The 72089-nt window shown below is 37.6% G+C and overlaps 1 protein-coding gene across 3 annotated transcripts; it reads left to right on the top strand.

Moving 5' to 3' along the window:
* The first annotated feature begins 20886 nt into the window (after window positions 1-20886).
* On the top strand, window positions 20887-63351 carry LOC132294569 (uncharacterized). Of its 3 annotated transcripts, none has more exons than XR_009478113.1 (3): window positions 20887-21248; window positions 50118-50188; window positions 62377-63351. XR_009478113.1 is itself a non-coding variant. In XM_059792475.1 (3 exons), exon 3 carries the CDS (start codon window positions 56619-56621, stop codon window positions 57471-57473), a length of 855 nt encoding a protein of 284 aa, XP_059648458.1. In that variant the 5' UTR covers window positions 20887-21248; window positions 50118-50188; window positions 54613-56618; the 3' UTR covers window positions 57474-59107. The 3 variants fall into 3 exon arrangements, 1 of the variants encoding a protein (XP_059648458.1); XR_009478112.1 differs by lacking the exon at window positions 62377-63351 and adding an exon at window positions 59114-61511; XM_059792475.1 differs by lacking the exon at window positions 62377-63351 and adding an exon at window positions 54613-59107.
* The last annotated feature ends 8738 nt before the right edge of the window (window positions 63352-72089 follow it).

The raw sequence follows: 72089 nt of genomic DNA, 5'->3' as shown, positions 1-72089 counted from the left end.
AATGAGGCAAGAATCCCGGCTACTCAATGAAAAGGGGTTGTTATCCACCTTTATCAAGAATGAAAGCTTTCAATGCACTACTAGCCCAATTGGGATATAACCAATTCAATAAGCAACAAAGCATGTACCCCACAAATGAATGCTAGTGTGCACCGGTGCTAGTGTAGAATCCTAGAATGAATCTCAAAACAATCACAAATTCAGGATGATGTGGACCACAAATGCAAGCAAGATATCAATCTTTTGAAAAATTTACTCCTAAATGGCATCCTCAAGGCATACAAGGAGTATTGGACTCTCAAGTCAAGCAATTTTTAAATTTTAAGCAATATAGTCCTCAAAAGATCAAAATTATAGCTAGAAATGGACCAAGTATAGAAATATCCCTCAAATACACAAGACATGCTCAAAATTTGAATTTTAAAGTAACACTGAAACATATACCAATACCCCCAAACTTAAACTGCACATTGTCCTCAATATGTGAAGAGAACAAAGGAAAGAGTATACCAGTGCTTTAGACATGAATGATCGGGATAGAAGTATCCAAAGTGGGTGGCATGGCCCCCCCAAACTTGGGATAAACTGTGGTCTTGAAAAGTTTGCACTCGGATAAACTCATTAGATAACAAGATAGGATAATCAGTGCACAGTGGACATGCAAGTGTAAAATGGGATAAATAGATAATAGAGAGAGAAGTGTAAGAGTGGTCCTGAAAAATTGGGCAGCACTCTCTCACTGAAGTCACTGTGGTGTACCTGATGGAGTCAAATATACAAATATGAGATACTAAGAGACATCCATAATCAAAAAGTAATATATAGAGAATATAAAGTGCAGGTACATCAATAAAATAATAAAGCCGACAGACTGGCCGCAAAGTATAATACAGTAACAGTGACAGTATAATACAGATCCCGAATAAAAGAAATGAAAGCATAGAACAACTGGAAGTGGAGTTTCAGGAGGCCTGATCGTGAAGATCTGCAGTGGCTGGAGGTGCAGGTGCGGGTGCAGGGAGTCGGCTGGAGAGATCGGCAAAGCAAGCCATGACATCCGCCCTGAAAGAGGTGAACTCAGCTCGGTGGGCAGTAATGTCGGCTCGCATGGCTGCTACGTCCTCCTCCAGTGTCTGCAAGCGTGCTCCGAATCCGGGAGTGGGAACTGGAGACTCAGGCAGAGATGCCTCTGAAGAAGACTCCCGAACTCGCTCCTGAGCAGCGGCTCGATCACTGGTATCATCGACATCAGCATCATCTACAGCATCGGCATACTCCTCCGCAGGTCGCTCCAGGTCAATGTCCATGCGATCGGTAGTCGGACCGACTGGTGCGTCGTCCGCTGCAATATCTGCTGCTACTGGAGGTGCCGGCTGTGCCTGGGCTGCCTCCTCCTCTAGTTTAGCTGCTGCCTCTACAGCTGGCTCCTGAAGACTCCGAATAAGAGCATTGTAGCTCTTATTCCAGTTGCTCCTCCTATAGAAGCTGGACCGTGCAAGGGGCTCCTCATCTGGGGGCACTCTGTAGCGCTGGTAAAGAAGGATTTGCGTGATGAGGTGTCCGAAGGGCAGGACCTTGGACCGCTTAGGGTCCTTCCTGGAAATGAAAGAATCATACAGCAACCTCGTCACACTCCAGATGAGGATTGGGATAAATACCCAGCAACCCGTGTAAAAAGCGTAAAGAGCTGTCAAGTAGTCATGACGCCTCTGGATCTTGTGGCCCGCCATGTAAATGTTCTGGAAGAGAACTGTGTCGATGAACCAGAGGTCGTCAGGCAAGAAGGTCCTGGTGGCGAATGTCTGACCACCGGCATGATGGCGTGTCAAGGAGACAGCCATGTCAGAAAATGAAGGCCTATGCAGCCTCGGGTATGTCTCTGTAAGCTCAGGTGGACACCGGTGTGGGCACCGGTAAGCACGGGCCAGAGTGTCAACTGTGATGACAATCTCGTGGCCATCCAGTGTAGTGATCATCTCCGCGGTAGATCGTGGCGAGGGCCGGAGATGCTGAAAGAATAGCCGCACCAGTCGCGGGTATACTAGGCCGGTGACTGGGGCAAGGATGGCTGAGAGGCCCCGCTGCATGATATCCTGATAGCCAGACCGGGCTAGGATAGACTCGGAGAAGTACTCAGTATCGAAGTACGACTCCTGAGCCACGGTCATGGCTGCATATCTTGGCAGCAACTGGTCACGGCGCTGAGCCGGTAGAGGTGGCTGCGATGATGGCATGGCGGCTGCATCTGCCTGATGGCGCACAGGAGAAGGTGATGGTGTGAAGGCTGGAGGAGCCTGGGATATAGATGGCACGTGGTCAGCTCCCTCCTCAGCCTCGTGGGATGGGGACTGAGGGGGAGTAGCAGGCTCCTTCTGAGCATGAGATGGCTCTGCAACCATCTCTATCCTGGGCCGTATATGTCTGCGGGGTCGCTGTGGTCACGAAGATCGCTTGGCTTCTGTCTTTAACCGCGGAGGCATGATCTGTAAAAAGACCAGAATATTTCAATATATAAGTCAGTGCCAGATATATAAGAATTTAAAAGCATAATAGAAACATGTATGTTAAATAAGATAGATAAAATATGGATGACATGAATCTATGATAATGATGAAATGTGAGTCATGCTAAGCAATGTTGGTATAAAATGCATCCAATGTGGAATATCACAGGCATTGTGCATATAAAGATAGCATAAAGACGACACAAGATGAATGGAGTGTGTATGTGTGATCTTTAAAAGTTCGATCGATCGATCGATCGATCACAGAAATTTTCGATCGGTCGAAGTGAAAAATGTTCAAAAGTTGGATCGATCGAAGTGAATTGGATCAATCCAACACTTGGATCGATCGACGCATGAAAGTGCACAAGATTGGATCGATTAAAGGTAGTGAAATGAAGTTCACTACTTCGATCGATCGAAGCACAAGTTCGATCGATTGAACTGTGCGAATGCCGAATCTGAAAAGTCGCAGATCTGTGAGATCTAGAGCACGAGGCCTACACAAACGTGTTTGTGGGCCCATCTACACACCAAACATCCAATCCTTAACACCCAAACACTCCCCAAATGCCAAATCAAATCAAAAATCCCCAATTTTGGTTCGGCCGAATGCATGTGTGAATATGTATATCATAATCATGAAATTGATGCTTCAAAATGAATGATTAATACACATACAACATAAATTAATATAGAAAATCATGAATCATGCATCGATTAAACTTTTAAATCAAGAAATGGCTCGCGGTTTACCTTAAAACCGAGAGGGATGAGATGAGAGAGAGGGGGCGAAGCCGCGGTGAAAATAAGGCTTGAGTTGGCAGGAATTTGCTCGCCGGAGATGGGGAAGATGATTGGGAATTGGGTTTTTTGCCGGATTAGGATGAGATTGAGAGAAGAGGGAGACTAGGGTTCGGTTTCCTTTTGAAGTTAGATCGATCTAAAGTGATCGATCCAACTCGATTATATTTTAAAAACACGATATGCAGAGTTCGATCGATCGAAGATGGAGTTCGATCGATCGAACTTAGGTCTCTACTCTTAATGGCATTTTTTTGAAATTTTGGATTTTTTTTTTTTTTTTGACCATGAAATTTGAAAAATCAAAGGAAATTAAATTAATGAGATGCAAATTTCGATCGATCGAAGAAAGATTTCGATCGATTAAAGAGGATAAAGAATGTACAAGTTTAAGGGTTCAAGAGTTGACACGTGTTGGAACCTTGGATCGATCGAACTTGGAATTCGATCGATCGAACATGAAAAATTTTGAAAAGTCCCGAGAGCATGCATTTTGGAATTTGGATGCAGGTCCAAAATTTTTCTAAGTGTTGGGACTCATGATCGATCAAACCACATGTTGGATCGATCGAAAGGTAGTTCGATCGATCGAAATGGTTTACGATCGATCGAACTTTTGAAAATTTGGAGACCCCGAGAGCATGCATTTTGGAATTTGGATGCAGGTCCAAAAATTTTCTAAGTGTTGGGTGCAAAATGAGAGCTGGATCGATCGAGTCCATAGTTGGATCGATCGAACCAAAACTTGGATCGATCGAAATTATGCCTAAATGCTCAAAATGACTTGAATGCTCATGCAATCCCTTACTCAGTTCCTTCCAATGTATATGAACCACAAAACAGTATCTAGACTTCGCAAGAATCAAAATGCAAGATAGAAATGAGGGAGGAATAGGGTTTTGACATCCTATGAATTTCGGTGCTAGTCTTTAACGTCTCTAGCAAGACGTAGGGTTCTTTTAATCCGGATCAAAGATCTTACAATGCATCCCCTCCTTTTTGGGATGAGAGATGTTTCGAGTCACTCCCAACAAATGGTTTTTAGAAGAACTTGTTGGGGTAAACTCAAAAGACGTCTTGAGTTCCTTGTCAAAACTTTCCTTGGGCTTCCACGCCCTTTCACAACAAGAGTTCGAAATCACTTTTCTTGCATGCAATGCTGAAGATGAAGATAAAGGCTTTGATACATTGTTCATGCACAAAAGCTCATTCCTTTCACAAGCAAGATCATGATATTCCTCTACCACATTAACCTCTTCCTCATATTTGTCAAATGGATTGGGTGTGGGGTTAAAGATGTTCAACTTCACTCTCATGTGCCCAAAAGAAATCTTCATTATCCTCGTCCTACAATTTATGTTGGCATTTGAGGTTGCCAAGAAAGGACGGCCAAGGATAACCGGAATTTGGTTATTTGGATTGGGCACCGGTCCGTGTCAATGACGACAAAGTCAACCGGGAAGAAGAACTTATCAATCTTAATTAACACATCCTCAATTATCCCCCTAGGCTTCTTAATGGATCTGTCGGCAAGTTGTAAAACCACCGACGTCGGTTTCAATTCACTTAGGCCCAATTTGACATAAAATCGAATAGGGAAGAAGGTTAACACTAGCCCCTAAGTCAAGAAGTGCCTGATTGATGACATGTTCACCAATGACACAAGATGTTGTAGGTGCACCGGGGTCCTTAAACTTTGGCAAAGTGTTGTGTTGTAGAATGGAACTCACTTGTTCGGTTAAGACCATTTTTTTTTATGTTTGGCTCTTGTTCTTCCGCTTTTGGGTGCATAAGTCCTTCAAGAATTTGGCATAAGCCGGAATTTGCTTAATTGCATCCAAAAGTGGAAGATTGACTGTGACTTGCCTAAACATATCCATTATCTCATTGTTCTTGGTCTTTTGCCTTTCTTTTGAAATGGACCCTTTCAAGGCGTCCGGAAATGGAGCTTTTTCAAAAACTCTTTCAGCATTTTCTTTCAAAGAATTTTCAGCATTGGACCTGTTCGATTCATTGGATTTCAAATCACTTTTCAAAGAAGAATCATGAATAACATTTTTCAAAGAACTTTTCTCAAACACATTTTTCAACACTGTTTTCAATGAATCTCTTTGGAAATCATCTTTCAACTCACAATTTGAGGGCTTCTCATTCTCAAGATCATGCACATGCATTCTAACTTGATTGTTTACTACCCTACCACTTCTCAAGGTTGTTACTGCATTGACATGCTCAACATTATGCCCTTCCAATGAGGATTTGGTTTCTACAGCACATTGTTGTTTGATTGGGGCATTCATGTGCATCTTTCCCTTCTCTCTAGCATTAAGTGTTTCAGCTATTTGCCCTACTTGGGTTTCTAGCTTGGCAATTGATTGAGAATGAGAATGCAACAATTGAGTATTTGCTTCTAGAGTGCCCAAAGCATTTAAAACATTTTCCTCAAAAGCGGAACCCCTAGAATTTCCTTGAGAATATGATTGGTTAGGGAAAGGAGAACTAGCAAATTGATTTCCTTGTGAGTTATATGGTCTTGAACCTTGGGATCCTTGGTTTTGAAGTGGAGGTGGAATGTATTTCCCTTGAAAACCGCCTTGGGAAGAGTTCGAGCCCTTCCCTTGGTTTTTCCAAGAAAAATTAGGATGATTTCTCCAACCGGGATTGTAATGGTTACCATAAAGATTGTTCCCTTGGTTCACAAATGTTGCATTAACTTGCTCAATGGGTTCATTTTGAATTTGTCCATGAGGACAATTAGAAGTAGAATGAAGAACACTAGAACAAGTCATACATGATTCATTCTGAGCTCTAGGAGAATGGTTAGGAAAGGAAGACACTTGATTCGCTAAGTTTGATTGATCAATTGATCAAACTTTTGAGATAAAGACTTCATCTCGGCGGTTATATCATTTGAGTGGTCAACTTGATGCAAGCCAACACTCTTCCTACCTTGAGAATTTCTACCATTCCTAGATGACAATGTTCTATGCAAAGAGTTTTCACTCATGCTCTCATAAAGACGCCACACGTCTTCCTCTTGCCGGTCTATATAAGAACCTCCCATTGAAGCATCAACCATGCATTATAATTGTCCGATAAGCTTTCAAAGAAGAATTGGGCCAATTGCCATTTAGGCATGTCATGGTGAGGACACTTCCTAAGCAATTCATTGAAGCGTTCCCATGCCTCGTGGAAAGTTTCTCCCTCCCCATGTGTGAATTCCCTAATGGCGGTTTTCATAGCATTGGTCTTCGAAACCGGATAGTACTTTTTCAAAATTTCTTGTTGCATTTCTGCCCAAGAAGTTATAGAAAAAGGCCTAAGGTTGTTAAACCAATACTTCGCCTTATCTTTAAAGGTGAATGGAAAAAGTTTCAGCCTTAAAACTTCTTCCGGCATGTCCATGTATCGAACGGAAAAACAAACTTCAAGAAACTCATCCAAATGCTTGTAAGGTTCTTCACTGGGAAGTCCATGAAAGTTAGGTAGCATTTGGATAGTTTGTGCTTTAATCTCATAATGGTGTGCTCTAAATGGTGGCAATTGAATGCATGTGGGTACATTATACTCATTAGGTACATAGTGATCTCTCAATGCGAGTGGTGGATTAACAACTTGAGGTGCAACATGGACACCTTGGTTATATTGAGCTTGATTAATGATGGGGGGTTGTGGTGCATACATTGGCCTTGGAATTCCCATTGGAATTTGGCCTTATTGTTGAGGAGGTTGATGAATGTATGGCCTAGGCATGCCTAATGGAACTTGCATATTATCATTTTGCACATTAGGGTGAAGGATGCCTTATTGGTCTATGTGACCAAGGTCTTCAACATGATCATCATTGAGAACGTCCATTGGTAGATTGGTTCTATGTGAACTTCCTCTTCCCCTTGGATTCCTAATAGTGGATTCTAAATGCAAATCAAGAGGGACAAGAGTAGGTCTCAATGAACGACGACCATGCATGCACAATGCAACACGAATAAGCAACTTTTTCAACAATGCAATTAGACTTCACAACCACAATTTTCAAATGCAATGTATGTCAAATAAATGCCTCCACGTGGGCCACCGATTTAACTAAGGAGATTGAGTAAGAAGGTCTCACAATAGTCCTTTAGCACTTCAACTCCAAATTTAAAAGCTTAGCTTAGCAAAAACTCTTCATTTTTATCATTTTTTTCTTTTTTTCTTTTTGCTTGCTTTGCTCCTTAGCTTTGAAGTTCTTTGCTAGCTCCTTGCTCAATGCACCTTGTTAATGAAGAATAAACTTAATAAGTAATCAAAAACAGAAAATAAAAAGAAAGTAAAGACACGATCAAAAGAGTACTAATCTTAATTAAATTTCACAATTCGACGTTGCCAATTTAAAATCTCCGGCAACGGCGCCAAAAACTTGTTGTTGGTTTCCTTGATGGAGTCGCCACAACCAACAAAGCTTGAAAGTTGTGTGTGAATTTAGGAGGTGGCCAAGTTTTACATTTATAGAAAGTCACTACTACCTTTCTCTATATAAAATATAGATAGGGCGAGTAGGGACCGTCCCAAGGGATTTGATGGTGTATCGAATTGTAAAACTATGGTAATTAGGGTTAGTAGGTCGAGTGATCACACAATTGGTTGGTTGGTTGATTAAGCTAAATTAAATTCAACTAAATAAAATAATATGAGGTAAACAAGAGAGAGAGAGGTCTTGGGGTGTAGAGATCACCACCAAGCAATACTTTTCTATACTACTAACAAGTGATCAATTGAGGGTAATGGATGTGTTGCAATATGATAAGGGTGTGTGTGCATTAGGTTGATTCAATTGGCAAGGATGACAAATCAAGCAACTATTGTCTAAACATCATGTGAAGAGCACAATATATCTAAACAATAGAGCATATATTGTCTAGACAACATGGGGATAGCACAATAGATCAAAACAAGTCATTAATCCTTCATTAAGCTCACAATCCACATGCAACACAATGTTAGAGGAATATGCCATTTGGACTCACAAGCATGGAACATCAAACATCAAGAGTAGATTGTCCTCCCATCTAACATTACACTACCACTACACTAAATCTACACTGCTAGCATGAAAATAAAGCTATCTAGACTAGGGGAGAGGCACAAACCATCAAGAATAGGCATAAACCATCAAATGAACCAAAATAGCATTCATTAAGCATATCATCTTGATAATCTCTAGATCTATAGCATCAATACACATAGACATGCATCAAAAACACTAAAGCTAGAGATAAGCACATGAATATCCTACTCTAGCATACATAGACATATGGATAGAATAGAATAGTCAATTGGAAGCATTAAACCATACAAACCATGAAATAATCAAGATTTATATATACATGAATATCAAGATGTATCATACAACACTAATCCCTCAATAATACACAAGATTAGAGTATAGAAAGCATGCTTGGGGCTAACTCTAGCCCCAAGAAGATGTCTAGCCACTCATGGTAGTGATGATCCAACCCTCAAGGGCTAACTCCATGGCTGCTCCTTGTTGGTGAAGATCTCCTCCAATAGTTGCTCTAGCTTCCTCCCTTCTTCCTCTCCAAGAATAGCCTCCAAGATGATTTTCAATGTGTGACAAGAGACTCTAGAGCCCTCTCCAAAAAGTGTATCATATTCCTTATATAGGTAGGTCAAATACACCCTATGATGAGTTGTGGTCGTGCAAGGCATATTCTCCAATGATTGGGTGAAGGACGGAATAAATGAGCTGGACTTTAACTTTTTCTCGCTGGAGGAAGTTCAATCGATCGAACCTTAACTTGGATCGATCGAAGATGGGTTCGATCGATCGAACTGCATCTTGGATCGATCGAAGTGGTCTGACTCCTCCGGATACGGACAAGGCTGAGATATTTCGAAGATATTTATGGGGAAAAGGACAAAAGTGGTTGGTAGGCGTACAGCTGTGGATAAGATCAATCATTTGAATAGGACAAAATAGGGTTCGATCGATCAAAGGTGATGTTCGATCGATCGAACTTGGAATTTCAGCAAAGGCTAAGGTTGGATTTATCGAGAAGTACTGTGATCGATCATAGATGTTCGATCGATCGAACTCTAAGTTGGATCGATCGAACTTTTCAGCTGCACAACTTAATTCCTTTTTGCGCCTTTCTTTCTCCACTTTACTCCCTCCTTTGGTTTATCTCAGGATTGCTTCAATTAAGCTCTTATTTGGCTGAGTTAGCTCAATTTTGGGATTAGTGCCTGAAAATATAAATAACACGTAATAAGTCTAAAACGGCAAAGTAAGATAGATAAAGGTACTAGAATGCTTAAGCTTAACGGGTTTAAATGCGCACTTTTCGGTGCTCATCATATTTTATACAAGAATTCTCTAACTGCAATTTTATGTTTTTTATTCACAAAATATAAAACTAAAGACAATAAGGCATAAAATTATCATCAACTAGACATGTTTCGCCATCGTTTACTAATTAACACACAATCACATGCTTGCACAACACATAAGGAACATTGCATGAAAAATTTCACAATTTAAGCATGTAAAATCATAAATTTGAGGAAATTAACTCACAAAGACCAAAGAGATTTGTGGATTAAAAACCCCAACCTCAAAAGGAAGCAAAACCCCAATTTTTACCAAATCCAAATGGAGATTGGCTCCGATCAAATTGTAGATCTTATCGAGCTCTTCAATTTGTCGCAAATGGCATCAAAAAATCTCTTAACGATTTGAAAGAAATCAAGATTTGAAATTTTGTTGTAAAAAAAAAATAAAAAAAAAGGAAAAAAAGAAGAGAATGAGGGAGAGGAAGAGAGAGACTTGCGTAGAGAGAGAGAGAGAGAAGTGGGAAATGTGAGGCCAAAATGGCCTCTTGGCCATTTTTTTTTTTTTTTTAAATGTGGGTCGCACCTTTTAAAATAAAAATCTTCTCCCTTTTTAATTCCAACCATAATTTTACATATATACACATCACAACTACATAAAACACATTAAATAAAAATGAATGTGATGCTAATGGACCCAACCATAATCCTGTACACGACAATTCAGGTAGCGGGTCCCACCCAGGAATTTTCGGTCCGAAAAACTAAAAAATGATGAAACAACAACCCTTACATTTCTAAAAGTCCTGAACTCAATGGAATGCCCCAACAAACTCTCTGACACACCCGGCACACCCCACAGTGTTCGGCACGAAAACGAGAAAAAACGAAAATGTCTTTGCAAAAATAAAAAATTCCAGAAAAATGAAAAATGGTGAAAAACGGAAACATCACACACACACACACAGAGATATATATATATCTCTGTGTGTGTGTGTGTGTGTATATATTTCAAAAAATGTGGAGGGTTGTGCGTCCAAGAATTTTCAGAGGAAGCATCGTCGAGAAAAAATAATTGCAGAAACGTGTTTCTTTTAGTCTTTGCCGAAGTTCTCACTGAAACATTCTTAGTTGATGGTTTGACCGGACCTCATCGGTTTTTGAGATTGAGCTCTGTTATTGCAATCTGGAACACACTAGAATTTGGTCTGAGATTTGCCAGAATCAATGGAGTAATTTGCTAGGAGTTTTTCCCCATCTTCAATGCAACTCCGGTCAAAATGGGTCTTTGTTAGGTCAGTTTGAAGCTCTGAACTCTCACCCCTTGTAGGAAACTGAAGCTTTGTACCTTTGTCGGTGGTGTATAGGCGAGTTACTTTGATTTGGTTGCTATAATTTTCTAGGTCTCACCTGTTTTTCAAGCATGAAAATTCTCCAGCTGTTTGGGTAGCTGAATCACAGTGCTTTTCCAATCGGTTTGTCACTAACTAAGGGTTAGTTTGGTGCAATGGAAAAGGGAGGAAAGGAGAGGGAAGGTGATGGTGGGTGATTGAAAAAGTGTGTTTGGCAAAAATGGTGAGAAGAAAAGGGAAAGGAATGGATGGTTTTGGAGGGTTATCAATAGGTTTGAACAATAATTTTCTTATCCTCCCAAAAATGGGAGGAAATGGAGGGAAAAGGAAGGGAAGGCCCGATGATGCCAAATTTACCCTTATACAAAATCAAGATTACACTAGATTGAAAAGATCTAGTTTGCAAAACAATAATTACATAACTGGATTGGTTGGCAATTGTAGATAGAGAACGAGAGAAGCGAAGAGACATGGCCTTAACTAAGGTTTTCGCGAAGGGTTACAGAGCTCTTATGGCAGTCGCCAAAAGTTTCAAACTGGAGCTTGCGAATAGCGGCTGAAGGTTAGGAACGGCGAATCGAACTAGAACAGCGGGCGATGGAAACTGAAAGATATGGGTTTTGATTTTTTAAACAATCTGAAATGATATGCGGATATGGGTTATGATTTTTTGAACAATTTGAAATGTAGATTTTGTAATTTGTTATTACAGAGAGAGAGAGAGATGGTAAGTGCAGAGTTAAGCACGAGAGTAGAGATGGAGGTGATTGGGGAGGCCGAAATGAGTTGGCCTAAAAATATATATTTTTTTATAAATTTATCTTTTAAAATATAAAAAAGGTATAATTGTAAATTTATATAAATAGTTTCATTTCCTTTCTTTTCCTTCTTTTCCCAAACATGATTATTATCCTTCCCTTTTTTTTTTCCTTCATTAATCAACCAAACACGATTGTAGGTTAAAATTATCATTCCCTTCCCTTTCCCTCATAACTAATGTTATCATTTCTCCTTTTTCCCACCGTACCAAACATACCCTAAAGTTTTCCAATTTGACCGTTGTAGCTGTCGATGGATTTCCTTTTTCTATATATAAATCCATGAAGCTCCACACCTTAATTGAATTTTCAAGGCTCACAAAATATTCATCTATTCATTGAGATCAACTACTTCAGATGGAGGACCATTTTTTGCATTTGTTGCATCTGGTTGCTGATTTGGTTTTTGTTGCGTCTGGTTGTTGCCAAATCCATCGAAGTACAAGTAAATGGACAATTGGTATCTTCCTCACACACACACAACAGAGTTATTCTATGTTTCTTGATTTCATATTCTAATTTCTCAGAGACTTTGATTAAATTATGGCTCCAAATTTCGCGAGACTAATTTCAGAAGAGACCCATGAAATTGTGACTTTGATTTTAAACGGATTAGTGAGGGCATTTTTTGCTGGTTCAAACGGATAAAAGAGATCAACCATGGATCAATACAAATAGAGTGTAGTATGTACGATGCATATACATTTACATATATGCATACACAATGGATTTTGTTGTTGAGAAAGAAGAAACAATGGTGGTGGTTTGGTTAAGAGATTAGCTAATGGGTCAGTGGTAAGTTGCATAGGTGTCCACCTTTTAGTGGCTCTTCTTATTACATTGGTCCCACATCAATATTTACACATCAATGTTAAACCACACACTTTTTATTTATGGGGTAAAAATGTCTTTACTAATTTCTGGTGATGAAAAGAGCCGGCATAATTTTCTTTGTTCTAAAACTAAGCCAAATTCACAGTTGGAGGGGGTTATTTGTAATTGAGGGGGGCTTGTTGCATTTGGGGTATAGTTGAAGGGGTTTAATGCACTTTACCATATATATATATATATATATATATATATATATTTATACATTTACACACACACACATCACATTGCATCTTTGTAAGAACTATTGAGATAAAACATTGTGTCTTTGATTATTGATATACATCAATTACTTTTTGATATGCATTTGTTAATTGGTATAATAATCAAAACGGATGATCTGTCTTACTCCTCCCAGGGAAAAAAAATTTAAGGAGAGGAATTTAAAAAAAAAATTTGAAGTATTGAAAAATTGTAAAAAAACATTGTAATTTTTGTTGTAAATTTTGTACGAATCAAATTCTTATATTTGATTATCATGAAACTTGATGTGAAAACACAAAAAAAAAAAGAAGAAGATATACGACTAGGGGTGGCAATTCGTGTTCATGGGTCGTGGTCGTGTCGTGTCGAGACATGGGTATTATAACAAATAGGTCGACACGAACACAACTCATTTAATTTTCATGTTGAGTAGGATAAATACGAACACGACCCAATTATTAAACGGGTAACACGACACGACCCATGTAACCCATTTAATAATTGGGTCATGTTATGTTGGGTTCAACACGACACGACCCATGTAATTATTGGGTTGTGTCATGTTGGGTTCAACACGACATGACCCATTTAACCCATTTATCAAATAGATCAGGTTGAGTTTTTTTTATTTTTTATTTTTTATTTTTAGCATTTCAAGTTTTCAACCCATTTATGTTTATCTAAGACATCAAAATAAATAAAAACAATATAATATCTGTTACATATCTTTTTTATCCAAATTGTTTCAACAAATTATCCAACATATATAACTAAAAGTCTAAAATCCACAAAGTCCCATTCATTCAAGAAAAAAAGAAAAGTGGTCCTGTTCTGGAAGCTTGTCACCGGCTATTTCATTCTCCAAGCCTGTCACCAAACAAAGATCATGACATTCCATCTCCAAGCTAGTCAAAAGTTTTCACTCTCACTGTAGTATGTAAAACATAAAACTAATAAAACTTCAAGTAAAAAAAAAACAAAACATATGAGCACATGAGCAAAGTATTAAACATACCATTCACTGGCTTCAATGAAGAAGGCATGATCAAAAGAAAACTTCCAAAATAGTAACACCAAAAATAGTTTCACTGAACAAAGAGCTGAAAAAGGCAAAAGTCACATTAGATTTATAATTTATTTGCAAGGATATTAACAATAAATTGAGTTAAAACATCATTAATACCTTATTGTGCTAAAATAATCCTTTGCTAGTTCATTTCGGAAGCATTCTAAGAAGAAACAATGATCTACTACCTTGTCCTCAAAAGTTGGTGAAATGAACCTTTGAGTTCATAGAAGATTCAAATCAACAAACAGAATACACCGAATAGCCTCTAGAATTGTATAAGAACGCATTATATCCACCAAGTCAACTAAACTCTTCAAAACATAAACTCTAAAATAAAAATTTCAAAAATTATAAGGAATTACTCTTGAATATTTTCAGAATCATATATGACTGGGAAACTGAAGTCTTAATGTCTGTTAGCAGCACAGTTATGAGGCCACACTTAACAAATTCATCATTCATCTACCACAACAAGCATGAATACTCAGGCTCAATAATGGAGTAAAATATGCAAATGGTTTTATTGCTTTCAGATTCATTAAACAAAATTAAAGTGAGAAAATTACCCGCCAACCAGCTTTAATGTTGTTAAAATGTTCGCAAAAAAAAACCTAAAGCTGAGATAAGTTGAACTCATTGGGCTCCATAAAACTTATATCATTCCACGTAAGCTATTGCATGCTAATGTCTCCCAAAATTAACCCCAAAAAGACTTATCAAAAAAATTAACCCCAAAAAGAAAAAAATTACAATTAGTACAAACAAATAAGTGCCAAATCAACAAAAATTGTATTTTGAACATCTAAATGATCAAGTAACAGGGAAAAAAAATAGTTGTACTTAGGTTTTATGCAGATTTGTCAGAGTAACAACAACAAAGAAGTGTTATAGGGCTTTTAGTGTTTTACTTTTCATAGTAGCAGCAGCATTAAAATATAGTCATGTCAACTTTCAAAAACATAAAATAGTTCAGTACAGTCATATTGCTCTGTCACATGCAGATTGCTAATAAAAGAGTCACCTCCAAGCATATGCTCTTTGTTAATCAAAACCCACCAAAAAGGAAATTCACTGGCTTCAATGAAGAATGCATGATCAAAAGAAAATTTCCAAAATAGTAGTAACACCAAAAAAAGTTTCACCAAATAGAGAGCTGGAAAAAAAAAAAAAAAGTTATATCAGTATTACAATTTACTTGCTAAAATATTAATAATAAATTGAGTTATAACATCATTAATACCTTATTGAACCATATCAGCACAAGTGTTTAAACATTGTGCTGAAGGAACACCCTCTTTGCTACTTATGGTCAAATCATCAAACTCCACAATAAGGTCATCCAATTGAAGTTGCATGCTCTTTTCATTTAAAAACACCAAAAGAAAAATTAATATAAATACTAATGAAAGTAAATTTAATTTAGTTAATAGAAATTTGAATTGATTACCTTTTATATTAAATAACCAATCTCTTGTGCAAACCAAAGCTTCCACATTCTCGGGTTTAAGACAACTATGGAATTGATCAAGAATTCGACCACCAACACTAAAAGCAACCTCAGAAGCAACCGTAGACACTAGAATGCTTAGTGCATCTCGAGTCATACGAGAAAGTACTGGATACTTGAACTGGTTAGCCTTCCAATATACAAGCACATCAAGGTCTACTTTCCTGTCAACCTTTGGCTCATCCAAATACAATTCTAATTCTGATTTTTAAGCACTAGCAAATTCATCACTTTCAAAACTATCAAATTCCTATATAAAAAATAAATAAGTAAAAGCAAGTACTCAAATAAATGTTTTACAAGAATAAAGTATAACTAGTTAAAATACGTAAATGAAAAAATAAAATATCAAATTAGCTGCATGATATCTCTACTCTCTTTTGTCCAAAGTGCTTCTTCTCTTTCATAAGAACAACTTCCAACTGTTTGTGAAGTAGCTTTTGTGCTCATAGGAGAAGGAGAATTACGCAAATACTAATTAAAAAGACTAAACAAGTTATCACGGACCCTTTTGATCTCTCTAAAATCATAACCATAAATCTTGGTATAACTAAAAGCCACAAAATAAAGCTTGAAACGAAGGTCTAAAATCACAGCAATAGCAAGGATCGTGCTAAATTCTGACCAATATTTAGAGAATTTTGAATACATTTTAGTGGCCATGCTAGACAAGAACTCATCCAAACTCTCATTTTCAGTTAGCAGTTTTAGTTGAACTAAAAATACAGTAGGAAAGTACAAATTTGCTGTAGCATATTTTGTTCTAGAAAAGACTTTGGTAACATTATAAAATTCTCCTAAGAAATTGCAAATCTTCTCCACTTTGCTCCACTCATCTTTAGATGGACAATGTTTATAATTTGAGTCACTTAATGCCATGTGACAAAATGCACGACAGTAATAAATGGCACACTCAAGCATAATAAACGTTAAGTTTCATCTTGTAGAAATATCTTGCCTCAAACCTTTCTTATAATCCAAAGACACATGAGAAATGCATTCCAAAAATTTTTGTTGTCTGCCCGGAGAACCTTTAACAAACTTAACACCTTCAAGAATCTTAATGACAGATTCATCAATTTCTTTTAAACCATCTTGCACAATCAAATTCAAAATATGAGCACAATACCGAATGTGAAAATAATTACCATCACTCAACTGTTAGGATTTATATGCCCTCTCATAGCAAATTCCTATCTGGATTATAGTGACATGTTCCTGACATATCTGAAATATTTATGATTTATATAATTGGTGAATTCAATGTATTATGTTTTGATTCACTATGGAATTGATAGTGTCCATTTGATTACAATAAATATTTATATATATGTATGTGATGGCAATCAATGCATAATATATAAATAGTAATCATAAATGGTTCATAGTCGGTAATTATGGATGGACTCATAATTAATTAAGACTTAAACTGGATCTGTGTTAGGTTGAGATATATTGCGAAAGCCGTCGTATGCAATTGCTCCCTATCACTGTCATGGCATTTGACTCTAAAGCATGAGAAAAGTATAGACGCTTTTATTAATTAATAATTACTTTGATTTGTTCGGCGAATGCTTCGGGATCCTTAGACTGACACTTTGGGTAGTTATGTAATTAATAGTTAGAGGGTTATATTTTCAATATTTGCATCATTACTACTTGTATTGATTTTGTATTGATTATGGTTGATCACAAAGTAAATTCGAAGGCCTTCGTGTATTTTTAGACAAAATGATTTATTATATATTTATTTATCTAAATTATTATTTTTGTCAAACAAATATTTTATTGTGATCGAGACAAAAATAATCAAAGGTACAAAAATAATTATATTAATTAAGTAGTCGGATTGATGGCTTTATTTATCCGATAACTAATTGTGCATAGAGGGGTCAAAGTGCAACATTGACTTAGAGGTTATTTATTATTTAATTGGAGTTCAATTAATTTCTTTTAGTGGAGTAGAAATTAATTTATGAATTAATTGAATTGGGTTCATGGACCGGGCCAATTATTAATTCATTGTAGCCAATAAAATAATAGGCCCAAAGGATTCTCACTCATAACTCAACTTGATATTGGAATCCCATTAGATTTGAGACATGTGAATTAGAGATTGAGAAGGATTTATTATTTCATTTTCTTTATCTTTTTGTTGCCTATATATATATATATGGTCTATGTATATTTTAGGGGGTGATTTTTTAGAAGAAGGAAAAGAAATATATTTTCTCTCTCTAGAAAATTAGGATTAGTGTTCTCATCTAATGGAGGTTCCCACAAGCCTATTTTTCCAAGGTCGTATATGCAGGCTTATGAGTGATTTCTAAAGGCAAAACAATTACCAAGAAGATGGAGATTCAAGGAGAAGGCATCTTGCTAAGGGATCTACAATAAGTGAGAACATTCACTTTAGAGGAAAGATTTAAAGATTTACTTAGATCTTTGATGTAAGTATTCAATCTGTTAATTGAATGATACATCATATTTTATTTTTGCATAAAACTTGTCTCTATATGATGAATCAAGATCTATGAATCAAAATCCCTCAAAAAGTTTTTAAAACTAGCACGTTTCCCAACATCAACAATGCATCATTTAAATTTAATTGACACTTCAACATGTCAATAAATGAAGTATTTGAAGAACCATTGTCCAAAGTGATTGAAAACAGTTTTTTCTCAATCCCCCATTCGGTTAACAATGTGTAAATTTTTTCATTTATGGTAACCCCATTATTTGGTGATGGCATGTAGCAAAAGTTCAAAATTCTTTTCTGTAATTGCCAGTCATCATCAATAAAATGTGTAGTGAGGCACAAGTACCCATCAGTAGTTAAAGAAGTCCATAAATCAGATGTCAAACAAATTCTACCCTGCACTGATCCTAATAAGTGTCGAAGCCTACCCTTTTCAGTTTTATACATTTTCAAGATATCAGCCTTGGCAGTATTCTTACAAATAGGTTGAAAATCCTCACATGAATATCAACATACTGCTCTAATGCCCTCATACTCAACAAATTAAAAAGGTAGCTCATGCATTATAATAGCAGAAGTCAATAATTCATGAAACTTTTCAGGATCAATTTTTGATTAATGCACTTGAGATAAAAAAAGCTGACCTACATCACGCGTGTCCTTTTTGATACAATTATCAATATGCCGCTTCATATTCCCAGTTCCTTACTTGGAACTACACAAATAAACAGTCTCGCATTTGTTGCACTTGCATCTTGGCTTCTTGTCTTTAGCAAGAGGAAGCATCTTAAAATATTTCCAAACAGCAGAGGTGAATTTCCTTTTTCGTTTTACAGCTTTTTTTTGGTTTGAAAGCTTCCTCGTCTCATTGTAGCTCTTCAACTTTATCGCCACTTTCTTCAACATCTTCAAGGTTTATTTGAATATCAGTAACAACATCCATCTACAAGTTTGTACCGAAATAAAAGAAAAGTAAAAAGATAATATAATAGAATACAAAAATAAAATACAAAGTTAATTTAATATATATTTCTTATTTTAAGAAAAGATTAGTTATGTTCTAATTTCTAATACACCCAAATTTTTTTTTTTTTTTGTAATAATCTCTAGACTTTAATACAAAATAATTATAACATAGAAATTTTATTTTGTTTTAACAAAAAGTATTTCTGAAAAAAATTTCGCAGAAAATAAAATATAAGTGTGTGTAGATGTCTAAGAAATTATTTAACTCAAAAATGTTTGTGGAATGAAGAAACTTTATACTTCAGTAAAGAATATACAATATTTCTAAACGATTTAATCCAAGCATAAAAGAAATTTAGAAAGAACAATAAATACACTGACATACATAAATGTGTGTGCTTACATAGAAAATTAGAAATACACACAAACATATATATGTGACTTATAGATGGTGTGGTCCAACTTCGTCTTTCTAGGACGAAAGCTAAAGATGATCAAAGAAATTTAGAGATCAGATGTACAAATTGCTTCAACATCATATAAGAGACAAGAAATGAAATAGGAACTGAAATCAAATGATCTGTACCTTTGTTAGTTGTGACTTTGTGTTAGAACTCGACAGAAGGAATAAATCACATGAGGAATCGAAGACGATCAAAGCTAGGGTTCGTAATCGCCTTTTGCTCTCTGTCAGCAGAAATAAGAAAATGGAGAATAGTGAATATAAGAGATAAGAAATGAAATAGGAACTGAAATCGAATGATCTGTACCTTTGTTAGTTGTGACTTTGTGTTAGAACTCGATAGAAGGAAGAAATTACATGAGGAATCGAAGACGATCAAAGGCTCAAAGCTAGGGTTCGTAATCGCCTTTTGCTCTCTGTCGGCAAAAACAAGAAAATAGAAATAGTGAATATGCCGTATGCGATAGGGTTAGTGGTTTTATTCTTATATTTTTAATTTTACACTTATATGGACAAATTACTAATTTAGCCTCTCTTATTTCACAATTTACTATTTTATATTTTAAATGGGTTGTAAATGGGTTGGGTTGTAATCATGTTAACACGACCCGTTTAACCCGTTTAATTAAACGGGTTACACGGGTTGAACCCGAACCAACCTAACTTTTTTGTGTTCTAATCGCATCGATAATTATCCGACCCGAACCCATTTATATTAAACCCAAACCCGCCTAAACTGTGTCGTGTTTATATCATGTTATCGTGTCGTGTCTAATTTTGCCAATCCTCCATAAATGAAAAACTAAAAAGATGAAAAACATTATGAAAAATTGAAAAATAAGGAACGGAAAAGATATGTATTTTATGGAAACAAATAAGAGTACTAATGATACTTATTTAAGTTGAATTTTTAGAATAATCACGTCATATTTTATTTTTGTCGGTTTTAAATCGGGGTATTAAAGTCGTCAATAATATTATTTTTTATTATAAAAATACATTTTAATTTTCTTCTTCATCCTCTCTCTAAAACTATCACCTTAAGTCACATAAAGCGGGGGCACGAAAGTGGCAAAATTAAATCACAAATAGTGAGAATGGGAGCGAGAGCGCGCAGAGCGTAAGAACGAGAATGCGCTCAGAGCGTAAGAACGAGAATGTGCTCAGAGTATGAGAGCGACACCAGATAAAAAGGATTATATGACGTAGCTCTCACTCATATCTAAAACATAATTCTTGTAATTTTAAAAGGTATTTTAGTAATTTTTTAAAATAATAATAATAATCATATTTGAAGTAAGAAATAAAAAAAATTATTTAAATAAATTTACTATCATACTATTTTTTATAAATTTTATAAAGATGAGGATAAATTTGATATTAATATTCTTATTTGAAAAAAAAAAAAAAAAAAAAAAAATGTAATAACCAACTCACTATTCTATCATTTTATATTTATATTAGCAACCCATTAAATTACTACCATTCTAAGAAGTTAACCAGAGGAATGAGAATCAATTCCCACTTGTCTATGAGATTGGGATTTAATAAGGATTGAAATTTTATCGACTTGGAATGAATATCCTTCATTATCCTAAATTCCAGTCCATTCAATACATGCCGGCGAAGAACGGGAGAAGGGCGAGTGGCGAATTTTGTGGAATAAAAATAAAATTCCAAGAATGAGATCGGTTTTCTTGATGCCTCTATTGGTAGCCCTAGGAGTAGTAGTTGTTGCAGAGATCGGTTTTCTGGGTCGGCTAAGAACGTCGCTTTCTTTGTTCAACTCCTGGGCCGAGTCGTTCTATCACTCTATTCCAGAGATTTTCAGAAAGGAAACTATCTCAGTTAAGGGTTTTGAGGAGGTAAGTTCCGGTTTTGGTAATGATTCGAACTGTTTCTTTAAAATGTACCTATGCATAATATGCCCTAATAAATACACACATAACGAAATTTACTAATTTTAACCAAAACACCTAATTGTTGCATCTAATCGGGCTATACCAAGAATTCTTCTTCTTTAATCCTTTTCTTTTGTAAGGGTTATTTGTAATTATTTTTATTTTTATTATTATTATTTTTTCTGGCCAAAGTAGAAATTATTATAGTTATGAACAATAATGTACATGGCTATAATAAGCAAAGGTATACCTTTGGATTGCTACTTTAAAACAAAAGAACTAAAGAAAGGTCAAAACCTCCAATAAAAAGAGAGAGACAAACAGAGTAACAACTTAACCACCAAACAGATCAAGTGCATCTTGAACGCTCAAAGAGGACAAATCCAGCACCTCCCACCAAATAAGCTGAATAATCGGTGAAAAAGACATTGTAACTCTTTAAATTAGGGTATATCTCTCAATACTGTAGAAAATATTCTTCTAGCAACTCTATCTTTCAAACCATTATGGTGAAAAGTAGTACTAAACCATTGAGATAACTGCACTAAGCAAACACAATTAGGTAGCTGCAAATCCAGGAGACATGAGAACAGTTCCAGTAATTTGCATGTCTTGTATACTTTCTTTTAAACAATGCAATCCAGAGGCAGTCTTTTGATTGCAGAAAGTACCAAACCAATCTACATAAAGAGGCATTATTGATATCAGATAACTTTCTCACCCCCATACCACCTTCAACCTTAGGTGAACAAACTGTCTTCTAGTTAAGGGCATGCATTTTCTCATTAGAATCACTTGAACCCCAAAGGAAATCCCTCATCTTCTTCTCCAAAACCTTGATGACAGAAGTTGGCCACTTAGAAACAGAATTGTTTACCCAGTCCTGCATGCAATTTCTCATGTGAGGTGAGAGTGCGAATTGAAAGTTCTAATTGTGGCGACAACAAAAAATCATGTATCCATCTATTGTAGCAAAAAGAATGAAAAGAACACCTACGATCCTCAAAACACATCTTCTGTAGACATGGAAATGATGGGCCCTGGGAGGCTTGCATGCAAAACATTTGTCACATTGCCTCGGACGAAAACATGCATCCGGAATAGAAATTTATGTTATAATGCTAATGCTACTATTTGATAGATATGTAGCTCTATTTAAGAATTATCTACTCCACAAACTGCTATTCTTCAATATGTATTATCAGCAATCCAGTAAAAAATATGGTGCAGGTGGGTTGAAACAGAGAGAGGGAAAACGGAATTGTTACTTTTACACATGAAGTATGGAGGGGAGGGTCGGTCCATACATGTAGGCTGGTATGATTCATAATTGAATACTATCATAAAATCTAGGATTAATTGGTTGGATATATATGTGGGTGCTTACCATTTAACTTGTGGTTGTTTAAGAGCTTAAATGTTCAGTGTAGGATATGAAATAACTTGATTTGGACTCTCTCTCTGCACCTTCAATTATTGACCATTTGGGGATGTTTGGACGTGTGGTCTGTCCTCCATTTTATAATCATCTCTAAGAAGTAACAAAAAGAAGATGTTGAAGTTACCTGACATTGTATGACCAATAACCATGTACCCACTGCATAGCAGAATTTTCTCTTCTTTTAAGAATTATTCTGTAACTATAACTGCTTAAACAGAGAACATTCTCATGTCTTTACTAGTTTTCTCTCTCTAATAAATATGATTTATGCACACAAATATATATAGACTCAGACGATCTATAAACAATTGTTTTTTTTCTTTTTTATAACTGAGGATGTCCCAACTCCCTTCGGATGCAAGACTAATCCCTTCCGATACTTAATACCCTCTTTAACTGTTTCTGACACTCCTATAAATTGAACTCAAACCTTTGGAGGTTCATGTCCTATTTGTCAATTGTGGTTAATTAACTAATTTTGAAAGTATCCATGAAGTAGCCTTCTTACCTTGTCAGAATTTATATAGGTAACAGTCGGGTGTGGTGGTTCAATTGAGTTAATTTATCTAAATGTCTTCATAAAATCACCAATTGAAATTACATTACTTTTAAATTTGGCTGCATATTACATCAACTTGATATGCCGCATATTTGCAGTGCTTTTACTGGCCTCTATACCAAGGATATGTGCTTTATTACCCTACTTTGTGGCTTATTTTGTTATAATTTTCACTTCTTTTAATGTAATCACCAATGAAAATCACATTACTTTTTTATTTGGCTGTATATTACATTAGCTTAAAATGCTGCACATTTTCAGTGCTTTTGCTGGTCTGTATACCAAGGATCTGTGCTTTATTACCCTACTTTGTGGCTTATTTTGTTGTACTTTCACTTCTTTTAATGTAATCTTTGCATGATATGAAATATATTGAATTTTGCTCATTAGTTGTATTGGTAATGTATTTATTTGACTCTTTGAATTGTGTATTCTATATTGTTACACTGCCATATAAACTTTTTTTTTTTTTTTTTTTTCTGCGATGATTTCCATGCTTTATGTGAATTTATTTCGGCACTCTCAGTTTTGGTCATCTGTTTATGACCGTTGGGTTGTATATAGCTTTTTTCAAATTCTAGCCGTTTATGACAGTTGGAGTATGCAAGGGGCTGTTTGGAAATTCATTTCGGTACTCTCAGTTTTGGTCAGCCTGCATGTTTAGACCAATTTGGAAAGGGCATAACTCGTTTTAAATTCAAATGAGGCCAAATTTATGTCCAAATTGAAGATCTTGAAGTCTACTTTCCAATGGATTGGTGTCACTGGTCTCACATAAAAATTCAACCACACTGAAAGTTATGGCTGTTAAAGTGTGCCCAAGTCCTGAACATTTATGGTCTGTTTTAGGCTTTTAGCACATTTGTGAGATAGCCATCGGACCTTGTAGTATGGTTTAATCAAGTCTAAGGCCTTTTGTTAAAAGTCTAGGGACCATTAAAAGGATATGCATGAGGTGCATTGGGTCCTAGAATCAACTAAGAAAAGGGTTGAGCATTCAAATGAAGTTACTTAAAAAATAACTTTACATGAAATGCTAATCACTCACCCAATACTATCCTGCCCAGTTCTTGATCTTCAATCTTGAGCATTTGGGTTGATCATCTTAGGCTTGGATCCACTTCAACTTTGCCATTGATCTTTTGATGTTTGAGCTTTGAGTTCCATGGTGATGTGGCTTATTGAATTTAAATCTTCATGTAAGTCCTTGAAGTCCAAGGCCTTTGCTCTTGCACAGAAGCATTCACCGCGAAGCAATTGACCGATGCTTTTCCGGTGTTTTCCGCTCATTCTATTTGACTTGGGAGCAGAAGGGAACCGAACTTGATTCAACTAATGGACACGAAAATGATCTTTTAACTTAAAGTTCCTTGAGCTTGACCCATGTTTGATCTTGAACATTTAATTCCACGGATCTACTTTGTCCTTGAGTTTCATAGAATATTATGAAATTCACCACACTCAAGTAGACTATTAAATTCCCACATTAATAGGTTATTATCATCAAAATCATCAAGTTTCACTTGGCTTGAAACTTTAGGGCCAACAATCTCCCCCTTTTTCATGATGACAATTTATTGATGTGTTTCACAACATAAGGGATAAAGATATTGCATAAGCAAAGCTCCCTTTTCAATATGCATATATCAATCACATAAGTTAGAGAATTCTCGCCTTGTTAAGTTTAGAATATGAAATTGCTCAAATCAAAATCTAAAATGTTTGACTTGTCTCTTAACTTTTCTTTTCTTTTCTTTTTTGACGCCGGAGTCTTCTACTCCGGCTTCTATCGTTCTCTTTTTTCTTTTCTGGTGTTGGATCTTTGGTTTCGACAGATCATGCTACGTTCGTATCTCAAAGTAGTGACCCTACCATGTCTCAATCTCCACGGGAAGATCAAAAGCTATTCAATTGATAGAGATGTGGTCCTTAGGGTTGATCATCTGAGCATTGCAGAACGTGAATCTGTCTTGCTCGTGATGTGGGGTGCACTAAAAGGATCGAGGAGTTGGTGACGAAATCTTGGCAGATCTCGTGTGGAGTAAAAGTTTCAACCCTACCTGACGGCCTTTTCCTGTTCTGTCTACTATCGGAGGCCGAAGCTTGCAGGGTTATGAATTTGGGGAGGAAGAGATGGGCTGAAGCTTCCTTATACATCGACAAGTGGGATTTTGCAGTGGGTTGCTCAGCCGTGGTTGATCATGATAGGTTACGAAGGGTGGTGTTGTTCGGTTTGCCCCTCCATCTCTGGTGCCACAAACTGTTGGAAGCCATTGGAGACCTCTGTGGTGGGTTTAGAGGTGTGGAAGCAGATGATCAAGCGAGAGGCGAACGAGTTCTCCTTCTTGTTTCCGCCGGAGCTTTGGTGCCGAAGTTTGTTTTTGTTGAAGACCAACGAGTAGCCTTCAAGATCAGTTTGATTGAGGAAACCTCACCTTGCATCCTTCTAAAATCCTATTATGGGTTTGGTGAGGCTTCTCCCCTTCCATCTGATGGAGAATTCAACGGTGGGCGTCATCAGCATTTGCAGACTCAATTGAGTTCTCAAGGAAAAAGAAGAGTGTTCGCCAACGCACTGGCAGCGAGTGGGGAAGACAAATATCTGAGGCGTACGCATAACGCCCGTCATCAACGCTTTTCAAATCCTCGTTTTGATCGCCTTGATGGTAATTAACCACGTGGCTTCACGAGGGCCTTTCATGCAGCGGACTCAGATGGGCATAACGCGTAAGTATGGGCCTCTTTTTTCTGGGCTGAACGATGGGCCGTTAGGTTCTCATGGACCACAAGCTACACTTAAAAGGAATATTATGTGGAAGCCCAACAATAAGCTATCCATTTCTTTCCTCAATGATAAGCCCAGCCCACAGTTGCCCAAGTCCAACCGAAACAATGCTAAGTTACGCATTGGGCCATTTGAAGACTTAAAAAGAATGGTTCATTGGGGGCCCAAAAATCAGAAGTCAGTTTCTTTTCTTAATACAAAACCCAGTCCAGCCACCGAACCAATTATTGATCATATACTGGGTCGTCTTCCTCATGCTCCCTCTATGAATTTCTGGAACTCACCGGAGAAAAGGAGATGGATGAAATTTAGTGACGATGAGGCTGGTGTGGGAACAGACAAGAAGGGCTTCATCATCTACAGTGTTGCGCTGATTCTTTACTCAAGCCCCCTCCAAGTACAACTCGGATAATGGGAAGTAGCTTTAGACTTTCATCTCGGGATTCTCACAGAAACAACCATGTTTATAGATGGTCGAGGAAAGATGAACAGAAATGGACCTCCACTGACCAGGTATGTCCTCTGTGTCTCATTCTCAGAGCTCCCTTAAAACACCTTCTTCTTCTTCCTCCCTTTCTGGAGAGGTGAGGGGCGATGTTGAGATGTCAATGGAGAAGAATTGTGTTATGTCTGTTGTGCCCTTGGCACCTGCAGAAGAGTCTGGGCTGGTTACAGAGAAGATTGCCAGCGGAATTGTCACTTCAGGCCAAGCTGATTCACTCAATTGTGAAGTTCAGGACTCATCAGAGGGGTTTTGGTCTGAGTTGGGAGAGACCTTCACTTTCAGCTGTCTAATGAGCCAACCATGGCTTTACTCAAAGAACTTCGCCTTTATGTTGCTTTGAAAGGTTTTAATTGCATGTCGTCTGAAGGGGAAGAAGAGAATAAATTGGTTAGTTTCTTGGGCAGTGGACTGGGAGACTACAATATAGATTCTAAGTCGTTTACAGAGCCTTTTGATTTTGGAAGGGATTGTGATGAGGAGGTGGCTACTGATTTGGTTTCTATCCAAGAAGTCTGTTCCAACGAGTTTGTACCTTGGATGGAGAATGATTTCTCTGAAGTGATAGAGGAGGAACCTTTGGCAATTGAGAGATCTGGTTGTTTAGTAACAAATGTTGATTTGGGTAAGGACTGGATGATTGAAAACATAGGAGTTGCTAGTGAGTTGCTAGGTGTTTCTTTAGAGGGGAACAATAACCGTACACTTTTCATTCTTCAAGCAATAGTGGAAGGCAAAGAGGTTACTGTGACTGAAGAGGTAGTGAACCCGAGGCCTTTATCATCTTGGAAAGGGGCATAGGAGATCAAGAATCTTATCTCTGAAGTCAATTATAAAGGAAAGAAAGGGGCGGTGAAGGAGAGGGGAAGGACTAGGAGTTGGAGCGCGAAGAAAGGAGGAGGGGAGATCATCTTATTTGGTTTTTAATGAAGCTACAGATTATTTCTTGGAATGTTCGTGGTCTCAATGACCCGAATAAAAGGAGGGTGGTAAAGGTTGCTTTGAGGAAGTGGGGGGCCAAGCTGTTTATTTGCAAGAAACAAAGTTGGCATCCATTTCGAATGGGGTGGTTAGGAGTTTGTGGAAGGTTTGTAGAATAGGAGGTCTTGAATGTTGTAGGTACTTCGGGTGGTATCTTAGTTATGTGGGATTGTAGATGGGTGTCTTGGTTGGATGTGTGGGTGGGGAGATTCTCAGTGTCTTGCTAGTTCAAATTGGAAGAGGACAATTTCAGTTGGGTTTTCACTGGGGTCTATGGACCAGTTGTTTATATTGATCGGCCTTTTTTATGGGAGGAGCTTAATCATGCTTAAGAAATGTGGTCTCTTCCTTGGTGTTTGGGTGGGGATTTCAATTCTGTTAGATTCCCATTAGAGAGGTCCACAGGAGGTAGGAGGTCTTCTGAAATGGATCAGTTTTCTGATTTCATTGACGAGCATCTTCTAATTGATTTACCAATGGAAGGCGCAGCCTATACATGGTCAAATGGCAGGGACCCAGTCACTTTTTCAAGGCTGGATCGTTTCTTGATTTCTGGGGAGTGGGAAGAGAAATTCCCCGGATGTTGTTCAAGCAGTTTTAGCGCGGGTCATATCTGATCATGTTCTTTTGGTTTTAGATTGTGGAGGTTTGAGTTCTCAAAGGTCTCCGTTTCGATTTGAGAATATGTGGCTAAAAGCGGAGGGCTTCTAAGGGAAAGTTCAGTCTTGGTGGGAGGGAGTTGTTGTCATAGGCTCATCTAGCTTCATGTTAACTACAAAGTTGAAGGCTCTCAAATTCGATCTTAAGAAGTGGAATAAAGACGTTTTTGGGAATCTTGAATGGGGGAAGAGTAGAGTCCTTGCTGATTTTTATGAGATTGATCGCCTAGAAGAGGCGGATGGGGATGTGGAGTTTTTGCGTTCTAGAAGAGCTTCTTGTCAGGCAGCTTTTGCTGAGATTGCTAGTATGGAGGAGATATCTTGGTGACAAAAATCTTGGGCTCTTTGGCTAAAAGAAGGAGATCGCAACACAAATTTTTTTTCACAGACTCGCTAACACTTATAGAAGAAGTAATCGTATAGGACGTATTCGGGTGGAAGGTGTAAAGATATGGAGGGAGGAAGATGTGTGTAATGGGATTGCTTCTTTTTATCAGAAGCTTTATACCAAACCGCTTGCTTGGAGACCTAAACTTGATGGTCTTCATTTCGAGGCCATCTCCAAGATTGATAGGGAAGGGCTTGAGATTCCTTTTATTGAAGAAGTTCTAAAGGCCTTATCTAGTTGGAATAGGGACAAAGCTCCGGACTAGATGGGTTCACCATGCGGTATCTTTTGGAAAGTTGGGCAGTTGTGAATAACGATGTAATGGGCACTTTTCAGGAGTTTTATTCTACTAGTGCCTTTGAGAAGTCGCTTAATGCAACTTGGATTGCCCTTATCCCTAAGAAGGGATGTGCTTCTGACATTAAAGACTTTCGTCCTATCAGTTTAGTAGGATGTATCTACAAGCTTATGGCTAAGGTCCTTGCTCTTAGGTTGAGGGGAGTGATGGATGGGGTTATTTCGGACTCCCAGAACGCTTTTGTTGGAGGAAGACAAATTCTTGATTCAGTTCTTATTGCAGGTGAATGTGTGGACTCCAGATTGAGAAGTGGTGTTCCCGGAGTCTTGTGTAAACTTGACATTGAGAAAGCGTATGATCATGTGAATTGGAATTTCTTGCTTTATTTGCTTCAGAGAATGGGGTTTGGATGTAAATGGAGGAAATGGATTGAGACATGCCTTTCGTCTGTTAAATTCTCTGTTCTTGTGAACGGGTCTCGCGTTGATTTCTTTGGGTGTTCTCGGGGTTTAAGACAAAGAGATCCTCTGTCATCTTTCCTCTTTCATATTAAAAGTAACTTGGTAAAATTGACGTACTCAATTTGAGATCCTGACTATCATTATATACAAGTGGAAAATTACAAATATGGAAAAGAGAATAAAATCAAATCAAAATAAAGAGAATAAAATAAAATAAAATAAAATCAGAATAAAAATAAAATCCCTAAAAATTAGCCTATATTGAAGACCCAATAAATCTGCCATAATCGTTGAGTCAACTTATAGATAAGATTTCCAACACTCCCCTTCAAGCTGGAGCAAATATTTTGACTAAGCCCAGCTTGACTATGGAAGACTGGAGAAGAGAAGGCCCAACAAACTTTGTGAACACATCTGCAGTCTGTTCTGAAGAAGGAACAAAAATAGGATTAATGATACCTGATCGAACCTTCTCTCGAATAAAGTGAATGTCTACCTCAATATGTTTTGACCTTTCATGTAAAACAGAATCAGAAGCAAGCATAATGGCTGATTTATTGTCACAAAATAGCCTTGAAGAACCTTTCTGTACAAGACCCAACTCTCCCAAAATTGATTGAAGCCAAAGGAGCTTACAAGTACCTTGAGCCATAGCTCGGTATTCAGCTTCAGCAGAGGATCCAGAAACAACAGCCTGCTTCTTACTCTTCCATGATATGAGATTACCATAGAAAGTACAGAAGCCAGAGGTAGAACGTCTATCTGTCTTGCATCCAGCATAGTCTGCATCAGTAAAGTATGAGAGTCCAGACTGATTTCCTGAGGCATAGAACAGACCAAGACTAGGGCACAACTTAAGGTACCTCAAAATATGGTAGACTGCATCCATATGAGCTGAGCGAGGGGCATGCATGAATTGACTAATCACACTAACAGCAAATGTCAAATCGGGCCTTGTGTTAGTTAAGTAGATAAGACGACCTACTAAACGTTGATACACGGATGGATCTGGAAGTAATTCTCCTGACTCAACAGAGAGTTTAAGATTGGGATCCATAGGAGTGGAAGCGGGTCGATACCCAAGCATGCCAGTATCTTGAAGAAGATCCAAAACATATTTCCTTTGAGATAAAGAAATTCCACTACGGGATCTAGCAACCTCAATTCCAAGAAAATATGACCTAAGTCCTTCACATCAAAGGACTTTTGAAGATGAAGTTTTGCTTGAGCAATCCCCGAAGCATCATCACCTGTGATAATGATATCATCCACATATACCAATAACATAATGCAACGACCATCAGAGCGACGTTGAATAAAACAAGTATGGTTTGAGTGGCAGTGCACAAAGCCCATGGATAAAACAACATCGCTGAAACGATTAAACCAAGCTCTATGTGATTGCTTCAGACCATAAAGAGACTTTCGTAGCCTACAGACTTTCCCAGCATACTCCCCCTCAGCCCGAAATCCAGGGGGTGGATCCATATATATAGTCTCAAGTAAGTCTCCATTAAGAAATGCATTCTTGACATCTAACTGATGCAGAGGCTAAGAATGGGCAGCAGACAAGGAGACAAGCAGTCGCACAGACGTCAACTTAGCCACAGGAGCAAAGGTAGCACTAAAGTCTTTGCCCGGAATCTGAGTAAAGCCTTTTGCCACCAACCGAGCCTTATACCGATCAATAGAACCATCGGCTAAGTACTTCACATTAAAGACCTATTTGCAGCCAACCGTTTTCTCCCCAGAAGGTAAAACAACAAGTTCCCATGTATTATTATGGTGTAAAGCATCTATTTTCTGTTGTCATGACAGACACCCAATTGGGATCCTGGAGGGCCTCTGACACAGATCGAGGAATAGAAACGGTCCCAATCTTGCCCAGGAAGGATTTATATGCACCTGAAAGACCATCATAGGAGACATACTGGGAAATAGGGTGGTTAGTGCTACTAGAAAAACCATACCAATTAGGAGGATGACGATCACGGGTTGGATAACGGGAGGTGCGCTTAGGAATTGTAGGAGCAATAGGAGAAGGAGAGTTACCTGGACCTGGTTCTGAAGATGATTCTGGCAGGGGAGGTTGAGTGCGATGGCGACGAGAGTAGACCTGCAAAGGTGGAGGGAAACCCTGCATGGATGGAGAAGGAGATTCCAGGACAGTGTGATTTTTAAAGAGAGGAACAGGACGAGCAATAGGAGAAATCTCCTTCTCCAGATCACAAGAGAGAGAATCTTGTACCACAGAATTAGTACTATAAAAAGGAACAGTTTAATGAAATGTCACATCAAAAGAATGATACATATGTTTGGTCACAGGATCATAACGACGATAGCCCTTTGACAAAGCAGAATATCCCAAGAAAATACACCTAATAGATTTATCATTAAGTTTATAACGAGAAGGACTACGGTTATGAACAAAACAAGTACAGCCAAAAACTTGAAGAAGAAGGTGAAACAATGTATAATCAGGCTGGAGAATTTGAAGTGGTGCCTTACTACCCAAAACTCGACTGGGAGTATGATTAATCAGAAAAGCAGCTGTAAGAACAGCCATGTGCCAATAGAATTTAGGCACATACATACCACTCAGAAGACATCGGACTACAGACATTAGATGACGGTTTTTGCGTTCAGCCACGCCATTTTGCTCAAGAGTATAGGGGCAAGTGCGTTGATGTAAAATCCCCTTTTTATTAAGTTCAGACCGGAACTCACTCGAAACATATTCTCGTCCATTATCAGAACGAATATTACGGACGACAGTGTTATACTGGGTTTTGATCATTTGAAGAAACTGGGTAAGTAAAAGAAACACATCAGATTTCTTTTTCAATAAATAAACCTAAGTACAGCGAGAATAATCATCAATAAATGTCACATAATATCGATGTCCAGAGAAAGCAGTAACTGGGGAAGGGCCCCAGACATCAGAATGAATAAGATCAAACATACTAGGAGCACGACTCATATGAGAAATATAGTTAGTTCTAGTATGTTTAGAAAGCTCACAAACTTCACATTGAAACTTATGGTCCTTACATGCTTTATTTAACGAAGGAAACAATAGACATAGATATTGAAAGTTTACATGCCCCAAACTTGCATGCCAAAGACTAAAAGTGCGAAAAGAAACATCATAAACACTAGAAGTAGGTAGGACAGAAGCTTGAAGACTCGTTCCTGGTGGTTCCCCAAAGTAGTAAAGCCCATCATGCTCATAACCCCTGCCAAAAATCCTCTTCGAACAAAGGTCCTGCAACAAACAGTGATCTGGTAAGAATATAACTGCACATTGGAGGTTTTTTGCAAGCCGGCTAACAGATAAAAGGTTAAAGGCAAATTTAGGTACATGAAGGATAGATGAAAGAGTAATATCAGGAGACAGACAAACATCACCCTTACTGTGAATGTAAGATGTAGGGCCATCCGCAAGATACACAGATTGGGTAACAAGTATAATATTAGAAGAAAAAACTGATAACTCACCAGTCATGTGATCATTGGCCCCAGAATCCAGAACCCAAGTGGGCTGCTTAGCCTTAACATGAAATGCAGTAGGAGTACCTGTAGCAATAGTTGCAGTGGGAGCAGTTGAAGGAGCACTAACTCTAGAAGCAAGGGAGCCAAGCTGGTCCTGGATATGCCCAATCTGAGACTGAAGCTGGCTCAGTCCAGGAAATACAGTAGATCCATCAGTAGTAACAGGAGTTTCTGCAACAGCCGCAGTATGAGAAGAACCAGTTCCAGATAAACGGTTCCTAGAAAATTTTTGCTTTAGTTCAGGATGAAGTTTGAAGCAACGAGCTTTAACATGTCCAACCCCTCCACAATGGTGACAAATAATCTGACCTCCAGAAGCTCGTGATCCAAAGTTGGCTGCAAAAGCCATACTATCCCCAGCAGGCTCAGACACTGGTACAGGAACAATTGAGGGCTGAATTAAACGGTGCCTGCGTGCTTCACCATCAACAGTAGCAAAGGCTTCCAACAAGGATGGCATTGGTGATGCATTCAAGATCTGAGACTTTAGTGGTTCAAATTCTGGGCGTAATCCCATAAAAAACGGATAGGTATGCTGACGATCAAGACGTTTAACAAGAAGAGAGGCTGCCTCAGAAGGAAATTCACTGAGAGGCTCATATTGAGCTAGTTCCTCCCACGAGATCTCAAATACCCAAAATAATCAGTTACAGACAAATTCAGGCCTTCCTGCGAGGCGTTAGCAATATCTTGATATAATTCAAAAATACGAGCATCATTCCTAGAATGAGCATACATTTGATTCAAAGCAGTCCACAAGTCATTAACAGAGTCATAAAACATGAATATATTATAAATGCGTTGCTCAATAGAATTAAACATCCATCCTAAAATGGTGCAATTGTCCATATCCCACTGAGCATATTTAGGATCTTTAATATCTGGCCTCTTTTCAGTACCCAAAATCCACCCTGATTTGCCTTTTCCACCAACATAGAGGCGGAGGGAACGAGCCCAGGATGCAAAATTACGGCCATTCAACATCACACTAGTAACTCGTTGAGCCGGTGTGTGTTGCGCCAAAAAAAGAGTTTCTTTATTATTACTTGATTCAGCCATAATATTAAATAGGTCAATTCAACAAATTACCAATAATTTCAAATAAAGGAGGAATAAACCTGATTTTGATCAAACCAAGAAGCCGGAGACACGGCGGTCTGATCCGAAAATGTTGCCAAATATCCCGGCAGCCCTAAAAAATTACAAACACGTCTTCTGACCCTTAGTGCATGAAAAGACTAAGGGAATACCCCTACAGGGGTCGAACCTAGAGGAGATCGACTCCCCCTAGGACTGTCGCAACAGCGACTTGAAAAAGAGAGAAGGTCTGTGAAAAAAAAAAAATAGGGAAGGAGCTGTAACGAGATAGAGAGAGATGTTAAAAGAGGCGGTGAAAGAGAGAGAGATGGGGGAGGCGTAGGTTTGAGGCTCTGATACTAAAAAGTAACTTGGTAAAATTGGCGTACTCAATTTGAGAGCTTGACTATCATTATATACAAGCGGAAAATTATAAATATGGAAAAGAGAATAAAATCAAATCAAAATAAAGAGAATAAAATAAAATAAAATCAAATTAGAATAAAAATAAAATCCCTAAAAATTAGCCTATATTGAAGACCCAATAAATCTGCCATAATCGTTGAGTCAACTTATAGATAAGATTTCCAACAATATTGTTATGGAGGGATTAAGCAGACTTATGCGAAGAGCAGAGGATCTTGATCTTATCAAGGGCTTTATGGTGGGAAGAGATCCTGTCCATCAGATGGAGGTCTCTCATTTACTTTTTGCGGATGACACCCTAGTTTTCTAGTGATGCTAATGTGTCTCAGCTTAGATATCTGAGGTGCATTTTGGCCTGTTTTCAGGCTGTTTCTGGTCTGAAAGTTAATGTGGCTAAAAGTGTGCTTGTTTCGGTTGGAGATGTTCAGGATATTTCATCTTTAGCGGAAGTCCTTGGGTGTACAGTGAGTACTTTTCCAATTCCATATTTGGGATTGCCTTTAGGGGTTTCCTCTAGAACGGTGGGGAGTTGGACCCTGTGATTGATAGGTATGCGAAAAGATTAGCAAGATGGAAAAAGCAATACTTGTCTAAAGGAGGGAAAGTTACGCTTATAAAGAGCACTTTATCGAGCCTTCCCACATATTTTTTATTTATGTTCCAAATTCCATGCTCTGTTGCTGATAGGATTGAAAAAATTCAAAGGGATTTCTTTTGAGGTGGAAGAGGTGATGAATTTAAGTGTCACCTTGTCAATTGGGAACAAGTTTGCAAGTCAATGAAGTTTGGTGGTCTTGGTATCAGAAGACTGGTCCCCTTTAACCAAGCTCTTTTGGGAAAATGGCTGTGGAGGTACGGAAGGGAAAGACATCGCCCTTGGCGAAGGCTTGTTTCATGCCGGTATGGGGAAGAGAGTGGTGGTTGGTCTACTCGTCCGGTTTCTCTCGTGGGAGGAGTTGGGGCGTGGAAATTCATAAGGAAGGGATGGGACTTTTTTCTACTCATATCAGATTCAAAGTTCGTGATGGCAGATGTGTACGCTTTTGGGAGGATCTTTGGTGTGGAGACCGGCCTTTATCTTGTTTATTTCCCAGATTATATAGTATTGCAGTTGATAGACATGCCTACGTAGTTAACTGTTATCAACTTGATAGCAGAGGGATTACGTGGGATGTGCACTCTCGACGCTCTTTTCAGGATTGGGAGGTGGACGAGGTATGTGTTTTCCTGAATTTGTTGTATCGACAGGAGGCAATTGGTAGAGGTAGTGATGATATGACATTGATTCCCTCTTCCCAAGGTTGCTTTGAAGTTCGTTCCTTATTCTTATGTCTTTCTGATTTCGATATTGTTGATTTTCCATGGAAGACTATTTGGCGTTCTATGGCTCTAACTAGAGTGACATTCTTTGTTTGGACCGCTGTTTGGGGTAAGATCCTTACGATTGATAATCTAAGGAAAAGGGGCAATTGTCTTGTTAACTGGTGTTGCCTGTGCAAACAAGATGGTGAGTCAGTTGCTCACATTCTCATGCATTGTCCTATGGCGAGGGATTGTTGGAATCTTATCTTTTGTCTGTTTGGTATGTGTTGGGTTATGTCTCGTTATCCTAATTATTTGATTCGTATATGGAGAGGATGCCGTGTGAGTAGCGCTGTTCACGATTATTGGAGAGTTGTACCACATTGTGTTTGGTGGTGCATTTAGAAAGAGAGGAATAGTAGAATGTTCGAAGGGAAAGAATCGTCCACGGCGATTCTGAAACTTCACATCATACGCTCTCTTTTCAGTTATGTGAAGAGGAAGTCCTGTTCTTCTTCCGAAGATTTAATTATTTTTTGTGGCTTCTTTGGGATCTTAATCCCTAGTTCCACTTTTGTATAAGGGATGCGTTCCCCTCTTGAACGCCTTTTTATTTCAATTATTACTTATCAAAAAAAAAAAGTTAAGAACATGTATAAGCTGTAACAATGCTAATGTGACGCTAACTGCCCCTAACTGTATGTATTAAATAGTTTGATAGTTGATACCAGGTCTCATTATGGCCATTGTGCCAAAAATAATAATGACAAATATGGAGTCAACTAAAGACATGACTTGCAATTTATTGCTTTTATGCCTAAGCTATATAAGGTGCATATTACTGCTTCCCCTCCTATTCTATATGAAGGGCACAATATTGCTTCTACTCCTATCAAGCTAGTATGCAAGATGCCATATGTGCTCAGTAGTGTAAGCTAACAGTGTGCTAAATGATCTTCAAGTGCTCAGTAGTGTGACCTGGCATGTGCTAAATGACTACAAGCAATGTGACCCAAATGATCCATTTTCTAATTGCAATGAATTAGCAATTAATAACACAAACACATTACATTAAACACATTCCAAATGCAAAACACATTAGTAACACTATTAACAGAAACACATTACATTAAGCACATACCAAATACGAATTACATATTAAGTCACAACAACCATGATTGCATATTTTCTTCATAACACATCCATTATGCAAGTGTATAACACATCAATCCGCTATGCAAGCTGCAAGCTGCATATTTTCTCCCCCTTTTGGCGTCATCAAAATTTCTCCCCCTTTTGGCATCATCAAAATAAGCAGTGGAGTCCATAAAGGTAAGGAATGATGATGTGGGAGTGATAGCAAGTAACCAATTGCAGAGCAGAACGGGGCATGTATATTAGTAAGACATAACTTAGTACAGAACATAAACATAGCTGCAATAGTCCTTGCCTTTAGATTGAGGGAGGTCCTGGATGGAGTTATCTCTGAGTCTCAGAATGCTTTCGTTGGGGGTAGACAGATTCTGGATTCCACTCTTATTGCTAGTGAATGTGTGGATTTTAGACTTCGTAGTGGGACTCCTGGTGTTCAGTGCAAGCTGGATATTGAGAAAGCCTATGATCATGTCTGCTGGAATTTCCTGTTCTATCTGTTGGAGAGGATGGGTTTTGGTGAGAGATGGAGGAAGTGGATTGTTTCTTGTGTTTCCACTATCAGGTTTTCGGTTTTGGTGAATGGTTCTCCTTCGGGGTTCTTTGGAAATTCTCGTGGGTTGAGGCAGGGGGATCCTCTCTCCCCTTTTCTTTTTATTATTGTTATGGAGCCCCTTAGTAGGCTGATGAGAAGGGCGGTGGATTTGGGTTTTCTTAGGGGTTTCAAGATTGGCCCTGAATCAGTTCAGCAGTTGGAGATCTCTCATTTACTTTTTGTAGATGACACTATTGTTTTTTGTGAGGCTGATGTATCTCGGTTGAGGTATCCGAGATGTGTTTTGGTTTGTTTCCAGGCTGTTTCTGGTTTGAAAGTAAACGTGGGAAAGAGTGTGATTGTTCCTGTGGGGGAGGTTCAGGAGGTGGACACTCTGGCTGCTGTTCTAGGGTGTGGGACGCAAAGCTTTCCCATCTCGTACTTGGGTTTGCCGCTGGGAGACTCGGCTAGGAGGGTGGGAAGTTGGAACCCGGTGATTGAGCGGGTCGAGAGAAGATTAGCGGGTTGGAAAAAACAATATCTGTCAAAGGGCGGTAAAGTTACGTTAGTGAAGAGCACTTTGTCAAGCCTTCCAACGTACTTTCTTTCGCTTTTTCGTATTCTAGCCTCTATTGTTGGAAGACTAGAAATGCTCCAATGGAATTTCCTTTGGGGGGGTCGCGGAGAAGAGTTCAAGTATCATCTTGTCAAATGGGAACAGGTTTGCAGGCCTATTCGGTTGGGAGGGCTTGGAATTAGGAGATTGGCCCCTTTCAATTGTGCTTTTCTTGGTAAGTGGCTTTGGAGATTTGGTAAGGAAAGACACAGATTATGGAGAAGGGTTATCTCATGTCGCTTTGGGGAGGAGAGAGGAGGGTGGTCAGTTAGACCAGTCAGTTCTGTTAGCGGAGTGGGGGTGTGGAGGGCCATTAGTAAGGGGTGGGATGCCTTTTCCAAACATATTAGATTCAGAGTTTGGGATGGAAGAAATGTCTGGTTTTGGGAGGATCCATGGTGTGATGATAGGCCTTTGGCCCTTTTGTTTCCCAGGCTTTTCAGGATTGCTGTTGACAAACATGCTATGGTTGCTGACTACTATCGCCTTGATAGCGGAAGGTTGTCTTGGGATGTGTGTTTCCGGCGACCTTTTCAGGATTGGGAGCTGGATGATGTCACTGGGTTTTTGGCTCTCCTTTACGGACAGGAGGTGGAGGGGTCTGGGGCAGATTCCTTGATTTAGGTGCCTTCTTCTCAGGGGATGTTCCAGGTCCGGTCCTTTTTTGTGTGCCTTTCTGGTTTTCATGGTACCTCATTCCCATGGAAGACGGTGTGGAGGTCTAAGGCGCCTCTTAGGGTGGCCTTTTTTGTGTGGACTGCAGCTTGGAGTAAGATTTTGACTTTGGACAATTTGAGGAAGCGAAGGCATGTCATTGTTAATAGGTGTTGTCTTTGCAAGATTAATGGGGAGTCGGTGGATCATCTTTTGTTGCACTGTCCTGTGGCTCATGATTGTTGGAGTTTGATGTTTGGCCTGTTTGGTATTCATTGGGTCATGCCTCGGTCAACTCGGGAGTTGTTAGATATGTGGAGGGGCCAATGGGTGGGGGCTCAGGCCAGAGTTTTTTGGAGGGTGACCCCTTTTTGTATTTGGTGGAGCCTTTGGAAAGAGCGTAATGGAAGATCTTTTGAGGGAAAGGAATCCTCCATTGGGGTGTTAAAATTTTCTATCATTTGTAATTTGTTTTGTTAGGGTTAGGGGAGAGACTACTCCTCTCTTGAGGATATTGTTGATTTTATGAGCTCTTTGAGTTCATAGGCTCCGTTTTGTCTTTGTATAGTTTGGGACGCGTTACCCTTTTGAACGCTTTTAATACAATTTACTTATCAAAAGAAAAAAGATAGTAAAATAGGAAATAATTAACCAATAGGGTAACTAGCAAAATGTTTAACCCAAACTGGCTAATGACAAAACATCATTAGTTAAATATCCATACCAATTGTAAAAATACGTCTTTTTTCCCCTGAATGGGGTGGTTGTATAAAAATAAAGATCGAAAAATATGTACAAAGAGATAAGTAGGGGCTTACTCCTACTGAAAACAACTACTGGCCGTGGGCGAGAACCATTTCAAGTACAAGAAAGAAATGAAAAGAAAGCATAAAGAGAACAACATCGGCACTAACATAAAGACACAAAGACTTCAGCTGAGATGCCGATGATGGAAGTGGACTCCATGATGGCATCAATGCCAAGGTGAGAATCATTACCAGTACCATCAAACACCCTGCTGATCCTCTCTTTCCATATGTTCCAAAGAATGGTAACAAAGAAAGACTTGATATTCTTGGATTTAAAAGAATTAGCACTAGCAATCTGAGTAACCCAAGCAGTCATATCTAGAACAGAACACCCTTTGAGTAGGAAGATGCAGCAAAGAGCACCACCAATCCCAAACTTCCACAGCAAAAGTGCAATGCAGAAATAAATGATCAGTTCCATCCTTATCAATTGAAACTAAGGAACTCGAGAAACTGTGGTTCTACAGGAGCCTCAAACAGATTTGATAGAAAAATTACCATGATTCCATCTGATTGTATCTCCACAGAATTAATGGTTTGTGTCCTCAACAGATCAGCGATATAGGAATGTATAGCAGGAGAAAAAGACCACTGTCTGTTTTGCAGAAAAGAATGCACCATATAGCTTTTGTCAACACCACAGGATCTCCAAATCCTCAAACTGAACTACTGAATTAAAGGACTTCCATTCCCAAGGATCCAGCAACAGGTTGAAAGAGTGACCATCACCCACACAGAATGTAATATTATTAAGCAAGAAATCTCTGACCTGCAGCATTGCTTTCCATATTGCAGAATATGTAGATCTAGGAATGTAACTCCAGAAATTAGACTTATTGGTGGACTTCATGTTGAACCAAGCAACCCATAAAGTGTATTTATTCTGAATGAAATTCCAAACTAAAGAGCATTTGGCTGCAAAATTAATATCGTCAATCTTTCTAATGCCAAAACCCCCTTCTTTTCCAGGAAAAGCAATCTTGTTCCAACTCATCATGTGCAGCTTCTTAGCATTATCCTTAGAACCCCAAATACATCTCTTCAGTTTTTAAGAGAAGTCCTTTTCATAGCTTGAGGAAGATTGAAAGCAGACCAGTAGTATGTGGAGGAAGTAAGGACAGAATTGACCAATTCAACTCTACCTGTGATAGAAAGATTAAGTGTGTTCCATACTGTCAATTTGGAGTCCACTTTGTCCATGAAGGCAGATCAATGATTCCTCTTCAAACTTCTATCAATTAGAGGTAAACTTATGTACTTCATAGGAAACACCCCGTCTAAATTGCATAACTCTAAGCAAGCTTCTTTTTCTCCTCATGGCCCCTGAAAAGAAAACATGGCTCTTATCCTTGCTGACCATAAGACCAGAAGCCTGCTGAAACTCTTGGAAGACACTCATCACATTTCTGGCATTTGTCAAGCTAGCTTTAACAATAAAAAATAAGTCATCAGCAAAGAAAAACGACTAATTTTCAAGCCGACTTTACTGACATCTTTGCTTTTTATTTTTTTGATAAGTAAACATAATAATTTATTTAAGATACATCTTTGCTTAACTCAATATGCCCATCCTCAACCTTCTTCTGCATCAGATTAGAGAAATACTCAGAAACTAGAGTAAAAAACAATGGTGACAATGGACACCCTTGCCTAATACCCTTGCCAGCAGCAAAAAAACCAGCAGGAACTTCATTTTTAAGAACTGAGAAATTAGAAGTTCTCACACATTGCTTCACCCATTCAAGCCATTGATAACCAACCCCATAATTCTGCATGGTCTTGAACAAAAAGTCCCATGAGATAGAGTCATAGGCCTTTTTCAAATCAATTTTCAAGGCCATAGAAGTATCCCCATTCTTGCTGGAGAAGCCTTTGAGGAGATCATGAGCAAGAATGATATTACCTTGAATTTTCCTGCCCTTGATGAAAGCCATTTGTTCCTTTCAACCAAACTGTCAAGCACCCCTACCAATCTGCTAGCTAAAATTTTGGCAACAATCTTACACAATGTGTTACAAAGAGATGTGTGCCTAAAATCAGTTATCTTACAGCTACCAATCTTCTTTGGAATTAATGACAAAAAGGTAGCATTCATACCTCTAGGCATTGTAGCATTCATACCTCTAGGCATCTGGCTTCGTTAATGAGACATTAAATCATCGTTAATGAGACATTAAAACTTCTGATAGAATCTGGCAGGGATCCCATCAGGCTCTGGTGCCTTATCAGGAGACAAATCCACCACCACCTTCTTTATTTCATCTTCTGTTACCAACCTTCCAACTCAGCTTGTTGATTAGCGTTCAGAAAATTCCTAGGTCGCTGCAGCTAAACATCCTCCCTACCAGTATCTGTAGCAGAATATAGGTTCTGCTCAAGCCACTCCTTGAGAAGTCGAAATGGTACCCCCCTCATTTTCAAGATTAATAATAGAATTAATAGCCCTACTCTGTTTAACTTTGTGATGGAAGAACTTGGTACAATTGTCATTATCAGATAACCACTGCACCCTAGACTTCTGAGCCCAAAGGATTTCTTCTTTAGAATGCAAAGGAACCACCTCTTCCTTGACTCTATTAACCTCTCTAAGGAGATCAGTATTCATAGGGTCAGCAAGAAGTTTCATTTGTGAATTCTCTAAATTCTTTGAAGCATTCTCCAACTGGTCAAAAATGGATCCCTTATCCCTGTTCCAAATTTTGATTCTCTCTTTCACCAACCGTAACTTCATAAATATGTGAATAGGATTGCCAGTAGTGTACTCTTGCCAAACTGAAGACACCAACTGATCAACCTCTTGGTCTTGGCACCAAATTTTAAGGAAGCTAAAAGGTTTAGCTCCCATACCATACAAATCATCATACTGTACTATCATAGCATGGTGATCTGAGAAGGAAGGGGCAGAAAGAAAGAGCTTGGAATTCTTGAAAGTTTGGAACCAATGTGCATTACACAGAACTCTATCCAACTTGGCACATATACTCTTGCTAGTGTACTGGCTATTAAACCATGTCCACCCCACATTACCCAGTTGCATGTCATCCAAACCCACAGAATTAAGAGTACTATTGAATTGATCAATACTTTTTTGTGGAATCCTCAAACCTCCCTGTTTTCCACCATGGAATCTCACCACATTCCAGTACCCCATGGCCAACCAAGGACCTTCTACTAGACTAGTGTAACGGGTGGGCGCTTGCCCATTTATCCAAAAGCTCAAACTGTTGGGTAGTACTGCATACCCACCCATTTATACCCAATCACTTTCCCATCCAGATCCGATGTGGGACAAATGACCTTTGTTACATTTTCCCCCCACCCAAACTCGCAACGCCCTCGTTGCGGCTCGAGCCACCCGAACACCCTCCAAGCCGGGCGCTTGGCGTGACACTGGATCAAGGACTGAGTCTGGCTTTCTGATACCAACTGTAACGGGTGGGCGCTTTCCCATTTACCCAAAAGCTCAAACTATTGGGTAGTGCTGCATACCCACCCATTTATTCCCAGTAACTTTCCCATCCTGATCCGATGTGGTGATGTTGCAGATTTCCCCATAAATGTTTCCTTTATCTAACAGTAGTAACTGCAGAAACAGTAGTCAAGAAGAAACACTCTTGAGAGTGAATGATCTTAACTTCAGATAGAATAGATTTTATATCTTCCCTAACAACATCAAATTGAATTTTAGAAGGATCCTAACCAATCCACACCTTACCATTAGGATGTGATTGATAATTAGCAAACCATCTCCAAGTCCTCCCCAACTTATTTGTAATTCTATTAAATTTATTTTGATGTACTCTAGTTTCAACCAAACAAGCAATGAAGAGCTTTTGATCTTTAATCAATTTGCTCACAACCTTCTGCATTCTAGACCTATTTAGGCCTCTCACATTCCAACTCCCTTTCATTGAGAAGATTGGGATGGTGGAATTGCCCCACCAGCTGCCATAGCTCTAAGTCACTCCAGACGAGGTGACTCCTTTCACTAGTCCTTTGGCCTTCTTTTTAGCCACTTCAGATTGCTTACTCACTGAGCTCAATTGTTCCCCCATTTTATAATCCCTCTCCTATCAAGGATGATAGAATCCCTTTTCTTTGCATCTTCGCCAGTTTCATCTCCGTCCTATAGCCTGTATTATCAGCGACATTACTCTCTTGCATCACTGAACCAGCACCACCTGAATCTTCCAATCCTTCTTTGTTCAATCACAGTTTGCACATTAGCATGATCTTCTCCATATAATCCCCACCCCTATCATGGATGTGTTAGGGTTTTACACACACAATTGGCAAATATAACAGATAAAAAATCACACACAAGCAAAAAACGAGATTTACGTGGTTTGGCAAATTGCCTAGTCCACGGGCGAAGAATGACTAACTTTACTTCAAAAACTTGATTATATACTCTTTTCTCTCTCACAATCTCAACTTTTTTTTTTTTTTTTTTCTCTCTATCTCTAAATCTCTCATACCCATATCTATTTATAGTCTTCAAACCCAAATCCTTGTTGGACAAGGATTAACTTGCCTACAAGGAGTTACCATATCAGTCTCCAACTCTAAAATAGATGTACAACTTCTTCCCCAAATCTTCCACTTTTTCCCCAAGTCTTTTGGCTTCCAAAACTAATTAGGAAACTGTTTCTCGCAACTTCCAAGAACTCACTATCCAAGTTGAACTGGTTCGGCCCATTTGAACTGGTTTAACTTTGGCAGTAGCCAAAGCCAAAAAAACTACACGCGCATGTTGAACCGGTTCTGCCCCACTTGAACTGGTTCAACTTTGGCAGTAGCCAAAGATAAGCCAAAATCGGCAACTTTGAACACCCCAATTCTTCACGTAATCAACACTTGATCAAAATATGTCTTCGTGTACGTGCTCCACCTCGAACAAGGATCTCTTCATAGCTCCACCTTAACTAAAGATTTCTCCACCTCAAATAAAACACTATGATGAAATTGAGAAACACTCTAACAATCTCCACCTTTTCTCAAATTCATCATTCTTCTTCTTGTTGTTCTTCGCCGCACCACCATACTCATCTATTCTAAGCAAATTGTTGACCTTACTTCCCAAAAGCATGACGCGTGGCCCTCTTTTAATCTTCATCAAACCATTCTTCACTTCACACCAGCAACCTTTGGAATCCAATGCTCCTACAGAGATCACATTCCTTCTAACACTTGGAATATGGCGTACATTCGTTAGAGTTCTTACCAAACCATTCGTTGTCTTGATTTTAATTGTTCTAATTCCCATAATATCACAAGAGGCATTATTCCCTATAAATACCTTACCACTTACAGGCTTGTAGGTAGCAAACCATTCTTTATAAGGACACACATGAAAGGAACAAGCAGAATCAAGTATCCATTCCTTAAGTTCTCCCTTATTATCAGTGATTGATAATGCTTCATCATTATCACTCTATTCTTTCGTATCTTTAGACACAACAATGGCAACGATGCACTCTCCTTTCTTTCTGGACAATACCACTGAATATGCCCCCTTCTTCCACACTTGTAGCATATTTTCTCTGACAATGGCACAAGGTTTCTTGAAGCTCCAAATCTCTTCTTCTCTTGAGCAATAAGAACTTGAGCCTGAGCATCACGACTCTTTTCATCCTTTAACTTTTCATTAGAGAACAAAACACTTTTAAATTGTTCCACCGAGATGGTATCTCTCCCATAAAGCAAATTATTCAATGAATGCTTATGGGTAGAGTGTACCGACGTTAACAAAATAATTGCTTTATCATCATCACTTAACTTGACATTAATGTTAGACAAATCACAAATAATTTCGTTAAACTCACCAAGATGTTCTTGAAGGCTTACCCCTTCTTTTCTCTTGAAGGAATACAACCTTTGCTTTAAAACTAACCTGTTGGTGGTGGTTGGTTTACTCGTTCGGTCTCTTTCGTGGGAGGAGTAGGAGCGTGGAAATTCATTCGGAAGGGATGGGATACTTTTTCCACTCATATTAGATTCAAAGTTCGTGATGGCAGGTGAGTACGCTTGTGGGAGGATCTTTGGTGTGGAGACCGGCCGTTATCTTGATTATTCCCCAGATTATATAGTATTGCAGTTGATAGACATGCCTACGTAGCAGACTGTTATCGGCTTGATAGTAGTGGGATTACGTGGGATGTGCAATTTCGACGCTCTTTTCAAGATTGGGAGGTGGAAGAGGTATGTGTTTTTCTGGATCTGTTGTATCAACAGGAGACAGTTGGCAGAGGTTGTGATGATATGACATGGATTCCCTCTTCCCATGGTCGCTTCGAAGTTCGATCCATATTCTTATGTCTTTCCGATTTTGATGTAGTTGGTTTTTTGTGGAAGACTATCTGGCGCTCTATGGCTCCAACTAGGGTAGCATTCTTTGTTTGGACCGCTGTATAGGGTAAGATCCTGATGATTGATAATCTAAGGAAAATGGATAATTGTCTTGTTAACTGGTGTTGCCTTTGCAAACAAGATGGTGAGTCAGTTGCTCAAATTCTCATGCATTGTCCTGTGGCGAGGGATTGTTGGAATATTATTTTTTGTCTATTTGGTATGCGTTGGGTTATGCCTCGTTATCCTAAGGATTTGATTCGTATTTGGAGAGAATGTTTCGTGCGTAGTGCTGTTTGTGATTATTGGAGAGTTATACCACATTATGTCTGGTGGTGCATTTGGAAAGAGAGGAATAGTAGAATGTTCGAAGGGAAAGAATCGTCCACGGCGATTCTGAAACTCCATATCATACGCTCTCTTTTCAGTTATGTGAAAAGGAAGTCTTGTTCCTTTTCCAAAGATTTATTATCTTTATGGCTTTTTTGGGGCCTTAAACCTCAGTTCCACTTTTGTATAAGGGATGCGTGCCCCTATTGAACGCTTTTTTAATTCAATTATTACTTATCAAAAAAAAAAAAAAAAAAAAAACTAACCTGTTGGTGAGATTCTTTCCCATATACAGATTCTCCAACTTCTTCCACATGTCTGCTGCTGAATCTTCTTTTATCACATCATACACAATATCATTCGCCAACGTTAATCGAATTGCACTCATTGCCTTCAAGTTGATCTTCGCCCAATCTGCATCTTCTGTCTTTCCTGGTTGCTTACCCAAAGCATCTTCTAAACCACGTTGAATCAGTAAATCTCGCATCCGAACTTGCCAAAAACTGAAGTTCTTTCCTCCATCAAACTTCTCTACCACGTACTTTCCATCTGTAATAGTTGCTGCCATGACTCTGATACCAGTTGTTAGGGTTTCACACAGATAATTGATAAATGTAACAGATAAAAAATCACTCACAAGCAAAAAACGAGATTTACGTGGTTTGGCAAATTGCCTAGTCCATGGGCGAAGAACAACTAACTTTACTTCAAAACTTGATTACACACTCTTTTCTCTCTCACAATCTCAACTCTCTTTTTCTCTGTACAATTCTCTCTATCTCCAAATCTCTCGTACCCATATCTATTTATAGAGTCTTCAAATCCAAATCCTTATTGGACAAGGATTAACTTGCCTACAAGGAGTTACCATATCAGTCTTCAACTCTAAAATAGATGTACAACTTCTTCCCCAAATCTTTTGCTTTTTTCCCAAGTCTTCTGGCTTCCAAAACTAATTAGGAAATTGTTTTTCGTAGCTTCCAATAACTCACTGTCTAAGTTAAACCGGTTCAACTTTGGCAGTAGCCAAAGCCAAAAAACTACACACGCACGTTGAACCGGTTTAGCCCCACTTGAACCGGTTCAACTTTGGCAGTTGCCAAAGATAAGCCAAAATCGGCAACTTTGAATACCCCTATTCTTCACATAATCAACACGTGATCAAAATATGTCTTCACGTACGTGCTCTACCTTGAACAAGGATCTCTTCATAGGTCTACCTTAACTAAAGATTTCTTCACCTCAAATAAAGCACTATGATGAAATTGAGAAACACTCTAACAGGATGATAGAATCCCTTTTCTCTGCGTCTCTGCCAGTTTCATCTCCCTTCATATGCTTTGTATCATCTGCGACATTACTCTATTGCATCACTGAACCAGGACCACCTGAATCTTCCAATCCGTCTCTGTTCAATCACATTTTGCACATTAGCATCATCTTCTCCAGTCTCAAGGGAAGCCACCTTATCACCACTGACTTGAACGTCAAAAACATCATCCTTATTTATGGTGTAAATCCCATCTTCCTCTGTAGCCTCAATACCATCTGTAACATCATCTTCATTGTGTTGCAACACATCAAATGGGTTTGAGGTCTCAATGTCTTTTCAACCATTGGCACCACTTCCGTCTCCTCACTGGCCTTGTTCAACTCAATTAATTTCCCACCCTTCTTGATCACTCACTTTTCAGTGGTTTTCTTCATTTTATTGGTTTGATTGACTTTTTGTAGACATTTTCCCACAAGATGATCCACTCTTTTACCGAATGTGTACCTGTGGTTTCCAATCATGTTTCACCCCCACTCTACATTCCTCTCCATGATTGAAAATCGAAATTTCATCTGGGAATTCCCTATGGACGTCGAGCTCAACCATTACTCTAACAAACATAACTCCACCTATAGAAGTTGAAGATTCATCCATATATAATGGCTTAGAGAACATAGAACAGACCTTAGATTTGCTCTAGTACTGCGTACATGAATCGGCAATCCATATAGCTTCACTCATGTTGGAACTGATCCAAGCAGAGATCCCTCTCTAGATTCACATTTTTGTCCCACTTTTTGTTGACGATCAGTCTCCCCTTAAAGGTATGAACTTTGCTTGGAAGAAGCCATTCTTCAGTTGAGCCACCTTGACAGAATCACCCCATTGTTTATTTATGAATTATTTAAGGAAAGGAAAGTAGGGCTTCTTGCCCATCACAGCCTACAACGGACAATCTCCAGTAACGGACAATCTCCAGTAATCAATCTCCTCTTGTACATCTTCTTCTTCAATATGCCCCGTCTTCGAATTGTGACAATCTTGAATAAAAGAGAGGTTCACTATTGGATTCTCCAATGCAGAAGTGAACAAGTTTCTCCATGAAGTTCGCGGTGTAGACTGGTTATGGGTGGGAGAAGGTCTAGTGGGCAAGGAGGAGGGTTGTCCCTCCTGCATGCAAGCAAAACACTGTCTTCCTCGCGCAACCCTAATGCAGCCACCAAAAACCCCCTAAAAATTGCCTATCTCAAGAGCCCTTCCCCATTGACCCGTAAAAATACTAATTATCAACTTAAGACTAATCATAAGTAGGTAATACATTCAGAAAAAAGGTTTTAACGACAAGTAATTGACAAGAGTACCTAAATCAATAATTACAACCCAGAAGTAATTCATGACACATAATCCAGAACCAAGGTTATAGGGGTTTTAGTTCTAGTATTATATTCCAAAATGATTATTTATCATAGAAACAAAACCATTAAAGAAAGGGGAATCTAAGAGAACCCCAACTAAAACCAACTAGAAGATCGGCATAAGGAACAACTCATGAATGAACCTCATCAGAAACTATCAAATTGAGCATCCAATACTAACTATAGTATTAGAACATTTAGCAAATAATATATACCAGCAATATATAATCATTAACAATAAGCTGGATAATAAAAGATATTACACTAAGGATAAGCTCAACAAGCTAAGAAATATGATTACTTGGAGTGAGATGTAGAGTGGATAAGCAAAACATCAATGATGTAGTTAACACAACAATATATTATCAAACAACATCAATTATCAACTATCTAATGCTAGTACAGAATCAAACAGGTAGCTGTCCTGTAAACATTCATCACACACAAGCTTCATAACTATTGGATTGGGAGTTGGACGAGGTATGTGTCTTTTTGGATCAATTGTATTGACAGGAGGGAGTTGGCAGAGGTTGTGACGACCTGACATGGATTCCATCTTCTCATGGTCGTCTTGAAGTAAGATCTTTGTTCTTATGTCTGTCTAATTTTGATAGCCTGGGCTTTTCGTGGAAGACCATATGGCGTTCTTTGGCTCCAAATAGGGTGGCATTCTTTGTATGGACCGCTGTATGGGGTAAGATACTGACAATTGATAATTTGAGGAAGAGGGGAAATTGCTTTGCTAATTGGTGTTGCCTATGCAAGCAAAGATGGTGAGTCAATTGATCATATCCTTATGCATTGCCCCGTGGCGCGCGACTGTTGGAATCTTATTCTTGGGTTGTTTAGCATGCATTGGGTAATGCCACGTTCTTCTGTGGTTTATTTGTTACCAACTTCTCAAAAATGTTTGATATCTCTCATGCATCATAGGAGGAGTGTGAAGTGCTTTACTGTCTCATTTATTTTGTATGTATTACACAGCCTTTGATCATATATATCCTTAAGATCATTGTCCCTGAACACTTATCACTCTCGGCCTTAATTTTATATTTTTCTTCTTATCATGACATGTATTTAATTTTCTTCCTACAATAATGTTTTTAGTCAAGTCAAATGTGCTTATCACAAAGGAAGAGTTACTTTTTAAACTAAATGTTCAAACTGTACACTAAAGTATCAATCTATATGTTTTTGTGAAGGAGATTTTATTTTATTTTATTTTTACAATAATTCCCTATTTATTTTTACTTTGTTTTTGTGCATACAGCTTGCTTGGTAGATTGCTATTGGCGTTGAAGATATCTATTGTTTTCGACATTATTGGTAACGAGCTTTAAGGTTAGAATTTTAATTATTATTGTTATTATTATTTTGTATAATTGCATGTTGTGAATACTTTATTATATATCAGATGTAGTTTCAGTATCTATAGATTGCTTCCTCTCATATACTAATGTTGTGAACTTTAGATTGATTAAAATTTGAGATCACAATCTACATACATGAGATACCATCTTATCTTATCTTCTATTAAAATTTGATTAAAGTTTGCATCTCTAATATTTCAGCTTTATTTCCTTACTTTGTGGCTTCTTTTGTTGTACTTTTCCCTTCTTTTAATGTAATATTTGCATGATATGAAATATATTGTATTTTTTTGCTCATTAGTTGTATTGGTAATGTATTTATTTGACTCTTCGATTTGTCTATTCTATATTGTTACAATGCCATATAAACTTCTTTTTTTTTTTTCCCCTTTGATGATTTCCATGTTTTATGTGCAAGGCATGTGAATTTCATTTCGCAAATCCTATTTACATGCTATTTTATGCCATATAAAATCTTTATTGTGCTTGAAATCCTATTTTCATAATAATTTGATCTATCCGATTATTTGAATCAATAAATATATGTCTTAATTGTGTGTCTAATTCCACAACTCAGCTGGTTGATCATTTTCCCTATATTTTCATGCTTTATGATGAAATGATTTCTTTAATCCAAATGATTGGGTGCACATGTGTCTCTGTGTGCGAGTGCATGCACGTGTGCATGTCCATTTGTGTTTGTGTGTGTACCAGCATATGCACACATGATGAGGTGCATGAACTAGGTGGTTTAACATGGAAAGCCTCTTTAATGATTTATTCTCAACACGCTCTCTCACGTATGGATTTCTTTTGGTCCAACACGTGTTTCAATTTTAATTATCAGGGTGACGGTGAGGTTTGAATCGTCTATTCCTGCTGTGATACCATGTTAACAACCGTCTATGCCTAATACCATGTTAACAACCGTCTACTCTAAAAGCTTAAGCTATTAGAGAGGGTGTAACTTCAACTTTTAAATCCTTCAACGATTTCAATTTCATATGTCAAATCCTTCAACTATTTCAATTTCAGATGTCAAGTCTGTTTGATTTTTATGTTTTCTTAAGGTTCATTTTTATAAAGCTATTCAATTATAGACATTGCACCTCTAGATTTTAGTTACATCAACTTTATATGGGCAGAGCCCCATAAGAGCGTAACTCCTTTGTTGAGTTGCAGGTTTGGTTCTTCTGAAACTATTTAAATTCGTATTCTTTATGGTGCGTGTGGTGCTACTCCAAATTCAACACCCCTCCTGTCACTACCATTAGAGTTGCCAAGAACCTTATATGAAAAAGAGTTATATGTCACAATGAAAAGTAAGAATGAGATTAGAATATCACTATTGCCCAAACAATGACTGAAGAGGGGGAGGATTGAGTCTTTAGGCAAACTATAGGTAATTTACCAATTAAAAGTTTCATGTTCAACTATAAACCTATTGAGAGATTTATGCAAACACTTGAGAATAAATACTCTCTAGTATAATCTAATAAATACAAAAAGACTATGTGAAATTTAGATTATCAAGTTTGAACATAATGCCTTAGTGAGTAGAGATATACAAGTTAGAACACAATGCCTTAGCGAGTAGTTATATACAAGTTTGCTAAAATTCCTTTATTCAATAACTTAGTGTTCTAATATATTTAGCTAAGCTAAAATTGCGTTTATTAACCTCTTAAGGACAAAATATATTTGACTAATGAAAATGCACATGCAAATGCAATATTTAAAGGGCATAAGGTGAAGACAATGCAGATTATCCATATAATTGTACTGAATGTTTATTTATATTAATGGAAATCACCACATTTACCACCAAAAAAAAAAAAAAAATGTCAGTCATAACACAAATGCAGAATCACCAATACCTAGTAACAATAAATGACCTCTCTAATTTACTAAGTGTTCATAAACTACCAATTCCAAAGTTAACTTGGGTAGAGTTAGTACAGAAAGGTATGATAACATGTGAATTGACTGAGACTATGGCCTTAAATAGAATGGAATGGAAACATGGGATTCATGTAGCCAACCCCAAATAATTGGGAAAAGGCTTTGTGGTGGTTGTTGTTGATCATGAGCTACCAATTAACAAGTCATGATATAATATATACTACATAAAATGGAATACATTTAGCACTAAATGAATCTAGCAACTAAGCATTGGTCTTTGATTTAATCTTTTTCCTTTAAAGGAATAATTAATTCATCTCCTTCTAGTGTCTTGTCCTATCTTTTTAAATCTTAGTAGTGAAGATTTGAATAAAAATTTATATGGTGAAGAATTTAACTCTCTGGAGTCAAAATTTGATTTTGAAATTATTACTAGAGTAGACGTCTAGTGGATAGAATTCCAGAAACCTGCTCTCAGTGTCTTGCAATTAGCTGAAGAGGCAGACATCTTGAGGAAGATGAGTAGACGTCTTAAGCCATTTTAAAATTCCAATTTTTAGCCTATGTTCCTTACTAATTCTCCTAAAATTAAACTCAATCAACAACACACACATGTAATCATCAAAATTCATACAAAAACACCTAAACTAAGATCATCAATCCTGGTAATTCCTAAACTCTCCTAATTGATGCCAATTGTTATCCTAGACTTAAACTTTGATCAATAATGAGCACACAAGTACAAAGATCATAACATAATTATGTACAAGTACAATTAATTACACGTTAAACAAAACAAGATATATTACTTTACAAACATTCATGTATTTGTAATTATAAATCAAAGTTATAAATCAAAGTTACGTAAGTCTAATTAAAGTACACATTTACACATAATACTACTTGATTTGCGTCACACATCTTAGTCACACCTAATTCTCCTCTAAATGGAACCTAATATTAGCTAGTCTAAGAAACAAGTGAATATAGCTAGTTCTACTTGTACTCTAACTACCTACTTTGCATCTAGCAAAATTAAAACAGGTATACCTAGGTATTGGTAAGTATTATATCATCAATCTAATCGAGTGAAGGCATGAACAGACTAAAGTTAAAAAACCAGTCGCAAGAAACAGACCAAAGATTTGAAAACAGTTACAGAAAACATAGCGAAGTTAAAAAGACCAGTTGTAACTAACAGAGCCTCAAACCAGTCAGTCAGTTACATTTGGTAGGACAATTCACTTTTCCTTTCTATCCACATCATTTATTATTCATATAATTTTAATTACATTAGTTTTAACCTCCAATAAGTCCTGGAATGAATGGTATTCCAATTGAAGGTAACCAATCACTTGCATTGATAAAGTTTTTAGCAGTAAATTGTAGGATTTGGGTAGAGTTGGTTATAATTTGAAAACCTGGCCATTTTACCCGGCCACTGTTTGCAGCTCCCGGACCCCTGTTGTTGTATTCAATATAGGACAAATGATCCAATCTGGAGCTGTTATCCCACGGTGACCAGCCGGCAGGTTTTACGATATCCCCTAGGAAAGACTCCATCACCACCGTTCTTGCATACTCTCTCCATGGGCGTCCAAGGAATGCTCTGGAAGAATTCGATGGTCCAAAATCTGGTGCCGCTGTAATGGTACAATTCTGAATTACTATTCCAGTATGTGCTGTCGCTATATCCCGCGAATCAGCTGTTACAACAATTGGATTTCCTTTATTGCCGGGATTTCTTCCATACATGTTGCAGTTCTGAAACATGATGGCTGCGTCACCAAATATGAAGTCTACGGTTCCATATATGTTGCATTCATAGAAAAATTTTCTGCCCATTTTCATATACAAGGTGTCCTGGTATCCTTCGAAGGAACACCTGTAGTATGCATCATTGATGCCTTCACTGAAAATGGAAACTGCTTGTCTGGCATTGACTCCGGCAGAATTCACAAAGCTGATGTGTTTTGCTACAAAATTTTTTGCTTTTATATCTGCGTGTAAACAATATACACAGTGTTAGATGACTTTTGATTCTACAGTGCATCGAGTCTAATAAGTAAGGGAAACATTATATTAATTAATCTTATTTCTTTTAGATCAAATGCAATGTGACAATATTATGTAAGGTAGCTAAACATCTCTGTTGTCTTCGCTAAATGTTTCCCCCCTCAACAAATTTGCACTATGTCACTCAGTATCAGCACCCAGATAAAGCTATTGTCATATTGAAAATCATAAAGAGCCTCCTGCTAGCTCGGATGATTCTCTTACCCTAATTACAACTTAAAATTTAAAGAAGTCCATTATATATACTTACTAGAATTTCAAAGATTAATCCAAAATCGCGTGAGACATCTCTTCCTCTACTGGGCTTTGTTATTTGTTATGTTGGACATAGTATTTTTTTTTTGTAGTGTGTAGCTGTAAGTTTTTGCTTTTGCCTTGGGCAACAATTTATTTTAATGCTTTTTGGATGAATACTAGCTGCAGAGACATGGGAGAAAGTGAACTTGTGATGTCATATGAAAAACAGCTTAATCAAGCACCTCACCTTACAGATTCTATTTGTCATACACAAACTATGGTTGGTCTACTTCTTTGTGAATAAATTGTTGCTTTAGTGGTAGCTATTCTGATAGTCTTTTAGCAAAATTAAGACATGGACCATGAATATAATTCTGATTATTCATATTTTGTTTTCATCAGGGAATAGTTATCTAAATGGGATCAAATAAGAAGCAAGAAAAAAAAAAAAAAAAAAAATAATAATAATAATTATGAATAAAGAGTAGTAACTAAAAGATGAACCTAACATTTTAAAAGCAACATTTACATTGAAATTTGTATGTAAATTTCTCTGAAGGTCAACTTATTTACTTGGACGACTTGTGGTCACTAGTGTGTATCTTTCAGTTACCCTCAGAAATATTTTAAGATCTAGAAACCATTTAGTTTTTTGGATCATTCCTAAAAAAAATTAATTCAACCCTCATTTAGTAGTAACGAAACTGATACCATATTCCTCTGTTATTTCCTCACATTCTTTCTTTACCTACACTTTGCATTAGAAAATGAAGCATTGATGGCCATTTAACGGAGAGGATAAAAGTTATGTGTAACAACCTATGTCTTGAGCAATTTATTACAAGTACTGGTAGCCATTTAATGGAGAGGGTAGAAGCTACATAAAAGGTCTTAAAATGACAATGTAAAAAGAGGGATGGGATGATTTGGTAACATACCGACAGTGGCCGATTTGGATGTCCGGTAACCTGAGGAGTTGCTTTTGCTGAATTGTATTATGGTTTTGCCAATTCCATCTCCCAAGAACACAACACTTTTCTTCTCCTGACCCACATGTACTTCTTCAGTGTAAATTCCTTGCTTGATGTAAATGGTGTAAGTGATTGAACTCGAATTGGGTATTGCAGAAACAGCTCCTGAGATGGTGCTATAGTTTCCACTCCCATCCTTTGACACCACAATTTTGGTGTTATCACTTGAAACCAAAATTGGAATGGCAAGAAACCAACAGAAACGAAGTAAACTCTCAGCCATTTTGAAGATTGATGTATCAAAGCCTTGGTTTTTTGAGATCCTGGAATCAAGCCTCCACATCTTCATTTGTTCCCTTTCTATTTCTCTATTCAGTGTGCAAGTTTACACTGTATACTGACTGGTATATCTGCTTACCTATCCACAAGTGAGATAAGGGAGAAATTTAGCTCACGTAAATTAATAAAACTCATAATATATCCTGCAAATCAATCTTGATAAAGACATAAATAATAAATACCAAAGTGTTATCTGAGTTAGTTGCGATTGTTGATTATGATTTCTACCCATCTTCTTCTTTTCTTCGTCGAATTGGGAACTAGCTGCCCATTGCCCTTTTCATCTTGGCACTGCTAATTATGAACTTGCCGAGTTTAAGCTCTCGAATTGGTAAGGATAAATTATTAAGGATAAATTCCAAAAACTAATATTACCAATTCAATGAGTTAGGACCAGGTTTAAGATTCAACATGTGTTCTGGATACCGGATAGCATGCCAGAAAAGAAAATGTAAATGTTGTCACAGATTACTAATATGACAAACAACATAATCTGTTTGGTGTTGCAGTTATTATTTTTACTTTGAATGCATTCTTTTGCCCTCTATCTATACTTTTTTTTTTTTAATAAGTTTTTGCCCTCTATCTATACTGAAAAAATGATGAATGATTAGAAAATTTTAGTTCCAAAAACTAATTTTACCAATTCAATGAGTTAGGACCGGTTTAAGATTCAACATGTGTTCTGGATACTGGATGGCATGCCAGAAAAGAAAATGTAAATGTTGTCACAGATTGAACTATTTTGGAGCTATGACCATATTACCCTTTTTCTCTCAATTCACGATCTAGGGTTTTTGGAGACTTAACGATTTTTTCCTCTCACGCTTCCGGTTAACTGGTCCACCGTGGTGAGTTCTGGTGGGTGGTGACGATATGGGGGAGGGATCTCCCTCCTGTACCCCGCCAATGGGGGCTGGTTTACCCCATGCACCAATTACTCAACAAACGAACGTGCATCAAGAGCAACAGAAACCTTCATGGAGAAGTATTTTTGATGATGATTTACAGAAAAAGATGGAGATACTCCCATACTTACCAGAATGTCGTGGTGCGAAGGTGGTAAAGATCATGGAAGAAGATACAATTGAGGAGGTGGAGTACTGGAAACACTCTATTGTAGGGTATTTGGTGGGTAAACGATCTTATTTTTACCATATTAGTGATTTCCTCAAACGGATTTGGAAAACTGCAGGTAACTTCAAATTGATTTCGTTGCCAAAGGGTTTTTTCATGGTGCGATTTGATGATGAGAATACTATCCTTCAGCGTATACATACGTATCAGGGAAGACCTATGATTCTCAAGCGCTGGGACAAGAATGTGAATCTGGAGAAGGAGATATTGGGTTCAGTTCCAATTTGGGTCCAATTGTTTAATCTTCCTATGCATTGTACAGGGAATATGTCCATTGCTAGGGTTTGTTCACAATTCTCAAAACCACTGTATCCTGATGAGGCTACATTAGCTAGAGAGAGAGGAGGGTTTGTCAAGGTAATGGTAGAGGTGGATGTACATGATGAACTCCCGGAAGTAGTGAATGTTGACATACATGGAATTGAGTGTGAGGTGTTTATTGAATACGATTGGAAACCACAATTATGTAGAAAATGCAATGGATATAATCATTCCGAGGTCAAATGTCCAAGGCTCAAAATAAGAAATCATCCTCAGAATGGATTGTCAAACAGAAAGGGAAATTGGTTCCACATGCATAGGGAAAAGGTATAGGAAAATCAGATGTTGCAGGGACTAGTGGAGATATACCTTTGGAGAATAGTTCCGAGGCGAAAGTGGATACCCAAGATATGATTGAAGAGAGATCAAAGGAAAACATTGTGTCTGAAGATGCAGACAGGGCTTTAATTATTCATGAAGGGATTGGTATGGGGAAGGGAGTTAATAATGAGAGTGTTGATAGTGCAGTTTCTGTTATTGAACCTCTTGAGGTATCTCCTATTAAAACTATGCGGCAAGCTATCCATTCAAAAACCCTTGCAGGGTCGGAGGTACAGGATCCCAAAATGAACTCTACAATAGTAGAGGGAACTGAGGGTAAGCATGATGAAAAGGGTAAACAAGGAATAGATGATCCACCACAAAACAATTCCCCTCTAACTAAAAATCAGAGGAAGAAACAGAGAAAAAGGGAAGCTGAAATGGAAGCTAGTACAAGAATTACTAGAGGTATGGTGGCTGGTGGAGCTGTTCCACCCTCTGATATTACTTGATGATTGGAATGTGGAACGTGAGGGGGCTCAACAGGAAGGGGATGCAACAAGAAATCCGCTCGTGGGTGAGTAAAAACTCTCTGTCACTGGTCTGTTTGGTAGAGACTAGGGTTCAAAGTTCAAAGTTTATTAGAATTAGTAGTAGATTGGGGGCTAATTGGCAATGGTGTAACAATTATGATGCTGTGTATGGAGGTAGGATTTGGTGTGGCTGGAATCCTACAATAGTTGAGGTTTAAATCATAGAAATTAAAGCTCAGATTATCTTTTGAATTGCTTGACAGATATGGCACCTTATATTTCTGGTCCTTGGCTTCTTATTGGGGACTGGAATGTTATTAGAAGCAATGGGGAGAAATTAGGGGGGAAGACTGTCCCTAGAAGAGTGTTAAAGGAATTCAATGATGTTATTGATTCCATAACTCTATCTGACATCCCAATCTCTAATGGTAAGTACACTTGGTGTAACAATAGACGAATTGCTAAAAGGATTTATGCTCAGCTGGACCGCGGATTGATGAATGAAGATTGGAGTATTATGTTTCCATCTTCCAAAATCGAACTTCTTCTTTACTGTCTGATCATTGGGGTCTTTGTGTCAGGATTCCAAGTAATATGGCTGCTGGTCTGAAACCATTTAGGTTTTTGCAGGTTTGGAATGCTCAACCGGTGATGAAACAAGTGGTTGCAGAGGCTTGGCTTGTTAGGGTTATTGGGGATCCTATTGTTAGGGTTATTAGGAAACTTCAAGCTGTCAAGAAGCCTGTCAAATTATGGAACAAAACAAAATTTGGATCAGTTTTTGAACAGGTTATTGAAGCTAGAAATACCTTGGAGGAGAGACAGTTAGCTTTGTCTAATTCACCTGTGTGTGTGGAGAGTATCCAAAGGGAGGATGAAGCTAGAAAGAACTATGCTTTAGCTTTGTCTAATGAAGAAATTTTGGTGTCACAGAAGGCCAGAATTAAATGGAAGAAAGATCAAGATAGGAATACAAAGTTTTTTAATCAGAAAATTAAAGCTCACAGAGTGAATAATAATATTCTTAGCCTGAAAGATTCTGATGATGGGAGTTTATTAAAGATGAAAATGGTATTAAAGATTTACTGCTGAAACATTACATGTCTTTATTTTCTTCAGGAGGACAGGTTACTCAACCTTCTGCAGATCATATCAGAAGAACACTTTCTGGAGAAGAGGCTGCCAGACTTGAAAGATCAATTACAAGGGATGAAATCAAGTTCACTATTTTTAATATGGGAGTGGATAAAGCTCCTGGACCAGATGGCTTCACTGTGAGGTTTTTTAGGGATTATTGGGGGATTGTGGGTGAAGATGTTTGTAGTGCTGTGCTTCATTTTTTTCATATCTCAGTTATGGACTAGGGACTTAATAGCACATTTATTACTTTGATTCCTAAGGCTAAGGAGGCTGATAAAGTGGGTGATTTCAGGCCAATTTCTCTGTGTAATGTTCTATATAAGATCATCACAAATATTTTGGCAATCAGATTAGGTCTGGTTCTGGACCAAATTGTTGGAAAGGAGCAGAATGCTTTTATTGGAGGGATTAAAATTCAAGATAATATCATAATGGCTTCTGAAATGTTGAGAGGGTTTGGAGCTAAGACTACTCAACCTACTTTAGCTTGGAAGGTTGACCTTAGGCGACTCAGTTCAGTGGGATTTTGTGATAAGTTTACTGCAGCTTTATGGTTTTGGTACTAAATGGATAGCTTGGATCAAGGCTTCTATTTCAACAGTGTGGTTCTCTCTTCTTGTTAATGGGAGCCCTCATGGTTTTTTTCAGCCTTCTAGAGGGATTCTGCAAGGTTGCCCCCTCTCTCCTTTGCTGTTTACTTTGGTAACTGAATACTTGTCCTCTATGTTTGAATTTGAATATAGAAAAGGGAATCTGGTTGCTTCTTCTGCTGCTAGAAGGGCTAACAGTATCCGTTACTCACCAATTCTTTGCTGATGACTTGCTTGTGGTGGTGAGAGCTAATATGGCTTCAGTGTTCACCTTGAGAAGAATGATGCAACACTTTGCAGATGTTTCTGGTTTGGTGGTGAATACAGATAAATCTGAAGTTTATCTCACTAGGTCTGTGAGAAGGAAGGCTGCTGTTTTGAGAATTTTGGGCTGTAAACATGGATCTTTACCTTTCACTTACTTAGGTCTACCTATTTCTGATAGGAGTCTCAAGAGGTTGGATTGTAAGCCTTTAATGGATATGATAATTGCTGCAACATCAAGGTGGGCTGGTATGAATTTGTCTATTCCTGGTAGAATTGAATTGAATTGAATTTGGTCTTCAGTGTACTCTATTCCAGCTGCTGTAGTGAACCTTATTGAAAGAAGGATGAGGAATTTTGCTTGGGGTCATGCTGATAAGACAGTGAAGCTCCATGGTATGTGTTGGAAGAAAATCACTTCTCCAAAAACTGAGGGAGGTTTTGGTTTGAGGAGATTAATTGATATTGACAGAGCTGCTAAGTGCTCCTTGGCTTGGGATTTTCTTCTTTCAAAAGACAGATTATGGGTTGCATGGTATAGGCAATGTAATCCCAAGAGAGCTTCATATTGGTCTGTCATTCCAAGCGACATTCATTCAGCTATTTGGAAGGACATTGTTGCTGTTAGAGGGATATTGAAGGACAATGTTTCTTATCATATTGGTAATGGGCAAAATATTAAAACTTTCTTGGATCCATGGTTGTGGAGGGCAGTCTTTAACTGATATGTTCAGTTTTAGAACTCTGAGAATGGTCTCCACTAACAAGCAATTGGATTTGAGCAGTTTTATTGTGAACTCTCAGTGGAGGTTGATGATGTTCCTTTTGAAATCCAGCAGTGTATGAGATAGAATAGGATTTATGGTGGTGCGGATCGAATTTTGTGGAATCATAAGCCATTTACTTTTAAGGATGCTTGGGAGTCTTGCAGGATTTCAATCCCTGAGGTTCCTTGGTATGATCTGGTTTGGAATGGAGGGAGACCTCGCTGGTCTGTTCATGGTGCTCTGATATTACACAATGCTGTCTTAACGGATGACAATCTACAGAGAAGGGGTATTTCTCTAGTTTCTCAATGTTGTTTTTGTGGCAGTAATGTGGAGAATGTGAATCACTTGTTTGTTAATTGTGTTTATCCCTGGGAAGTTTGGTGTGGTTTGGCTCACTTGTTTCATTGGAGGGTTCAGAAATTGCACAGTGCTGAAGTCTTTGCTACAGATATGGGGATTCAATTTCGTACAAAGTCATGCCGGAATAAGGTCTTTAAGATGATGTTTACAGCCACTATATACTATATATGGAATGAACGGAATGGAAGGTTACATAATGATATATCTAGAGTTCCTTCCACTTTAGTGAAATGCATTGTTTGGGATGCTTTAGATGTAGCAGGGGTGCATCTTCAAGATTTTTTATGTTTATAAAATTTTCTTCATTTAGGAAAAAAAAAATGTTGTCACAGATTACTAATATGACAAACAACATAATCTGTTTGGTGTTGCAATTATTATTTTTACTTTGAATGTGTTCTTTTGCCCTCTATCTATACTTTTTTTTTTAATAAGTTTTTGCCCTCTATGTATACTGAAAAAATGATGAATGATTAGAAAAGTTTAGTTCCAAAAACTAATTTTATCAATTCAATGAGTTAGGACCGGGTTTAAGATTCAACATGTGTTCTGGATACTGGATAGCATGTGCCAGAAAAGAAAATGTAAATGTTGTCACAGATTACTAAAATATGACAAACAACATAATCTGTTTGGTGTTGCAATTATTATTTTTACTTTGAATGCGTTCTTTTGCCCTCTATCTATACTTTTTTTTTTTTTTTTTTTTAATAAGTTTTTGCCCTCTATCTATACTGAAAAAATGATGAATGATTAGAAAATTTTAGTTGTAACAGATTAATCAAATGGAGAATATAGTAATACCTTTAACAATGAGGTTGTGAACTGTATCCAAAGGTTTTAGGTCATAAACAACACCCAATAGAGTATCTTCACAGCAACAGTTTTGCCAGATTATGTGTCATGAATTATTTCTAGGTTGCAATTATTGATTTAGGTACTCTTGTCAATTACTCGTCTTTAAAATTTTTTCTGGATGTTTACCTTACTTATGATTAGTCTTAACTCAAGTTAATAATTAGTATTTTTAGAATTTGTTTGGATATTTAACTAATTATGTTTGTGCTTAGCCTGTTTGGGTTAAACATTTTGCCGTTAATTAAGCTTTGCTAGCTACCCTTTGGGTTAATAATTTCCTATTTAACTATCTTAGCATTATGTATGCTCTGTGATTTTCCTATATTTTCTATCTCAGCTATGTTTATGTTCTGTGCTAATATGCATGCCCTGTTTTGCTCTGCAATTGGTCACTTGCTAGCACTCTCACATCATCGCTCCTTACCTTTAGACTCCATTGCTTATTTTGATGATGCCAAAGGGGGAGAAAATATGCAGCTTGCATAATGGATTGATGTGTTATATACTAGCATCATGGATGTGTTATGAAGAAAATATGCAGTTATGGTTCTGTGACTTAATATGTGTTTTGTATTTGGTATGTGCTTAATGTAATGTTTTGTTAGTAATGTGTTTTTTATTTGGTTTGTGATTAATGTAATGTGTTTATGTTATTAATTGCTGATTATGAATATTTGCATCTGTAGCTCGTTTATGCATAATTCTCATATGTGTTGCATTCATGACAATTAGAACATGGATCATTTAGGTCACATTGCTTGTAGTCATTTAGCACAGGTCAGTTCACACTAGTGAGCACTTGAAGGTCATTTACCACACAGTTAGTTCATTTACTAGTTTGTCATCTCAAATTTTAATCAATCTAAAGTTCAAAACATTAGCATACGAGATGAAGCAATCTATAGATACTGGAACTTCATCTGATAAAGAATAAAGTATTCACAACACACAATTATACAAAATATAATAATAATTACAATAATAGAAATTCTAACCTAGCTCCTTACTGATAATGTTGAAAACAATATATATCTTCAACACCAATAGCAATTGACCAACCTAGCTGTAGACAAAAAACAAAGAAAAAATAAAATTAGGAATTATTATAAAATAAAATAAAATTTTCTTCTTCAAAAAAGCATATAGATCGATAATTAAAAAATAATACAAAGTAATTGTTTCAATGTACAGTTTGACTTCTAGTACAGCAGCAAATAACAACTCTTTGTGATGAATACATCTGACTTGACTGAAAGCATTATAGTAGGAAGAAAGATGCACTTGGCTCCATTAGAAAGATGCACTTGGCTCCATTAGAAAGATGCATTCGATCTGGGAAGATGGAAACACACATCATTGAACAATGACAAGAACTATAAAATGACTAGGAATAATTAAATATATATATATATATATATATATATATATATATATATATATATATTTTCATAATTGGTGTTGTATAAAAAGAAGAAGAAATAATTACAAATGCATAGAAGGCATACCCTCAAACATTACAAACATAATAAACTAAAACTGAACGCTACAAAGGATAAATGAAACCAAAGTAAAAGAATTCTCTAGACTCAGAAAGACAGCAACAGCAGCACAATTATTGCAGCAACCTTAACCCAAAGTCGCTGTTAAACTAGCATCTTGAGAGTGCAGCACCTCAAAAAGTATAGTTCTAGCTACTACTTCTGGGGAAATAGATACCCCGTCATGCAGCCTTACATTTCTCTCCTTCCAAACAGCTCAAAGGGCAGCAGGAAAAAGACTCTTGAGAGATTTCGAATGCAAGTATCTATGATGACACCACTCCCAAACTTCTTCAACTGAACTTAAACCCCAAAACTGGTCAATCTCCCATCCCAAAACTTCTCCAATCCATCCCCAGGAATAATTTAATTTAATGGGCATTACATCTCTAACTTTAATTTTCCACAACACCTCATTGAATCAGTCCTTTTGATCTCCAGAATGATAAAATCCTTCAATGGTGGTACCTGATGGATTTTTGTTCTCCAGAATCTATGAAAATCATCAACGCCTCATTGAATCAGTCCTTTTGATCCACCCCATCAAATTCTCAAAAGAATAGGAACTGAATACTTTCAGTCACATCTCCCAACCATACTTACCTGATGGATTTTTGTTCTCCAGAATCTATGAAAAATAAAAATAATTTACATTTTTGTAAACTCTAAATCATGTAAGATTATTTTGTCTTAGAATTTGTAATCACATATAATACATTTAGGCTAACGGAAAATAGTATTGCTGGATTTCAAAAATTATTCAACTGTTAAGAATGGTTCAAGTGGAGCAATTAAATAATGAATCAATCCAACCGACTGTGATAATTATAGGACACATATATTAAAGGCTAAGCATGCAATTTGAATGAAATTGGTTTTTTAGATTCAAATTAATAATTGGAGTGACAAATATTGGATCCAGAGATCATTGAATCTGTAAAAGTATTATACTAAGTATGATAATTATATTAAATTCATTCTGTATCCAACAAGAAACCAATTCTATTCGTCTATTTTTTATATAGTATATATCAAGACTATATTGAATGAAGTTTGCTACAACAGTTGTATATATTATTACCTGGAAATCAGTGTGTTTTTGGGAGTTTCTTTATACTCTGTTTGTATCTCAAAGATTGGAAAGCAAGGAGAAGGAATCTATTAACTTTGTAATGGAATTAAAGGATAAAAGAATTGATGAATATTCACCGTGTCTCAATGTTACAATTGTATATCTATGAGGTATAATAATTACTGGATTGGGACTGATGGCCCAATTAGTTTTACCAAGAGTAAAAGCCAGACATGCCTAACGAGCCTAAACAAATAAATCCCAGCTACCCACTTATTTAGTCAGAGAGATCCCATCCGTAACATTCTCAAATGCTATGAATCCTGCTAGCTAAGCTCTGATACCCAGGAAGTAAGTGTGTACGGGTTTGGTCTAAATATTAAACCATCTAGTAGTACTAACTTTATTTTAGATAAGCAATGTATAACATTAAAAATATAAAAAAATATATAGTTTTCTTGTATTTTAAGTTCAGGTTGTTCGGGTTAGTAAAATTTTTGTCCAAAATAATTTGGGTTCTAAAATTTAAATTCAGTTTCGTCCCATGCTCCCAAGTACATTGGCCATGCTTGTGAAATTTTCGGGCGGGAATTGACGTTTCGGATTTTTTCCGTATTTTTCAAAATTTTGATTTTTATTTTCTCGACGCATCTTTTTGCGTCTCCGGCATCGGTTCTCATGCCACGTGTGTCCCGGTAGTCGTTTGGGATATTTTTTTGAGTTTAAAACTCTTAGATATGTATTTGGGTCCATTTTGGCAATTTTTGGGTTTTGGACCGAAAGCTCCCATATGGGCTCCGTGCAATTCAAGGAAAGATCAACGTAACAAACTATTTCTCTTGTTTTTCTTCCTTCTTCACCTATCATTATTATAATACTCTGTTTTTGGGCAATTGATACACGACTTGGTTATATACTTCCTATCAAGAGGAGTCAGTGACTGTGAGCGATTGGGGTTGTATCTTGGAATTGCTATAGCCATCATCGCTTGCACGTAAGGAGGAAATAACAATTTTAGGTTAGCGTGTTCAACACGTGCCTCACTATATTTCAGGCCAGAGCTTTCTTTTACCTTTTATATATATATATTTGTGCTGTTGTATTATAAGGTTTTATTATGCTGGTCATTTTTATTTATTTGAATTTCTATTAATGTATGTTACACTAGTGTTTGGGTTATTTGAGTATTGGTATATTATTATTTTATTATTAGTTCTAACAGTAACAGCTTCTGCCACCTGCAATGACACCGGCATAGAAGCATTGACGAACGCTGTGGTCTATAAAATTGTCTGTTGATACAATGATGATCTTGAAGAAATTGTCTAAGTGATCATCAAATCATATATTATTGTTCAAATCATATATTTATCATGATTACTTTATTTTTTAATACCACCTCATATGCTCATCTATCATGTGCTTCTATATATCCATTTCCAAGTCAAATTTGTTTTAATTTACTAAATTTCATATTCAAACCAAAATAATAATTAGCTCGATCGTCGCTCTTGCCTGCCCCTTTGATCAGATGATGGAGTTAGGCCTAGATTGTTTGTTATATATATAGTTCACTTATAGTTACTGACTCCTCTATCATCACATTGATTGAAAATATATAACCAAGTCATGTATTAATTATCCAAAAATAGAATATTATAATAATGATAGGTGACAGAAGGAAGAAAAACAAGAAAATAGTTTGGTAAACAAAACACCCTCGCTGGTCACGGGTGCGATTCTGAATCGAATCTCTCTCGAAAACGACCCGACAATACTACCAAAAATTCCAATGTTCACGGGTCAACATGATCAGATTGTCCAGGGGCATTATTGGCTATTTGCAAAAGAGCATGGGTAATCTAGTCATTTCACTTGCAGGGTTGGGATGATGACGTGCCGTGCATGGTCATTGGGCTGTGATTGATCGGTAGATATATTAATAAAAAATAAAAATAAAAACACATAAAAATAGGATTGTCCATGATCAGAGATCACTAGTAATGGTTATGGTGTGGATGACAAGAAGATTGTGATAAAAAAATAGAAAAAAATGATTTATCATGGTCAATTCATAATAGACCAGTTAATCAATGTATTTTTCAAAATTAAGCGATTCAATTAAATTATTATTATTTTATTTTTGAATGCCACCTCATATACTCATCTATCATGTGCTTCTATATATACATCTCCAAGTCAAATTTGTTTTAATTTACTCAATTTCATTTTCAAACCAAAATAATAATTAGCTCGATCGTCGCTCTTGCCTGCCCCTCTGATCAGTTGATGGAGATACGCTTAGATTGTTTGTTGATGGGCTATTTTCGATCTGACGAGTGGGTTGTTAGATAATTGCTTCTTATATACATGTATATATAGGGGTATTATTTGTCACTTCACTATATATATATATATATATATATATATATATATATATCACATGGTTGTGGGTAGTAAGGGCTTTAATTGTTAGGAACCAAAAGTTGTGAGCCCGAGAACGGGAGGGAATTGGCATGACTGGAGCCGTCACGGGTCTCATTGGCCACCACTTAATTAGTTTCATATATTTTGCAGTTTGTTTGTTTTGGGATGGAATTGTAGTGCTGGTTTTTCTCTTCCTAGTTTTGGTTAATTATGTGGCCCATATTTTGTTAAGTAGACATATGCATAATATCTACTTAACAAACACTGTAATCACTCATTTCATCCATCAAAGTAATTATTCAAAAAACTCTCTAAAATGTACCATACATAATAGAGAAATGATACAACTTCCGACCTAATCTACCGACATATCCTCTGAATCCAACGTGGATAGGCCACGTCAGACCCCAAAAACACAGACCTCTTTCTCTCTCCAGGAATCCCCTTTATTTCTTCCATTGTTCTTCAGTTCTTCATTTCTCCACTCGGTGCCTTCCATCCAAGGGTCCATTATGTTCCGGTAATGACTAAAGCTCCGGACTGACTTTAATAAAGGAGGAAATTGGACTAACAACCGTGATTGAGTGCTTGTAGGCGCCAAAGAAACCTGTCCTAATTCCCCGCGGCGAGCCCCAAACTAGAGAGACAAAGAAGCCCACACCGCCTCCTCCCACCGGAAATACACAGAGAGGGTATGAGAAATAGAAGGATTAGAGATCATAAATATCACTCTAATCATCATCCAATTAAGAATTTCATCTCAGTTGCTTGGAGGCGCAAGAAACTTTGTCGCTTCAAATCATTCCCGACGACGATACTGCCACAACAGATCCAACCTAGTGACCTCCTTTGCCTTTGCCGTTGACATCCTGGGCCAAGCCGCTTCATACCTCAAGACCACAATGTCGGTCCCAAGTGACTTCCTTTGCCTTTGCCATCGACATCACGAGCCAAGCCGTCGCCGGATCGGAGCTCTGTCAAGAAGGAGTCGATGGAGAAGCTAGTTATTGCTGATGATCATGGCCCGAGCAAGTTGTTGGAACACCTGTTGATGATGGCTTGAAAATAGGTTTTGTTTTGTTTTTTGGGCAGAGAGAATCGAAGAGAGAGAGAGAGAGGTCTGTATTTTTAGGGTTTGACGTGGCCTATCCACATTGGATTCGGAAGATATGTCGGTAGATTAGGTCAGGAATTGTATCATTTTTTTTACATAATATGCTCTTTCCCCCTCTCTCTCACACACATACACACAAAATGCTAAATCTAACCCATGCTGAACACCAAATCGTATGTTTATAAGAGAATTTTTTTATGAAAAAAAGTATGGTTGTAAATTCATTACATTAGTTTCCTTTCCTTTGTTTCCCCAAACATGATTATTATCATTTTTTTTCTTTTCCTTTATTAATCAACCAAACACAACAAGTAATGAACACTATCATCTCCTTTCCTTTCTTTTCTTTTCCCTCTTAAATAATGTTATCATTCTTTTTTTATTTTTTTTTTCCACTATACTAAACATACACTTAGATATGTATTTGGGTCCATTTTTGGCATTTTTCGGGTTTTGGACCTAAAGGCCCCGTGTGTGCCCCATGCCCAGATTTCTCGTGCTCGAAAATATTTTTCGGGCTCAATTGCATTTCTTACATGTTATTTGATGTTATTTGTGGGTGTAAATGGAAGATTATATTAGTGTGGTATGATTGTGGTTGTTTGAACAAAAGAGGGCATTTTAAGCTTTTTAGTAGTCAAAGGTAGGCCCCACTGTTTGACCACACATGTGGTATAGGGGACCAAGATCAGAAAAATCTGCATTCCTTTTTTCCCCACCCCACAACCCCATTCTCTCTTTCTTCTTCTTCTCATTCCTTTCATTATACACAATTGTTGCTTGTTTCAAGCTTGATTTTGAACCATTTCTAGTGTGATTTTGACAAACTGTTAGAAGAGAAATTAAACCTTCATCTCAGAAGCTTACCATTGATACCAAAATCATCACCATTTGACCACTTTGGGATTTTGGGTCTTACTTGAATGGTGGATTTTGAGTTGTCTCTAAGAGAAATGTTTGCTCTCCTTGTCTTCATCTCTTTATTGGTATTAGTATATTTCGATTTGGTGGACTTTCAACATTTGGTGGAAGCAAGGGTTTGGTCTTCATTTGAGGTAGGGGAGTCTAAACTACAAATCCTTGGATTTTAATGAGTTTTGTAGTTGTTTTCTACATGAAAGATTGATTACATGTTACATGGTTGTTCTAGCATGTTTAGCCTTTATGATTAAGATATTTTGAGCATGAAATATTGTTTAATATGATGAGAGAAAAATGACTTGATCTACTTGTTCAGAAGCAAGCCAATTTATATGTCAACATGTATTTAGTGGTGTTTTAAGTTGTGTTTAGTGGTGCTTTATACTGAGCCATTAGCGTGGAAGCCCAAACATGACGGTTTCCCTTTTGAGGTTATTTATGAGTTGATAGAGATAGGCTTGAGAGTCTTTTTACTAAAGACGAAGTTTTAAAGGCTTTATTAAGTTGTAATGGGGACAAAGCTCCAGGGCCTGATGGGTTTACTATGCGTTTTTTGGTGGAAAGTTTGGTGGTAATAAGAAATGAGGTAATGGGTACTTTTCAGGAGTTTCATTCTACTGGCGTGTTTGAGAAGTCGCTAAATGCTTCATTTATTGCCCTTATCCCTAAGAAGGAAGAGGCTTTTGACATAAAGGATTTCCGTCCAATTAGCTTGGTGGGCTGTATTTACAAACTAAGGTGCTTGCTTTAAGGATGAGGGAAGTAATGGATGGGATTATCTCGGATTCTCATAACGCTTTTGTTGGAGGATGGCAAATTCTTGATTCAGTTCTTATTGCATATGAATGTGTGGACTCTAGATTGCGTAGTGGTGTTCCTGGAGTATTATGTAAACTTGATATTGAGAAAGCATACGATCATGTGAACTGGAATTTCCTACTTTATTTGTTACAACGAATGGGGTTTGGAAGTAGATGGAAGAAGTGGATTGAGACATGTCTTTCGTCTGTCAAGTTTTCAATTCTTGTGAATGGTTTTCCCGCTGGTTTCTTTAGCTGCACTCGGGGTATAAAATAAGGCGATCCTTTGTCGTCTTTCCTTTTTCTTATTGTTATAGAGTGTTTAAGCAGACTTATGCGCAGGGTAGAGGATCTTGGTCTTATTAAAGGCGTCAGGGTGGGTAGAGATCTAGTCCATCAGATGGACATCTCTCATTTACTTTTTGCAGACGATACCCTGGTTTTCTGTGATGCTGATGTGTCTCAACTCCGATATTTGAGGTGCATCCTGGCTTGTTTTCAGGCGTTTTCTGGGCTAAAGGTAAACGTGGCTAAGAGTGTACTTATAATGTTATCGATTTTTCCTATTTTCTATTTTCTGGAATTTTTTTATTTTGCGAGGGTATTTTTGCCTTTTCTCGTATTGCGTGCCGGACACCGTGGGGTGTGTCGGGTGTGTCCGGGAGTTGAGTGGGACATTTCCTTGAGTCAGGACTCCTAAAAATGTAATGGTTGCCATTTCGACATTTTTTTCGTTTTTAGGGCCGGACGGTCTCGAGTGGGACCGCTACCGGAATTGTTGCGTACGGGGATTTTGTATGGGTCCATTAGCATCTCATTCATTTTTTTATTTAACGTGTTTTATGTTGATGTGGCATGGTTAGTGTATATATATACATATGTGTGGTAGAAAATAAAGTAAAGTGGGATTTTTTTTCCTTAGTGGTGGGACCCACCACCAATAACCTTTGTATTAGTGGACAAGAAGCCACTTTGGCCTCTCATTTTTCTCTCTCCCCGACTATATCTCTCTCTCCCTCTTTTCTTTTTCTTTTCTTCTAAAACTTCTATCTTTCATTGCTCTCCAACCATAAGGAATTTGATAGAGCTTGTTGAGATCTACGCATTAATTGGAGCAAATCACACTTTTGACCGACCTAGGGATTTCAAAAATTGGGCTTGGAATTGGGGTTTTTAATTCAAATTGAGGTAAAGTTGTCTAATTGGTAAATTCCTTAGTTGGTAGTTAATTGGATGTTTTCCCCCCTCTTTAACGTGTCAATTTAAACCTAAAATGCATGATTAAATTTTAGGGTTTTAGTATGTATATGAGTTTGTGAATTGAGGTGTTTTAAGTGATGAGATGCTTATCTTGTGTTTAAATTGCAAATGACATGTTATTGAGTTGCTATGTGATGGTTTATTTATTTTCCCTCATGTGGTGGTTGTGATATTCTTGGTTATATATATGTACTAGAGAACACTTGAATGTTGAAGTATGCTAAAAATTATTAAATTATCCAATTGAGGCCTTAGAAACGTAAAATTGTATTATGAAAGCATGATGGTTATTGAGTATTTGAATTTGAGACATTTCTATATGCATTGCATAATGTTGTTCTTGGGTATGAGGGATATGTGGAGGTGGAGGAGGGGTAAGCGAGGGCGTAGGTGTGGTGGATGGGTGCATAGAGCATTTTATAAAATTCATTGCATATGAATAGAAATGATATATGGTTATGGAAATTGGAAGTGTAGTATGTGAATCCTTTTTATGATCCCATGCTCTTGTTTCTATTCATTATTTGTAAAGTATGTAATTATTTACCTTACTTGAGGAGATGCCACTTAGGCATTCTCTACTGGGCCTTGTGTTACCTCTCTACATTTTTCAGGTCACGGAAAGGAGGTGGCGAATGACGAATCATCACATATTTGAAGGGGGCTGAAAGTTCATTTTATTTGTAACTTTTAGTGTTTTGTTTCAAGAGCTGTAAAGTTTGATGTAATTGAGGCATGACTCATGAAGATGGTCTTGGAACAATGTAAATGTTTTGTTAAATTTGTATTTGACAGGAATAGGATGTAGTATGTTATTTCATAATGTGTCAAAACAAGTTTAGATCAGTTAATAGCATTTTTTCATGGAGCATCATTCATTTTCATACTTGTGACTTTCAGTAGCAAAAATTTACTTCGCAGGGTCGTTTCGGTCGACCGAAATGGCTGCTTTGGTCAACCGATTCTTCCAGTAGCCTCTTT

This window comes from Cornus florida, unplaced genomic scaffold (genome assembly GCF_030987335.1).
Source record: "Cornus florida cultivar Cherokee Brave unplaced genomic scaffold, ASM3098733v1 CherokeeBrave_3.0.0_Hap2_Chr02, whole genome shotgun sequence".
Lineage (NCBI taxonomy): Eukaryota > Viridiplantae > Streptophyta > Magnoliopsida > Cornales > Cornaceae > Cornus > Cornus florida.
The sequence above is the reverse complement of the archived record's forward strand: the minus strand, read 5'-3'. Positions and strand labels throughout refer to the sequence as shown.

What these genes read in the sequence shown, in the direction of transcription:
- LOC132294569 (XM_059792475.1), top strand. Translation starts at nt 56,619, where the DNA reads ATGGGGGAGGGATCTCCCTCCTGTACCCCGCCAATGGGGGCTGGTTTA.